The 72089-nt window shown below is 38.4% G+C and overlaps 1 protein-coding gene and 1 long non-coding RNA gene across 2 annotated transcripts; one reads left to right on the top strand and one right to left on the bottom strand.

Moving 5' to 3' along the window:
• Positions 1–26101: 26101 nt before the first annotated feature.
• Positions 26102–29705, bottom strand: SNAI2 (snail family transcriptional repressor 2). The gene is made up of 3 exons (XM_048940098.1): positions 29371–29705; positions 28260–28805; positions 26102–27399 (listed from the first exon to the last, which is right to left on the bottom strand). Exons 1-3 carry the CDS (start codon positions 29447–29449, stop codon positions 27218–27220), a joined length of 807 nt encoding a protein of 268 aa, XP_048796055.1. The 5' UTR covers positions 29450–29705; the 3' UTR covers positions 26102–27217.
• A 19524-nt stretch (positions 29706–49229) lies between these two features.
• LOC125690698 (uncharacterized) lies at positions 49230–61755 on the top strand. The gene is made up of 2 exons (XR_007375747.1): positions 49230–49284; positions 60506–61755. It is a non-coding gene; the product is annotated as an uncharacterized LOC125690698 (long non-coding RNA).
• Positions 61756–72089: the final 10334 nt, after the last annotated feature.

Genomic DNA, 72089 nt, shown 5'->3' with positions numbered 1-72089 from the left:
ATCCTGCCTGCAGCTTCCTGTCCTTTTTTTGCCTGAGCATTTTTGGAAGGAGAGATTGAACAATTTAGAAGGGATAGGTCTGAATTTTTGCCTTTCAATTTCTGTCATGCCCAGAGGAAAAAAAAAAAAAAGACACAAAAAAAACAGAGAAAAAAAAAAAGACAACAAAAGAGGGAGAGAATGAAAGAACATGAGATTTTTAAACAGAAGTGTGCCACTTTGGACGTTCCAGTTTGCCAAAGCACTTGAAAGCACAGAAGACTTTAGACAGCTGAACAACAAGGCATTTCTATTCCAGGTTATGAATAATCTGATTTCACCTCACAAAATGGTGATTTCTGATCTCTGGGTTGGGAGGAAAAGTTTCTTGGAATATGGCACACTTCTCATCTGTCACTCTCCTACACTGATTCTGTAGAAAGCATAAATCACTGTATGAGAAACGACAGGCACACAGGCATTGAAGAGTTTCTGAAGAACTAAGAAACGTGTCCCTTGTCATGGGGCCCTTCTGTCTTCTGGGAATAGCAGTGCTAAGGATATCACATACTCATACTCACTAAAGCATATAGCCTCAGTTGCTATATATATATCCGTCTGAATAAAAAAGAGTGACAGGCCACCCTCTGGCCCAAAGCCCGCTCCAGCTCAGCTGTTTACAGCCCCTATCTCTGGTGGGTTGTACTTCTGCTAGTAAATTAAATGCTTGGATTAAAGACAAGTGGACTGACTGTACTGCTGCATCACAAGGCTGGCTCTTGGCTCAGAGCAGTGCCAGAGATGGCCCAGAGGTCGTCATGGCCCTGAGACTGTTCCCAGTAGGCCAGCTGGGCTGGCCTCCCTCTTCTGTAGGAGTGTCTCTTGCCAGCTGGCCTCAGAGCTGCAGCCCAGTTCAAGGCATGCTTCTCCACTGGCCTAGCTGGAGTTTGCACCCCTATGATGCCAAGAGCAGACCTGTTTTTCCTCTAGGCCCTAAAGTGTCCCCGTAGGCCCCAGAATACTATTATCATGACACTCTTTATTCAGTTCAAAGCAACTGAAATATTTGAGGGCTGTGTGGCAACTTGCTCTTGTTGCCAGTTGCCTTTGCAGTGGCCTCTTGCTGCTTTCATTGTTCCTCCTGACCTTATCTCTGCTACCACTGTCCTGTCTCTGATACAGCTTCCAGCAAGCCCAGCAGCAGTACTTTGCTTATTGGTAAAGTCGGTGCCGAAGGGACATAATTTCAGGCCCCTTTCTCTTCTCAGAAACTCATATTTTGTGGACTGGAAGTGTGGCTGCATGCAGAAGGGCTCCCTTCATGTTTCCTTCCTGCAGAGACGGACTTATGGGCAGTACAAATCTGAGACAAAGCTTACATTGTTTTCTGCTGCTACACATATTTGCCATTCAGAATAACAGCTAAGCTTGCTTCTACTCTAAAGCTCTTTGAAGACAAAGGTGAATTTCTTGCTACCATAAAGCTGGACAATTCAGTGTTAATTCTGTGTTTTTGTCATGATAGTTTAGGTGGACACAGGAAAGATCCACTGAGCTGCCATAACTGTTTCTTCTACCTCTAGAAAAAGCAGACTAAAAACAGCACAAACCACAGGACTCTTTAACCAGATCTAGAGTTTAGATACTGTAATTCACTGATGCTAATGTTATTATTTATAACTGCCAATGATAGTAATGCTGAATAGATTTTGGCCTGGTAGATCCTTTGTATGTTTAGGTACAGAGAAGTCTGATAAAGAGATTTCCCCATTTGTCCCTCTGGGTTTGTAACTAAAATTTGACCTCAGGCTTTGCATTCTCTCTGGTATTTTGAAATCAGTATCTCATTTTAGTAACCTGAATGTTCTAGAGCTTACCTAATTACCTATGACATAAGAATATTGTCACTTGGCCAGTTTTTCTTTTAGAGATAATGTTTTTGGAAATTCTACATATGCATCACTGAATTGCCTCATGTTTTTCAGGGCTCTTGGAAATGAGCACTGTATTAAATTCATCACAGAGTTAAACTTGTAAGTTCCCAGGCACAGGGCTCATCCTGCAAGATTGCATCCAGCTCATGTTGTTTTAACACTGAACATGTCTGTAATTTGGCTGATGTCAGTGACAAAATCCCATTGATTTAAAGGAAAGTAGGATGGGGCCCAAAATGCTAATTCTGTTGACTTTTATAATGGGCTTCAGTTTAACCCTACAGCACTGAAGACTGTTTCGTTTCCTATGGCCCAACTTTATCTGTTCATCTCAATACTCCAAGTTTACATGACTCCCTTTTTCATCCCATCAACAAAGAATTACGCTGAATTACGGCTTTGTTACTAAAGGGGAATTGTGTGTTTGAGGTATATTTTTCACAAGGCATTTTGGCCAAGTGGATGAGGTATTAATATGAGAAACTATAAACAAATCTTGGTTTTCTAAACTGCAGATAGAGTGATTGGCTTAATTTGTTTCTGTACACTGCCATCTTGAAAACTAAACTGAAGCATCCAAATTAAACAGGAGATGTAAATATTAGCCAGATGTTCCCTGGTGTCAGAACTCTTTTCATTTCTTTATTTCTATTAAATGGGTACATTTTTTTACATCTAACATAATGACCTATGTTTTAGGTTTTGGTCCTGGCCTAATGGCTTTTTATCATATGATTATGATATCATCCAATCATGTAAGCGTCATGAGATGCCCTTCAGCTTTGCTGAAGCACATGAGTGTCAAACTGCTTAGTTTAGGCTGGACCATTTGTCTGACTGTCTTAATGTGGGGAGTGAATGTGCTGTTAATTTAGGAAATGCCAACTGAGGCTGAGGCTTTAGCAAGCCAAGCAAAACAGAACACTGACCACAGATTGAAACATTACAGAGTTCCTTAATGGTTCTGTCAAAAAGAAATATAATGCTTTTTTTCCTCCCCCTCCAGAAGTTGCAATAATCTTCTGGTGCAAGTAGCAATCAGTAGGGTTTAGCACTGGTAAACATGGATAGAAAAGAGAAGCACTTGACTTTGGATTTGGTTGATGCTTTTTCCTGAAAGCATGTTTGAGTTCGATGATAGTGAAGTTTTTTGTTTTATTCTTCACTGTTAATGTAACCTGAAAATTACTGCAGCTACAGGTAAGTCAAAATTTAGCAGATATAGAAGATCTTTCATCATCCTTTCAAGATGTTCAAAATTGTAACACTCACCTGATGGATTTGATGCAAATGAGCAAATGAAATTGACATCTCTATTTTTTTTCTGTTGTCTCAATGGCCTTGTTCAGAAATATGGTCTTAAATTTCCCTCAGTGTATGTCTGGAATTGTGAGATATTAAGAACGCTTGAAGAGTGTTGAATCTCCTGCTAAGCACTGACAGACAGTTAAGCACTGCTAAAAAAAAACCCGGATATGGCCCTAGATCTTCAACAGTTATAGATTCTGCTGAAAGGGTTTGCAGCAGCAATCTTAACTGCAAGATCCTTTTGTGAGCTGAACATCTGCTAAGACCCTTGTCCTATCTTTTGCTTTATTATTTTATTTTATTTTATTTTATTTTATTTTATTTTATTTTATTTTATTTTATTTTATTTTATTTATACCGATCTCTTTTTAACATTGCTGATCTTGGTTGGAACAATAAATAGTTTTATGGAGGCTGCTTAGCATCCTAAGCACTTTGGAGGGTGAAAGAGAGAAGGCTTAATAAATAAAATTGTTGTTATTATTCTTTATCTGTTCAGAGCTTTGTTCGAGGAGAGAGGACTGCCTGTGAACTCTCTTCTGCAGAAATTCTCATCACTTAGTCCATTTAAAAATAGACTGGACAAAGCACTAGGGAACACAGCAAAGGGCAATCTGCACTGTTAGTGACGGGGTCTAGATGACTTTCCCATATCTACGTTTTTTGCTGTAGAAAGGTAGTATGTTACCAGTGTCCTTTAAGGCAACAGGCTCAAACGGATTAATCTCAAATGCATATCTGTCCTGGGATTTCCGCCACATTCAAGCAACTGCAGTGAAAATTTCAGCTGTAAGTGACTGAGTAAGAATATTGCTATTTTTGCTGTTGAATTTCAAGATATCCTTCACAGTAAGCAGCATCAGTGTTTGAAAGTAAGGCTCTGAGGACCATTCCAGCTCATGGGAAAGCACTTTACAAATCATCTTTGTGAAAATAATAGAAACTTTCTGTTTTCCCACTCTCTGACAAAAGGTGTGAATTGCCTCCAGTGACATTGTTTCCATCAGTCTTGCTGCCATGTGAAGTATCCAGTCCTGTAAGACAAAGAAGGTGGAAGCCTCTTTTGCTCTCCAAAGACTCTCATCACATTGCAGTACCAGCTTTATTTCAGTTTATTACTTTATTGTCTGCAGAATGTGAAAGAGATCAAGCAGTGTTTCTTGCAAAGGAAAAGTTGTATCCATTCAAACAAGTGCACAGTAATGAACAGATCAAAATCTAGAGAGGCCTTGTATTTCAGCTACTAAAGCTACTTTCATATTCTGTGAAGCATGCTTTATTGCAGTTAAAATAAGCAGAGGGAGCCTCTAAAATCTTCATGTATGTTTATTCTCATATATAAGGCAAAAGGCTCTCAGTACATTTTGCGGAGCCCATAATAGAGCTGATTGCAAATACAGTTGTTATAAATCCATAATGATGAATTAAATGTTCGTAACATGCAGTTAATAATTTCCAAAGATGCAAGACGAAAGGCACCAAAGTGGAATTCATGAGATGTGCAGAAAATACAGATGAATAATTAATCACCTCTCACCACCTCCCTCTTTTCATTCTTGTAATCTTTTTTTCCCATTAATGTGATACTTCAATAGCTTCATAGACTGGGCCCATCTCTTTATATCCCCAGAAGGATATTTACTTTGTTAATGAGGACTGTTTAGTAGGAGATACCATATCTTCAGTAGGATGAGCACTGTCATTCATTGGCTGACCAGAAGCATACTTAATTTGTGTTTAATTTTTGTTCATGGTTTCTACGGTTTTTTGAGATACCATGATGATGTTGAATCTTCTAGACATGCAGTCCCCAGCAGTCAAAAATATAGCCTCCAGTTAAAATGCATTTCACCCTGGTCTTGTTAAAAACGTATACATGCAGGAGAGGAAATGACTTCATTCTGCATGTAGGAACAGCATATTTGCTTTTTATTCCATGTTTTTTATTGTCTATCCAATACAATTCTTTTTCTCAAATATTTTATGATTCTTTAGTCATTCAGAAATACTTCAATAATTTCTTTATAATTAAAGTGTGCTGAGAATTCCCTTTGACATCTTCTCCAGTCTATTATTATTTCTGCAATGGTAATTTAAAAAATGATAGCACTACTATTATCCTAGGCTTGCAATCACCATGGCTGCATACTGAAGTTTCTCTTAAATTAACTCTCTTAAGTGAATTCTTAAGTGAATTCTGCTGATAGAACTGCTGCTATCACCAAAACCCTGTGATAACAGAAGCTCTGCTACAATATCATGCTAAAATGATGCTAAAGCATCTACAACTTGAAAATAAACAACTGGTTAGGAAAGCAAAACAAAACACAACAAACAAACAAAAACCGCAAACACATGTGGAATAAAGGTCCTGCAAGAAAAATTGCTTAGATATGAGATGAACTTACTTTCCTAACAATGATATAACACTTGTGCACTTGTGCTAGGGTGGCCTCACAACTACCCAGAGTAGAAGATGTAAAGCAGTCTCACACATCTAGGAGTGCACTGAAGCAGAACTGAGTACTATATGGCATATTTTCTGAACTTATCCAAGACAGCAGTTCAATGTATCCAGGCGAAAAGGTCCTAACCACTTCAACTGAGATATTTGTATTCTCCTGGCAGCAACTTTCCCATGCACTGAGTGATTCTAGGGATGAATGCTGCAAAGGAGACAAAGGCCATGAGGAGGACTGTGAACTCTTAACTTCATCTTCCAGTTTCAAAATGCTGGACAAATGGTATGAATTACTACTGGTTTTATTCTAGCTATGAGCTGTACTGCTGTTCACCATTACTGCTTGAAGTTACAGCTTGCAGACAGAATTTCTAAGAGGTTTCTAACTATTTTAGGGGCATTTTTCTGGAATGGTCTTCCAAAAAAAAAAAAAAAAAAAAAGAAAGAAAGTGGGTAGAAAATACTATAACATTTTGAAGACTTTTTCATGTTTAGAGTCTAAGATTTTAAAAGCGAAAGCTCAGAAGTAGGTGATTTATTGGTATTCCTAAGGGTGTGTGTGATTTCAGTTTGTTGATCATTTGTTTTGTACCATATTTATACTCACCAGGAAGGAATTCCCATTTATTTTTCTCTCTTAATGCATAAATTGGCCTCTAATTTGTTTATTTGCATTCCTTTGAAGTGTTTAGAGACCGGTCATGGCTAGAGACAGGTGAATGGGTGCACTAATAACAGCTTCCAGGTGCTTGTGTGGCTTCTATTTCTCATACAGCATCAAATCCATGTGCTGATTCAGTGTCAAAACCACTTCCCTCTTCCCCCATATCACACCGGCATAGAATTTTCAATTTTTACATTCTTCTTTTCTCTGTAATGGATTTAACCCTTCAAATCACCTGCTGTGACAAGGACTATGGACAATAGCAGTGCCTTTGGTTGACCTCCTCATTCCCTTGTCACATTAATAATTATGACATGCAGTCCCTCTCTGATGATCTTAAGTTTGCTATAGAATTATAAGAACTATTCAGGAAGGATCAAAATATAGAAAGGCCTTTTGTTTGGCTGCGCTTTCTGAAAGCACCTCATGTTTTATGACCGTAAAATCTGAGCAAGAAATTCCTGTCATTTGACTTATCTCTTTCAGAGCCTGCATCTCTGAAGAAAGCACAAAACCCATCCATTTTTAATAAAGGAGACTTAACTGTATTTGAAAAAAATATATATCTCTCTATACGTGAATCTCTACAAGTTAGTGAAGGCAGAATTCATGTATTCGTTTTGTTATATTTTGCATTGTGTGTCATTGATCACAATTGCCTAACATGGAGAGAAATTATGTTTTCCTAACATGGTTTCTAACTGGAACTGCAGTACCCAGTTCACAGAGAGCTGCCAATTCTTCCTAAGAAAAGCTGAACTAGTATAATAATCTCACAGAGAGGGATACACTGGCTCAAAAAGTTTACACTTACATTTACCAAATTCAAAAGACCCCCTGTAATGTGGCCACAGAAAGATCCTCAGAGCTCCTAGATTCCATTTACTCACTACAGCCAGTGAGCTACACTTCCTCTGACTTAAGCCAATAATTACATCAAGGATATGTTTATCAGCAAGAATTAGTCAAGGCTTCTGTGAGTTTATGTCTCTGTAGCTACTAACTAACATTTAAAGAATTTTTGTGGTTGGTTGCCATTAGGATTTCACTGAAAAAACACAACAAAAACTTTAAAAAGCATGTACTAATGGGCACATGCATGCACATTAAGGCAAAACAGAAAAACTTGTTGCAAGAGAGAAGTGGAGAGCTTTAATTTATGATAACTAAAGGAATTTGAGATTACTACTGACAGGATTTCCTTCTTTAATAAGATCACAGTAGTATAAATAGAGGTGACATATTGCCTCAGTGAGAACTATAAAGTCCAGGTCTGTCCTAAGCAGTCATTTGCAGCAGTTGTTTGCAGATGGTGAAGTGTAGGAGTAAAGTAAGGAGCTGCAGACAAATCTTAATGTCTGCACAAGCTTCCAGGCCTGAAGGTTTAGGAAGTCTATTTTTAAACTTAGTTTCTTTGAAAAACTGGGTCCTGAGACTAATGCTTGTCATTATGGTAGAATAATCTATCTTCTTGCAGAAGTATTTGGGGATTATGTTTCACAGAGAAGTAGAGTTATCTGCCAGCGATTATTCTTCACGTTTGGGCTCTGTTTTCTCTCTCTTCCCAGTAAGGCCTACAGCTTTCTGTACTTCCTAGAGTATTAAAACCAATTATGCAAAAGTCTTCTCTCCTAGATTTCTGCAAACCGGCCTCTGTCCAATAAGACTTATTCCAGCAGCCTGCTCTGGGGTCTTCAGGTGCTGGCTTCCCTCAGAGCAGCAGATTCCTTGAAGAGGACAGTGCAGGAGCTGGTGTCTTTTTGCTGCTGCTGCTGAAATGTCTTCTTAAGATTGGCCAAATGAAGAACAAAACTCATTAAGAGGCTCAATAAATACAACCAACTTCAAGTGACAAAAATGGAAAAGCTCCTTGTGCAAGGATGCTCAACTGGTACCTCTCCCCCTGTTCCCCATGGGGCTTCTAGGGAAAGAAAATGAATCTTTTGTTCTAGATTCATTATCCTCTCCTAGAGCTGAGTGGGGAGAAGTTGTGAGAGCATTTATTTGCCACATATATATGCGTGCAATTGCGTGCTGTGCTATCTGAGGGTTGTGTGCTTTCTGGAACAGGTGACAGTCCTCCAGACTCTCCAGACTGGAGAGGGAGAGAAGCTCTGTGAATTGCAAAAGACCTGTGTGTGCAGCATACAATCTACATGTTGGGTGTATATTAAAGCAAAGGCTAGTGCATGATCTGCCCGTTGGCTGTTGCACCCAGATAGATATTGGCCTGGGGAGTGCAAATACTTTCCATGAGATGGTGCATTCTTCAGAATCGGAGAAGCTCTCCAATATGGTTCAGATTCCTCACAGTCATGGTGACCTGTCTTCTGTGTTTATTTCTGAAAGGGAATTCCTGTATCCCATGATTTGTCTGTTATACCGGCTGATTGAGAAGAGTAGTTGATGTATAAGACAAGAAGGTGCACCAGTTGTTCCCTTACAGGAGAAATATGGAGAAAAGTACTTTATAACTATGACTATAAACCACTTCATAGGAGAATTTGAAACAGCTACGAGAAGTAACAAAATATAAATGAGAAAAGCAGATGGGTAACAAGTACTGTGGGTAGGTTGAAACTTTCAGAAGATGCATTTGATGAAGTCTCCCAACATAATCAGAAATAGACTGTTTCTTTAGATAGAGTTGCAAGAAGCAATAGGGCACAAAAGGCCAGATTGTGTTCCAGGAGATGAGAATTGTCACAGCCCTGAACTATGAGCTCTTCCATAGGTCACAGTCAGTTACCTGAGTCCTACCACCTGGCTGAACTTGAGCTTTTCATGCATCACACTACATCACAAATCCTTTTCATAAGAAACAGGAGTTCAAACATGCCCTGTTTAAAAATGATTCAGTAATCTCCTTCCTCTTTTACAGAATTTCCAGCAAAGGTGACTAGATTTAATGCTGGCTTTTCTTATCAGCCATGCCTCAGAAGAATAATTTAGCTTTGTTGACTGTCCTTCCCATCTTGAAAGTGTTGAAAATTTCTCTTTTGCTATACTCTCTCACACTTGATACACTAAGGCGTTCAGCAATGAAAGAAGAGGCAGGGAGAAAAAAACTATATGTAGACATGGCCAACACTTGTGTATGGTAGAATCATTGTAGGTTTGCTCTACCCTTTATCTACTGGGAAATAAAACAAATGCTAAATGGATGCATGCTAAATTTTGAAACAGAGGTCAGACTCCTAATTTACAACTGTTCCAGATTAAAAAATGTGTTCAGGCAAAGAGTTTCCTTTGGATTCAAAGAGCCAGATAAGTTTTCTTGCTCTTTCTTTAAGCATTCTTAACATGTTCCTTCCAAAACTTTGAAAAAAAACAAGCTTAAAATATATGAAAAATATCCCTCAAAATATCTTAAGAAGCCAAAGGAAGTGGAACTAGAAGTGCTATATAATCCTAGAATATAAATACTAAAATAAAGACTTAATAAATACGGAAAAAATGCAGAGAAAAAATATTCATTTTTCTTGGCTTTTCAAGATCTTGTTTTAACAGTGTGCATAATCATCTGCCTACATTTAAGCATGTGATGTAAGTGAATGGATTTTAAATGAAATAGGAAGCAACAAACAGCAAACTGTGTTTTCAGTTAGGCATTGACAGCTAAAACAGTTACTCTTAGTCAAGGCAAGCAATGTAGCTTACTATTCTTTCTATAATGTGATCTGTTTATTCTTTATCATGATTCAATTCTGCAGAATTCCTTTACTTGCTTTCCTAAAACAACAGCTTACAAACATCTGCAGTCTAAATGTTTTGCTCTTTTCAAATGAAGTCTGAAAACTCAAAACAACTGCAATTTCGTACAGTGCTATACAAAACTTTAAGGTACTGTGACAAAACCTGCACTTTTGCAGTCAATTGTGGCCACATTAGGACCATTATCAGCCCTGGCAGTTACTGAAAACACTAAAACAAAATTTTGCACCCTTTGCTGTACTGATATGTTTACCAGGTCATGTTATTTCCTCTGCATGAATCCAGGTATTAGGGTGCTGTTACGTGGTTATGAAGGAGAAGTACAAGAATAAAAACTGCCTCTTTCCCTTCTATCCCTCCTTTGCCCCATCACTCCTCCTCTGATCATTACTGAGCTTCTTTTAGACAGGGATGGAAAGCCAAATTTAGTTATCAGTTACACTGGTACGTATCTGAATAAAGCCACAGCCATAATGGGAGGAATTCCACTTTTATACTGCTATAGGAGACAGCAAGTTTTGGCAATGACCTTTATATAGCAATGTCCTGGAGAGTAAACAGCTTGATTTTATGCAAACAAATTACAAAATTGTGTATAGTGTAAGAAAATCCCTGCTTTTAAGCTGTCTTGCCCAGGAAAATGAATTAAGACATCCAGCTTGAGTATGTGTAATCCTCTTGAATTCTTTAAATTTACTACTTTATATTGCTGTATAAACTTGAGTTTCCTTGTGGAGATGTTATTCTCTCTAATTGTTTGCTTCTCAAGGATATGATTTTAAAAGATCATACTGTATCCAGTCATCCAAACCATCTGATGCAATTAAAAAAAAAAAAAAAAAGATCACTAAATATAGTTAACACAGCTTGGTTCTGTCTTCTTGTAACTCCCCTACAGGCAATGGAAAAGAAGCCCAGAAAACAATTTGTTTATTATAAGCAGGTCAGTCCTCCAGGGAATTCGTGGAATCACGCATTGGGAGAAGACAATCACGGCACTGAAATGGTGGGTAATTTTATTTGTTCCACTTGATGGTCACAGTGGCATCATGCTGGCCAATTACTCTTGAGTCAGCAGGTTTCAGAGGTTAAGACCCCCTTGTGGGTTGCAGCACTGCAGGCAAAGTATTCAGGCCAGATTGAAACCGTTTCAACAGCAGAGACGCCAGCCTTCTTCTCCCTTGGAGATCTCCTTTTTCAACTGTGTACGAGACACACATGTGATAAAATAGGCATGTCTCTAACATCGAGACGGCTTAATTATTGAGAGTGGAAAAAATGCCAGCCTCAGATAAAGAAAGGAAGAAAATCAGCCAGAGAGACAGACTACACCGAGGAGGCACGAAACGAACAAATACTGCAAATTCAACTGCAGGTTCCAAAGGAAAGATCATGTCTGGGAATAATCCTGGTGCCAATAGCCTGCTAGTGTTTCAAGACTGCAGAACCTTTAGCAATTTCATCACATTTTTCTCAAGTGGAAATGTTTTCAGCTACTTCTTCGATGATCTGCAATTCTAAGGCGAAAAACAGGAGCGGAGCATTTGCTTTACCACTAGAGTCTGCCACAAGCGATTGGGCAGAGGTGGATGTGAAATCCAAGCTAGCAGAATTAACGTGTGTGTGTGTAAGGGAATTGGGCGGCAGGATTGTCCAGGACAGGCTGAAATTATTCCGTTAGGCTTTGCCATAGAAGAAATTCATGAAGTGACTCACATTTCATTTGGAGAGGGGTATGGGAAGCAAGGAAGTGGCATTTTATCCTCTCAATTATAATAGTGGTGTTATGATCTCGGAAACAGGGGAGGCTGTTCTCAGGCTTAAGCTCCGCCGTGTATGTGACATTTCAAGCTTAAAACATCTCAAGTGTATATTTCCTGTCAGAAATATTACACTGTGAGTGCTGGGCAATTTCTGAAGGATTCACTGGAGACTTAAGGCCTATGTTTTAATGTTTTTTTGGCTAGTATCGTGCCAGTTAGCAGTTTCTGGAAAACTTCTCAAGAATTTCAGAATCAAGACATAGATGTATTATTATGATTAATTGTGGTGCTAATTCATCCCGAGCCTGTTCCTGAGAAGCAGGAATAATCAGCGAAGCTTTAAACTCTGATATCTTGCTCTGCAGAATTGGACCCAATGACCCCTTTAGTTTAATAGAAATGTTAGACTACATGAAATTGCAAAGCATGTTGGGATGAATTGGAATGAAAGAAAATGTGTATATTAGAGATATTTTAAAAATCATTTTATTATCAGAAGTCATTTTCCCCTTCTTCTCCATAATTATTAGGCAACTTTGAATATGACAAATCCTGCAACTGTTGTGGTTTTTTGTTTGTTTGTCTGTTTTACCAGGTTTTTTTTAGAAATTATGTTCCAGGTAAAGTAGAGAGGCAAGGTGGGAAGCCTTCTTCATCCTTATTCCCCTAGCACCGACTTATTTGACAACAGACACTGGAAACGCCTTGCACTGGAAAGTCTGCACCATGGTCAGCACTGGTTGTTGATGTTATGGCTGTATCAGCTCTGTGTCTGGGCATCACAAGCAGAGTGAAGTTCAACTCTGTATAGTATTCAGTTATATATATATGTATGGTTGATAAATACTTTGGTTTATGTAGTTCTCCTCCTCATGAGAGAAAAGCCCTGGTGCAAGAAGCAATGTATGCAGCAAATTTGTGATTCAGTTAATGAAGGTACTTCCTTGCTGTTGATAAACATGCTTGCTACTCCACTGCAAATGTTCAAATAGATTGTGACCAACAGTAAAGGACAAAATGAATGGAGAATTTTCCTAATCAGCATAATATACTGCTTTCACAACTTTCAAAGGTTTTTTGCCACACATAAATCATAAGCCTATATAAATAAAACGTGGGAATATATTTCCAGTCATAAGAGCTTGTATTTTAACATCCAACTTGTTATCAGTTCCTTATTCTTATGTAATAATTTTTGCCTAACATTATGTTTTTGTTTATTTTCCAGGGCCTGGAGTATCTGACATTAAGAAACATGTCAGAGACCAATAGAAAGAAGAAAATACAACTGCTCATGGGATTTTCAGTCCTCTCATTGATACATCTCATGAAAGATTGCCTAAGAATTTATCTTTTTTTTTTTTCCCAACAAAACATAATAGTATTTATTGCAATAAAAGAATGTCAAGAACACTTTGGGGATGCATTAAACTATATTTCAGAAATAAGTGTCCAAATGTTGACTTTTTTTTGAATGATATACTGTCACACAGAAAAGATTTTTCAGCCCTTAGGTGTACTCATGAATATGCAAAAACTTCTACAACTGTGGAGAGCCTCAGCAAATTGTTGTAAACACGTGTCCTTGCATGTAGATCTTCATGTATGTACAGGTATAGATAAAGATCTATTGAAGTAAATGTTTCAAGGGAAAACAATTCAAGACTTTATGAAATCTAAATAAATCCCAGTTGGAAAACCTTTGTTTATGAGTTTTCTTGAAACCAGATTGTTAAAACATGGAATTAGCTCATTTTTGACACGTCAGGCAAATTTGTACCCAGTTTTCTCAATAAATATCACTTCATTGGGACTTCGTTATGACGACAATTAGAAAAGAAAAAAAAAGAAATCATGCCTTGCAAATGAAGACTTCTGTGAATGGCTGCCAAAGGAGAAAATACATGATTAATCATTGCTGAAATGCATCTGCATGTGAGGGGAAGGCACATGATTTTACATTCCAGTCACAGTGGTGCCACACACATCCATCAATGCTGCTGTAGCTCAAGTGAATCAAAACAAGCTCTGAATTTAAGAGGGCTCACTAAATGCAATTAAGACCATAACTAAGTTTATAATTCTGCAGCTAAAACAGGTGAAATGCTTCTCACTTGTCAGATCCAAAATCATTTCATTTTTCTCCAATGCTTTCTACTCACATGAAAATAAAACACCTCTTTTTTTTTTTTCTTTCTTCCCCAAAATCATAGAATCACAGAATTCTTGTGGTTGGAAGACACCCCTGGAGATTGTCTTGTCCAACCCACTACTCAAACAGCATCAGGCAGATCAGGTTGGGTTTGGAGTATCTTCAAGAATGGAGACTCCACAGCCTTTCTAGGCAACCTGTTCTGCTTTTTTATTTGCTCTCACAAGTTTATGTTTGATATATGTGATAATATGATTAATTGATTTAAACTATGTCTTCAGAGATCCCTGAAACAAAGTGTAACAAGTTAAAAGAGGATTCACAGATTCTTCAGAAGAGTCACCCTCTTTCACTGAGTCATGCACTGCTGAGAGCGCCTGGCTAGCCCCAGGAACTTCCTGCTTTGGGCATCAACCCTCTGGTAGGATTTGAACCAGTTTTGCACCTCCAAGTGGTCTAACCACCAGTCTACAAGTAGTGCAGGTGTGAAAAGGAGAGAGAGCAGGATGGATCATGACTCATAGCACAGCAGTCCAGGCATGGGCCAGGGAGAATGATCTGAGTCTACATTCTACCAGACAGGGATTTCAACCTGAATTTACAGTATATCCTCTTTGGTGGCACTTTCTGAACTTGCTTCTCAAGTCAGTGTGTGTAGGTTAGATTTTAAAAAGGGCAGCATTTAAGCACGTATTTTTTCCTGAAAGTCTCTGAAACACTATTCCTTTCTAAAACAGTACAGGGATGGTAAACATTTGCCTTTGAGCCACTGATTGCCATTATGTACAAGTCTGCTCTTCTGTGAGTTTTCCATGTATACTTTGAGAGCAAGAGCAAACTGTGGCACAGAGCAGCCTGGAAGGCAAGCCACAAAGACACATGAAGATGTCCTACAGTCTTTTCCTTTTACTGACTTACATCTGACGTGCTGCCATTTACATACTGCCTGTGGAATGCTCCCTCTTGACAGAAATATTTTTAACTTTTGGCTTATGGAAAGCATGTATAATGTTGAAAAAAAAAAAAGAAGAAGAAGAAGAAGAAGATATTATGATTTTACCTAGACACTGGAATGGAGTCACAGATTGCAGTGTTGGCCGTTCCTGACTTCAGAGTAGGTGACCTACTGAAATGTACCTTGCCTTATCTTCCCTCTATAGTAAAGTGGGGTCACTCCCCAATATTGTGCCCTGACACATAGTGCAGTGTAACCAGATATACACCAAGACTGCAGGACACACTATGAAATGCACTTGCCCTATCCTGTGTATAGAGCCATAAGAATGAGCTATCCTGTTAGCCATTGGCCCCTGACCTTTCAAATATTTTTCAGACATATTCTGCAGGTATTACTTAGTGGGGAGCCAAAAAAAGAGAAGACTATTTATTCACAAGAACCAGGCCCTTTAAAACTCCTGCATAAAACCAGTTCAATGCTTGGGAGCCAAGCACTGATTGTGTGCAGTACAGGGTGAAAGGTTATAATCTGCAGCTCCTGGGCTGAGGTGTGGAAGAAGGAGGATTGGGTTTATATTGCACATTATTTGCATATGTAGGCAGTGTCTTATCTTTCACCCTCATCTGCCTAAAAAGGTGGAATTCTCCACTGTGCTATCTGGCACACACATAATTCCTTTTTTCAGAGCATCTGTTCAGGAGAAAGATTGATGTGTTTTTCTTGATATTCCATAAGGCTTCTGAAAGTATAAAAACCATGAAACTTAGGAGATGAATCTGAGTTCTCACTTAGACACAGTTCAAGAGTTTGTATTTATGCAATAGGTCTGATGTGATGCTGTGAATGTTCTGCATAGCTGTATTGCTCACACCTGGTAAGACCAGTGTTTCCTGAATGCATCAAATTTCCTGAACAAGCAGAAGTGTCATATGCATGTGCACAGGAAGATACTTGGCTCTTTATTTTATTCTGATGAGATTGCTAAATATACAGGAGAAATTCAAATTTAAAACCGCAATTGTGTCCCACAGTAATTTCTGCTGGAGAAAAAAGGGATAATACAGGTGCATGGTAAACCTACACAAGAAAATTATATTCAAGTACTGCCTTTAAAGAGTGAGAGAAAAGACTCAGTAAAGAAAACCAACAGTATTGCAGAAGAATAAAGAAAAAATCTTGAATCGTCTGAGTTATGTGCTAGGGTTTCCTTTGCAGATGTTGGCAACTGTAGGAAAACGTTGTCTGAATAAATTAAAGCAGTGCATTCCCCTTAGGTCTGTTAGCCAGCCTGTACTATATTGGCTTCTTGGCTCTGGAAACCAATCCATGGGTTGGGACATTGTACCATGCTTTTTATGTGGCTTAAAGGCAGGAACTGAATAGAAAGGGAGAGTAGAAACATTAAGATTTTTACAGTACTGAAAATCTCAGATGTCTTCCTAAGAGATGCCATCCTCAGTGGAACTTTTTTAATTTTTACAATTGTTATCGAGTAGGATCCATCAGGCTCAAGTATTTGTTGCAATGCAGCTAACATTCAGTTGGGTTGCAGATATATCTACTAGCTTTCAAAGGTCCTTTGGACTCTCTTTAACTCCAGAACTCCATTTTTACCTGCTTAACAGTTTGTTCCGTCATCTTTTTTGGTTTTACTCCTGCTGCTAGCAACACCAAAGTCAAATGCCACTCACCAAAGTCAAATGCCACTCACCAAAGTCAAATGCCACTCAACAAATATTGAAGATCTTCACTATGGTATTCTCTCATGCTTTCCTTCCATGATTTGGTCACCCAGAAAACTGGTTCCTCTGCTAACATTTGTCATCTCCCTAAGTACTCATAGAAGCCTCTCTGAGTGAAGCTGTGCCAGTATATCACTTGAGCTGCCTGTCTCTGAGACTGGTCTTGGCAGCGTGTCGCCGGCTGTTTGAAAATGGCTAGAAGTGTATTGGTTTCACATTTACCATCAAAACACTGTTTTTTTTGTTTGCCTTATGCAGTTGTTTGCATGCTTCTTGGTGCTATTTTTTTTCTGGATAGCTATAGGAATAAGAGATTCACTTCAGTTTTTTTGAGAATTTGGAATAGATAAGAGAATTGGAATGTCCCATGTAGCACTGCTCAAAGGAACTGTATCATTTAGGGTGTAATTTTGCTCTAATTCTATCTTTGTCTAACTTTGTCTAATTCTGTCTAACTACAGAAAATGTTCCTACATATATATTTTTATACACATACCCACATTCATATGTATACATGCATACACATATATATTCAGAAGGAATCGTAATCTAAAAAATGGGAAATGTAAGAGAACTGGAACAGATTAAAATAGAAGAGCTTCAGTGGACCAGAAAACATATTGCACTGATAAGGATTTTCTTGTTTTAAATTCAATCCTACCATAAAGTCATTTATTAGCCATTGTTTGTTTTTGTAGAAGGGCCAGTGCAGCACCATTTGCTGGCTGACTGACAGTGCAACTCTCTTTTTACAACTTGGAATTTAAAACAGGAAGATTGCCATTCACATCAGTGAAAAAGTCTACGATCACCTGAAAAGGTTCATTTTTGCATGAGCTTATGGGAGGTTCAAATGTCTTTTAAAAAGCAACATATCCAACTTGGTTTATTCCATGCATGGCTAAGTATGTGCAAAAAGTAAATCAGAAGATCTGATTTTTAAAAATCGCATTTCACCTCAATTTTCCAGTTCAACCGATTTATTCATTTCCTCCTCAAAGAGCAACAGCAATGATCATTTTACTTTTTTCAACAGAAACTGCAGCAGTGCAGACTCCGCAAGCCTGGTTTGTCAGCTGAGATTCATACATCAAAATCTGCAGCTGATCAGTCCTGGTCCAATCCAGAAAGTTCACAGCAATCCTGCTGAACTATTACTGAGGTGTTATGAGATACAGACATTTTTCTTTCTCGCTAAAAGCAGGGAAGAAGAAAATAAAATGGAAGCAAATGGATTAATGCTAGTGAATTTGCTGTAGTCTTACAGTGAAAAGGACTGATTTCCACTCTTCTTCCATTAAAACATACACTTTCCCATGCCGATGTCTCATCAAGCATCGCCTCCAAATCCTATCACTTAAACATTAATGTCTGGGCTATACTTTAGGCACAATCCTGGGAGTAAGATGATGTGTAAGCTGCACTGTCTTGAGACTATTAGGTCTATGTCAGAAACCTGTGCCAAGAGTGTACTGTTGCTTTCTTTCCTCTCTTTTTTTTTTTTCTTTTTTTTTCTTTTCTTTTCTTTTTTTTTCTTCTTACAGCACCTCTGTAACTCACAAGCCTAAAGTCTCATTACAGCAATATTGGTCTTCAAGTGAAATTAGAAGAAGCTCCTCTGCAGAGTACGCTGTCAACATCTAGCGTGTATGCTAGGAGAGTTTGCTGCACAGTTACATCATCAAAGTATCTTGTAGGGAAGGCTGGCTCTTGGGTTCCTGGCTGACTACTTGCCTCCTTTCTTCCCAGCGGCACCAGGTCAGAGTGCAAAGGCTACAGGCAACACTTTAGGTACCACTACCACGACATTAAAGTACAGGGAAGACTAAAGAACAATCTTTACCAACAGTGAGCATTAATGTTCAAAAGAGTAACTTTTTCAAGGGAGAAGGCAGTCCTGTTCCTGGGTGGTTTGACTTGGTCATAGGAAATATATGGACCAATATGATTGAGTGATATAAATGCATCGTTTGACTTTACATGGCACCTCTTCAAAATTTTACTTCCTCCTTTCAAAAGAAAGAATTATATGGATATTTGGCTGCAGTGCACATTTATGTATAATTTATATCTTAAAACTTCAGTTGTGGACCCCTAAAAAACCATATAATTGCAAATTATATGATTTTCTCAGAAAACAACATCCTTTATGGGAACCACAGTAAAACTTCAGAAGTAAGAATGAACAAAGTGATAGAAGTAAGAGAAAACTAATTTGGTCTAAAAGACCTAAGAGCGATTTCCTGTTTATAGGGGGGAACCAAATCACACATGAGCAAGTGTCCCAGCTCTGCGCCACGTGTGTGGTGCAGAAAGGGGCTGTGTGTGTTTTTGCTGTTGGAAAACCACCTACAAATTCTAAAGAAGTGAAAGTTGTACTGGTACTTCAGTGCATGGAGAGGAGAGCAGCATGGACCTCCTGTAGCAGTTGTCAGCATCACTTGTCTCATCACCTGTTGAGGACACTGGTTTGTGCTCAGCAGGGGAGGTTCATGTTGGATGTTAGGAAAAAATTCTTCTCCAAAAGAGCAGTGAGGCACTGGCATAGGCTGCCCAGGGAGGTGGCAAAGTCATCATCCTTGGAGGTCGTTCTGGAAACGTGTAGTTGTGTCAGTGAGGGACGTGAATTGGTGGGGGATGGGCTGATGGTTGGACTAGATGATCTTAGAGGTCCTTTGCTTTTTCCAACCTTAATGATTCTATGAGCCTGTGCCAATTTTTTGATGTGTTTTGGGGAATGCTATAGAACAGATTCTTTCTCTCCATTAGTGACCTAAGAAGCTGTGACCTGTGGTACTACTTACAGTATCAACATGCAACAGCAGACTTTGTGCACTGCTTCCTCTCTCGTGTATGACATCTCAAAATGTAAATAAAGGACTCAAAATTTCAAGTTGTCTTCCTGAAACATTTGTGAAATTCTTACTTTTTTATTAAAATAGGCAGATATAAACAAGATGAAAAGGCATGCACAGAAAAAGCTTCTTGAATATATGAAAGCTCAGATTTAATATTTCTACAGTTATCAGAAAATGGCGAAGGAACTAAGATTTCAAAAATCACTTGAACACAACCTAAATAGAAAGAAAATAAGATACAATTACAGAATGAAAAACAGAGAAAAATGTTAAAACAAAACAACCTCAAAGCTTACCACAGAAACTCAGAATTATACCCTTGTTATTGTTAGTACAGCAACCTGACATACAAACTGCAGCAATGCAGGAACATGCAAGAGCGCATTACAGATGATTCTGATACCTCTCCAGCCTGTGTGACTGTATAGCAGGAAAAAAAATCTGCTTGAAGAAGGGATCCGGAAAGCCCCAAAGAGATCAGTGCTTTAGGAAGAACAAGATGCCCTTACGGAGCCCTGGCTCCACTTCCTCCCTGACACTGTAAACTGAACCAAGTGCCACATGTGATGATGTATGTGGGATTGTATTACAGCAAAAGCTTATTGAAAATTGCTATTTCAGTTATCAAATGTCCCAGTACATTTGAAATACTGTTTCTGACAAATGCATTTGTGGCAAATGCAAAGTTACTGTATAGGACAACCCCAGGAAAGCCTATCAATAGAATTCTTACCACCAGAATGACAGATATAGACATAAAAATCAGTAAGAACATATTTTCATGATTTTCAAAATAGTTCAGCTGTCTGCAGTGCCTTCTGGGTTCAGCCTAAAGTTTGTAAAAAGTAAGAATATTTCTTTATTCACCAAAATTGGAAAAAACATCTAGTGAAAATACTAATTTCCCTGGCCTAAAAAGTTGGCAGTAAGCCGAAACACAATTTTTAGTTTAATGTTTTTTTTATATATATATATATATTTATAATGTTTTCATAAAGAATTAAGCAAAATTGTAGCTGCTTTTTTCATAAAATACTTTTCCCAATTTTAATTTTTTGCATTTAATTAAATGCATTTTGCATATATATAACTTCACATCATTTTGGATATTCCTGTTTTCATAGTTTATATTTGCATAAAAATTAAAAAAAAAAATCTACTACATCCTTTCATCATGCTCTACATTTTATCAGTAAGAACAGCAGTCTGACTTACCTGATTTATCATCTGCAGTGTTATGTGAAGTCAAAACCTCCTCTCAAAGCTTAACAGCAGTGAACAACTGAGGTTCTCTTGGTACAGAATCTTGACCCGGAAAAAGATTTGTAATTGATATTTATTGCTGGTAAATACCTATTAAATGCCATGCTTGCTCCAGAATCATAGAATCATAGACTCATAGAATCACAGGACATCTTGGGTTGGAAGAGACCTCAAAGATCATCAAGCTCCAACCCTCCTGCCACAGGCAGGGCTGACAACCTCCATATCTAATACCAGACCAGGCTGCCCAGGGCCCCATCCAACCCAGCCTTGAACACCTCCAGGGATGGGGCATCCACAACCTCTCTGGGCAGCCTGTTCCAGGACCTCACCACTCTCTCTGTAAAGAACTTCCCCTTGACATCCAACCCAAATCTTCCCTCCTTCAGCTTAAAACCATTTTCCCTTGTCCTGCTATTATCTACACTTTCAAAGAGTTGACTCCCCTCCTGTTTATAGGCTCCATTTAGGCTGCAATGAGGTCAATCCTCAGTCTTCTTTTTCTCCAGGCTGAACAAGCCCAGCTCCCTCAGCCTGTTTTCATAGGGAAGGCAAACATTTTAATAGTTTTTCTTCCTTTTGTTCCCAGAATCCCTTTCCTCCCATCGATATGACATACTTCGTGGGGTACCTGGGTTCAAATATTCAATACCAGCCCTCAGTCAAAATTCTCTGCAGTGATCACTAAACCTCTATTGTCCCAATATTCCGCTAATACTAAGAAAAAGGCATGCAGAGGAGTGGAGCAATTCCTTGAAACTACCTAGAAACTGAAAGCCATTTTTCAAGAGATGTGATTTTTGCTCAGTAAAACATGGCTGTCAGAAAATCCTGACTGCTTGGGAGTGTGGGCCTTGTCCAGTCAGAACTAGTTAAGGACTGGGCTGACGTGCCAAGATGTTTCACAAACACCACCAAAACGTCTGTCACAAGTCACAAGATTCTTTTTTTAATTTCCCCGGGACATAACAACCTGGCCTGGTTTCATGTATTATAGATGAATAGTGAATGCTTCACTATAAATCCTGGTGAGTTGTCTTCCAAAATATTTTTTTCTGCAACATTCTAAAATGTAAAATAATTATGATTTAATGCTTAGTATGATGTAGCTTCTACAGGGATGGAGAGGACTTTTATTAGGCTTTCTTGTGAATAACACAATCACTTAATAATTTTGCTTATTTGTTAGATTTTTGCTATAGTGACTTAACTGTCAGTCTTCGTTCTTCTAACCCTTTATTCATTGTCAGCTGTGGATAATCTGCTAGCCCACATGAGAGGGCAGGTTACATTCAAAGGAATTTACTTTGGTTTAGGGACATGTGCAAAATCTGAGCTAATTGCAGTGCAACTTTATACTTTAACTGCTTCTTATTAGCAGCTTAACAGATGTCTGTGACTTCACACTCTCATGTTCAGCAGGTGCTGGGAACCCAGAGGACTCAGTGAGGTGCAGGCTATTCTCTGTAAAGGACTTGTTAGAGCCAAGCTCCCGTGTTCCCTGCTCATGCCTTTGAAGATGCTGTAAAAAGGTGATGGTAAGGAGCTGTTGCCATTTGATGGATCTGTAGGCCCAGCACGTGACACATATTTATTTTTTGTACCCAGATCTAGGTCTAATTAGAGGAAGTGGCAATGTCAGCATCTATCAAGTATTAAAAGACTCAGAGTCAGTGGACTCTGACCCACTGACAGCCATACCTGTGAAGATGTTTCCATTGTAAGGCAGGGAAAGCAATAACAGAAAAGACAAAAAGATAAGAAACAGGGAAAATATAGAGGCTTAGTGAGGCACAGAATGACTTTCTGTAGTCTTTTTTGTACAGACAAAAGACTGTTTTATACTGTAAGTAATACAGATTTCCAGGAAAAATATTCTGATCCAGGCTTGGATCAGAAGTAGCGATCTCAATCTTTTGCATGCTCAGTGAATGAACAAACAGCTTTTAGTCCAACAAGATTTATACATTCTAGAAAGCACCTTTCAGTTTGCATTTAAAACTACTTCCTTAATTGAGGGATGGGTCTACTAGCAACAAAATGAGAGATCTTTCTGTGGGTTGATCTATAGGAGATTTCCTATATTAGGATTGCAGTGAAATGGTTTGTATGTTTGAATGTGCAGGCTGCTGAGCTGCATGTCCACCTATATGAATAGAACATGTGGAATTCTGTGTGTACCACTGCTGCTCTTCCAAGCTTACAGGGTGGAGATTACTGAAAGATGATGGAGGCCATAAGATTGTTCTGTTTTCAGTGTCTTCTTTGAAGAAAAATAGTGTAAAACATGTTTGTGTGACAGATATAAAAGGGCATTTATTCCCTTTTGGCAAGGACTGCCCAACTATGATCTTCATCTACCATCAGGCTACCAAGCACATACACTGGACAAACTTGTGGTGGTGCATAAAAAGCAGAAGGGAACAAAGAAGAGAGACAGGATATATTCAATGCCCAGGCAACTATAATAATCCAAATAAGAGAGTAAACACAGACGAGAGATTTCATGATGCCTTACTCTGAGAGACACTTGTTTTAATCCTCTTGTGGGTGCATACGATGCTTTTCCAAACTTTGTATTAGTTGGTAGGATAACGTAGTACTTTGAGCACAAAAATATACTTTGTTCTGTCTTCCTTTTATGCACATATTACCTCATCCTGAAGCCTCTGAGGTGAAAAGCACAGCGAAATGATAGCAAGGAAGGAGAAAAGAGGAAACCAGAGTGAATCAATGATTGCCCTCAGCTTTGAGAAGCTCTCATATTTGACATGTAACTGCATATATGCCATAGAGATTCAACTCTTATCCACACCTTCAAAATACACTCAGAAAGCAAAAATAAACTGCCAGAACATACTAAAGAAATAGTCTAGACCTCATTCCCTATGACGGATCATTGTACAACCAAGCTGGTATATATTTAGAGTATTTAGAGTAATCTCCAGGCAAAGGTACCTTCCCAGCTTCTCTACTGATTTTAAACAACTAATTAGCCAATAGCTAAAAGGAGATTGGAATCACATTGCATTTAGTTTGCTCTCATGCAAGTCCCTTTGAGTAGAGACTTGTCTGTTGATAGCTTAGCCTCTCACTTAAAAGTATTAAGTTCAACAGTGGTGTAAAAAATCAAAATTTAAAGGGAGTTCAGAAAGGAGTGGTGAAGATATTAGAGGTGTGGGGAGCATGCTTTCCTAAGAAAGGTTTGGATGATAAGATCAGTGATATCTTGTAAGAAATGTAGCTATAGTCAAAAAGATGCAGTAGGTAGGTTCACTATAGAGGGAGGTTTTCAGTCACATTTCAAGAAAATCAAAGGAGTTATCATCCAACAGCTCAGAACAGAATTCAATTTACATTGATAAATAGCTTGTGTATGTAAAGAAAGATTCTTCCAGAGTAATGAGGCAAAACTACTAATGGTAAATGTCTTGGAAGAATGCTACAACAGCACTCACAAAGCAGTCTCACAGGAAAAGCAGAGAAATTCAGCTGCCTGGGAAGTTTATGCTGCAACTGGACAGAGAGCTGGAAATCTGTGATAGAGCACTGTTTCAATTAGAGAGATGAGCCAGAAGAGCTTCTAGCCTTTCCCATCTTTGTGTTTTATGAGTACAGGTGTTACAGGCATGCAAAGTAGCATATCTTAATTGTCATCTCCAAATCAGACCAGTTCCACTTGTGTTTCGTTTAGCATACTGTATTTTGATGAAGTTTTCATCTGATTTCCCTTAAGGACAACAGTAGCATTTCCATTCATTCAAGAAGTCAATCTCTTATGCTATTTCATTTACTATGAGCATAGAGAATTTAAAGTGTGAATTAAAACAATGGCGAAGCCTTTATTACACGAGGTAAATAGCTGCAGGAAAGCAAACCTAGAACTTTGACAGTACAAATAGCTGTTGATTGCCAGAGCTTTACTTATACACTGCTAAACTTCACTCCGGGAAGAGAAAGCTGCACAAATTGCTGCTGGAGCCTAGGAACTTCAAAGTGACTAACATGGAAGTGCAAATCAATACAGTAACCACATGAAACTTTTCAAAGGTATTTGATGCCTTCATATGTTCATTTTGAAAAGTTACCTCGCAAATTCCCACTAATCCTATCTTTCCTGAACTCTCAAGCCACTTCCTGAAAATAAAATCTAACAAGTCCTAGTGAATTGTTCTTATAACACGGAGATTTTGCCAGGATGTTCTTGGAGGATATGAAAAGCTTCATCTGAGCTGACTTTGGAAAAAAGTTACAAAGCTGCTGTCATGCACCTACTGCCCAAGACCTTCCAGCACGGTCTTACTGGGGCAGTCTGCAGGTCTCTGCAGGACAGTCATTGCATGTGATCTTTCTCAAGAAATCTGCCCCTTGTGCATGTCCTACTGTAAACTTCTCATTCAAATGTTGGAATTCTGATTTTGCTATTTTCTGCTCCTGCATAACATACCACAGTGTTCTGGAATTTGTATGTACAATGTTTATTTGCTTTCTAGCTTTGTTAAAAGTTGAAAATGCTGCTATTGGCTTGTTGAAGTCATAATGTTTTTATGTATTTAGGATCCTGGAGTCACAGAATCATAGAATCATAGAATGGCCTGGGTTGAAAAGGACACCAGTGATCATGTAGTTTCAACCCCCTGCCGCAGGCAGGGTTCCCAACACTACACCAGGCTTCCCAGAGCCACATCCAGCCTGGAGTCCCTAGTCAAATCATCTGAACAACAGTATTTCTGATTTTTATTACTCAATAATTATTTCACATGATCTATAAGCTCATACACACTCATAATACATTCACTTGGCAGTTCTGCCATGTAAGATACTTCAGATATCTTTAGTCTTTCTGAAATGAATGTATATTGTACTGTGACCTGCACACCACGTTACAAGAGCTTTGTGCAAATATTGCTGACTTTAACGAACTTTTGGTGAGGGCCACATTTCCTAATGTCAGCATCTCAGGAAGAGTATTGTAATAAGACTGCTCTATTAGGATCTTTTCAACTGTTAAAATGCAACAAAAAATATTTAAGTGTTTGTGTTAAAACATATTTCACAGTGTTGTCATACTTACAAGTAATAAAAAAAATGTTTATACTGGTGACTCCACAAAAATGCTTTATAATGTTTTGAAGGTTTGAAAATAAAAATGGATATTTCTCTTTCTAATGTCGTGAACTAAGAATTCACAGCTGAAATTCACTTTCATCTTCACTTTGACCTGTAGAGACATTTACTTACATTATTCAATACCCTTGATAAATCAAACACGACCCCTTTATTTAATTAGAAGAAACAACAGAAGGCTTATTTAAAAATGTTTATTGTAAAAAAGTGGCTAGAAAAAAACCATAAATTTCACTTCACGCTTTCTTCAAGTTATCTATAGATGCTGCTATAGGCAACAATTCACTTTCATTCATAACACATTCAGTCATATAAAAATAAAAATATTTACATTATGTCCACATACTTTACAAAATCATCAATAAAAAAGGCACTTGGAGGGGTAATGCTGAAAATATTGCATTTCCTTTGTGCATTTAACAAAAAAAATAATTGTTAAACTCCCATGAGTCCCCTCTCTTGCACTTATTCCCGTTTTTAAAAAATAGCAAAGTTTAGAGGAACGATTCCATATTAGAAGATGGTCAGGCATGCACCAGGAATGTTTGAAGCTACAGTCTCCTTTTTTTTCTTTTCTTTTTTATATTTTTTTTTATAAAGGCACATGCGGTTAATTCGTGGCTTTAAGTTTTTCGTACATTCTCTTACACGTTTTCCTCTCTAAATTATCCCTCTTTAAAGCATTTTAGATCAATAGTGAAGGCCTTGGCTTTAATAAAATAAAACTTTTTTAAAAAAAAACAACACAGCAATGAATAATATTAAACATTTACTAAGGTAAACTTGGAATACTTTTTAAGGCACCTGAGATTAATGGTGTCTGGTAAAATTCACTTGGGTAGCATTTTTATCAAAAGTTCCATTAAAATACTGTTTCTTTGGTTGAAATGGCTTGGCAGGAATGTATTAGTAACTTTGCAGCCTTCCCTAAGCAAGAAAAGACTACATAGATTTGGCTTCATCTATAAAGAAAGCGGATAATGCTTCTTCCTTTAAATCTACTTGAAATGTCATGCATGGCATCTTTCCCCATACCTCAGCGTTCACACTTAAGAATGTGAATGTGTGACTAAACAGAACTACTTAAGGCTCCTTTCTACTGACATTCTAAGTTCTTCCACTACTTTGTTTGTTTGTTGGGTTTTTTTGGATGGTTTTTTTTTTTTGGTTTTTTTTTTGGGTTTTTTTTTTTTTGGCTGGAAAGTGGAAGAGAAAATGCCTTTGGATTTCCACTTATCATTTGGAACAGGAGTGGAGAAATGCATTGAGTCCAGGTAAACATTGACTGCATGACTCAGTGTGCTACACAGCAGCCAGATTCCTCATGTTTGTGCAGAAGAGACATTCTGGAGAAAGTTTTGGAGCAATTTTTGCACTGGTATTTCTTCACATCCGAGTGGGTCTGCAAATGAGCCCTCAGATTGGATCTGTCTGCAAAAGCCCTGTTGCAGTGAGGACAGGAAAATGGTTTCTCTCCTAAAAAGGAAACATCAAGCAAAAATACAATAAAGGGTTAAAAAAAGCTTAGGACAGGTAAAACTCACTGTTATCCTAAGAAAAAGAAAACAGACAGAAATGATTTATTATAGTCAAAAACATGTATAGCACAAAGTTAATCAGGTCACAGATACAACAGCTTTCAGCACTGTGGATTGCACTTGCAGAACTTAAGCTTTGCAGAATCTGCTAGTAAGTACAGTCTCTGAAGACAAGGTGCTGACACCTTCTGCACGTACAGGTGCAGGCAGTATTCCTAGGCTGGGCTCCTCCCAGTATTTTCACATATTTTCATAGAGTGTCTTTCTGCTTAGCTCTGTGTGAATGACTTGAAATGAGGGCTTTGGCTTAGAAGTGCCAAACAGCTGTACAGATGTTAAATTGTACCTAGTGTTATACTGAAAATCATGCTTTTGCCTCAACACACAAGAAATGCTTTGGTGATGAAGTGTTGCTAATTCTTGAGGACTTGAGAGAGTGCATGCAAAACTTGCCAATTGCTTAAGGGGTCAGAGATAAGCCTCTCATGCATTGCCTTTCTGCTTTACTATTTAAGAGTCAGCTGAAGCCTTCTGAACATTATCATTTTCCAAAGCCTGAAAGTTACCATAAAATCCTTATAGAAACACCTTCAGCTAGTGGAAAGAGGTTATCAGAACAGAATCTGTCCCACAGCTATCCTCCTCTCCCACCACTCCTCAAAAAGGGGAAAACTGGCCATTTAATGATACATTTAAAACTTCATGTATGCATCTCCTGGCTAGTCAAGAAACAGTGCTGTTTGTTCTACCGATGGAAAAAAATATCAGAAAGCAATAGCAACAGTCTGCAGCTCTTACCAGTGTGGGTTCTGATGTGCCCTTGAAGCAGCCAGGGTCTGGAGAAAGCCTTGCCGCAGATCTTGCAGACACAAGGTAGCGTGTGGGTCCTGATGTGCATCTTAAGTGCTCCCAGGCTGACATACTCCTTGTCACAGTACTTGCAGCTGAACGATTTCCTAGACTGAGCATCACAGTGCAGCTGCTTGTGTTTGGCCAACCCAGAGAAAGTGGAATAGGTCTTGTTGCATAAACTGCACTGAAACTTTTCAGCTTCGATGGCATGAGGGTCTGAAAGCTTGGACTGGATTCTCTCTTCTTCATCACTAATGGGACTTTCTGAACCGCTGTGATCTTTGGAGGAGGTGTCGGATGGTGGAGGTGGGCTGACTCTTCCCAAAGATGAGGGGTATCCAGAAAGTGGAGAGAGGTCATTGGGTAGAGGAGACGGTAGCAGCCCGGTTGTAGTCCACACAGTAATGGGGTTGTAAGCTACAGAGCTCAGGATCTCTGGCTGCGGTATGATAGGGACCGGGTAGCTTTCATACAGGTATGGGGATATAATCACTGGAGAAAGAAGAAAATTTTAAGGTAAGAGAACTGAAAAGTATTTTAAAAGGCAGCAAAATTAACATTTGGGGCATTAAAAAGTGCCTAAGTCAAACACTTGGAATGTCCATCTGCCTGTAAGGCGGATTAAGGAAATACGATTGGATACAAATATACTGATGGGTAAAGACAGTGCTGTGGAACAGATAAATTACAGCTTGAGAGTCTCCTCAAGGCAGCGTGCTGCTCCTAAATCTATGCAGCCTGATACAGTGCAGCAGTAAACTTCCTGCAGGATTTGTGCAGAAGTTTCAACTCCATTTCCAGCAGATGTAGAACAGGAAAACTCCAAATCCTCTTTTAATAACTGAGTTCAAGTGGATGAGCAAACTTCATGATTCATTCCGAGCAGCGCTGACATATTTGTCAGAACTCTCTCATTGTAAGCAAGGGGAAAAAAAGAGCTAGCGGGGAAGTGACCCCCTCCCATAGCCCGGGGAGCAATCCCACCCCTCCTCTCCACCTCCAAGCCACAAACGCGACCTCGGAAGCAACGCGGCGGCCGGAGATCTCCTTCTGTTACCTGTATGAGTGTCCAGTTCGCTGTAGTTTGGCTTCTTGGATGAATTGAAATGTTTCTTGACCAGGAAGGAGCGTGGCATTTTGAACGCAGGCTTTCTCCTTCTTGCAGAGTCTCCTTTCGGATCGGCGCAGCGGTGCAGCACACACGCACACTATCACTGCGAGCGCATCGGTCCCTATCGCATTGTCTGCTCCATGCACTCCGCTGTGTAGTGGCACTGCAGAGGCGCCTTGAAAAGTGCCGTAAATACCCGCAAGTCAGGTGCAGGGGGGAAGGGTTTTCTGCTCCTCCAATCACTTCTGGATGTTCTCAAGCACTTTTCCAAACAGGCTGTTTTTCTGGGAGGGCTGCTCGCAGGACGGACCCAATCCCCGCTCGGAGGCTTTGCTTCAGGTTTCAGCTCCTCCCGCTGGAGACAGCTGTGCACAGAGGAGCAGAGCAGCCTGGCGGAACGCGCTGCGCTGCTGCACAGCGGGTGCGCGGCGCTCCTCGGAATTTCAGTCTAGAAAAATGCCTTGGTCATAGTGCTTTAACAATAAAAGGTCAGTTTACTGATTCAGCTGAGTTCTCTTTTTTGCTTCCCGAATAAGTCACGTGCACTGAAACTTTTTCTTATCTTTTCTTATCTTTTTTTTTTTTTTTTTTTTTTTTTTTTCTCCTTTAAGAGTCTCTTTTCCAGATGTTTGATATCAGAATTACAATGGGACACACTGCCCGTTAAGGGCAGAAAGGGGGGGGGGGACATTGCAAGAGAGATGTTATCCGGCAAAGCGAGGCTTGGAGCAAGCTGTGCGCTGCTGTGGCTGGGAGCTGCCTTTGAAATCTGCACTCAGGAAATGGTGGGGACGAGCAGTTGTGCTCCCCACCCTGCCCCTTTCAGGCACAGGGGCCAGCGAGATGCTGGTGAGCCCAGGCTGAGGGAGTAGCCCGTGGAAACATTTCAGAGGGGGTGATAGGTTTGATATGTTGTACATATGCATACTGGTTCAGATAGGCTGTTCTTATGAAGGATACTTCCTTTTTTTTTTTCTTCTTTTTTTTCTTTTAACTTTAAAAATGTACAAAATGCAAAACTTCAACCTTTCCCTCCTTGGGAATTACTGTGTCACTTTTTTGCCTGTCCTCTTAGAGCACTGCTAAGGGAATTTTCCTAATTACTCAAAGTAGTTAAAAGATACACAGATAAGCAATCCCCCCAAATTACAGACTGAGTGATGTCTCTTAAATGCATTTCTCCATTAGTATGTTTAAGACCTCTTGATATCCTAAGAAGGTATAATCTTTATTATGTATTTCATTTAGGATGAAAGTTTCTCAAATGGGCCACAGAATGTTCTGGTTATCTAGATTGGTTCAGAGGAGGCATTTAGTCACACATATATATATGTATTTGTGTGTATATTAATTTTCAAATGTTTGCGTTTTGAAAATGTGGACAGCTGAGTGCTGGTGGATTTCTAACACGGACCACACTGATTGTCTCCCATTCTGCCCCCCCCCAGTGCTCTCCCCCCTTAGCTTTTAACTCCACCTGCCCGGGCACATATTGGTATGCTGTGCGGTGTGCCGCTAGGGCTGTGTCCTGTGTTTTACAGAGCCCACCCCAGCCCATTTTTTGCAGCAGGTGTTGGAACAGAGACATGAGGGAAAAAAAAAAAAAAGCCCCTCTGGTTCTGTTAAGACACGTCAGAACAAAGTGCTTTGTCAAGCTGCATGGCTTCTTAATCTCTGGGATGCCAGAACAAGTGCAGAGAAAGTTGGCCATTTTTAAGAACTGATTAAAAAGGTTCAGCTGTTCAGCGTCTCCCTTGTGTGTGGCAGTGGGAGTTGTCACATAGGCTTCCAGGCTGCAGGGAACACACCCAGGCTGGGGAAGAAGAGGGAAAGTGGCAACGAAAGGGACTTCCCGGTTACCTGCTCTGTAGCTGGGCTGAAGGGAGAAATGCAGCACTTCACAGCACAGAGAGCAAAACGGCTGCTTTCCTTCATTCTACAGAAACGATGAAATCCAAAGCATATTTTTGAAAGGGGCATTTGTGAAGCTGGTCCCCTCTCAGCTCTCTGTTCCCTTCCAGCTCTGGGAAAGCACTGCATTTCACGATGTGAGGCATTAGTCTTTATCTAAATAGTTTGCTACATGAGCTGTGATTCAGGCCTCAAGCTGCTTTAAGTCCCTGTGTTGAAATGAATGGAGCCGTGCAGATTTTCACTGGCTCGAGATCTGTTCCTTTGTATATTTGTTAAAAGCAAAGGGTCTGATTCACCAGTGAGGTACTCCCTCTCGGGGCATTTTCACCAGCATAACACCGGAGTGATGCAGTTCAAATTAATTGCACTTATATAAATCACAGAAGCGTAAGCAGTTAGCCCACTGGCTGAGCCAAGCTGATTGAAGGATGTTAGGAATTGGGTAGAAGGCATGTTATTACATGGTCCTGAAAGGATATTAGCAACACATACTGCCTGAGTGAGGTCTGCTGTCAAAAAAAAGGGAGAGTCTGCGTGAGGGGTAGGTGAGTCAGAGTAAACAGGTGCTCTGGGTGTTTACGGCAAATGTGGATGAGAGGGCACTCACAGGCGTGCAGCATCCATCCCAGAGCAAGAAAGGAAACACAAAAGTCAACCACAGAGGGTGGGAGAGTTCCCCTTGGCAGGAGAGAGGCAGGGATGGCAGACAGCAAAGATGTTCCTGCAGGGCCCTGTGCCAGTGGGCAAGGCCTTGTGCTCACCCCAAAGAGTCAGGCTGAGCACTTCTCCCCCAAGTGTTACAATTAACTGGTCTGTCACAGCTTCTGTAGGTCATCGCTTTGAAAGCTGGTGTGAAGCGTCCTGCTAATGCCACTGTGCTGCTAATTGCTGCTCTGTGAAGCAGGTGGGAAGCGACCCGCGCACATCCGTTGCCTGAAAGATTGGTATGTGCTTTGCGCCATAGAATGCTTAGGTCCAAAGTTTCAACCATGTAGCAGAAATTGCCTTTTGCTTGTTTATGTGTCTAAATAATAACCTGTGAGCCTCAGCTTCTGACAGCTCCATCAAACCCCTTTTTTGTCAGGCTGTCTGAGAAGGGCAAGTTTTGTTACACAGCTTTCTGGAAATGGAGTGCCAGAACTGCCTTTGTTATCAAAGAGGGAAGAAGGACCAAAACTAACTCACCAGCAACTCAGGTTTTCACATTAAAGAGTTCATGTCCTTATCATGCATCAATTATTAGCATGACCTTGGATCCAAAAATGGTAAATATCTGGATAAATCACAGCAAAATTCATTAAAAAAAAAAAAAAAAAAGAATACAAAATGAGTTATGATGGCTGTTCCCAGAGTATTATGTTTTTAAGACACTCTACTTCTGAGCACATTTTGCCTGGGCCTGCTGTGGAGCCCACTGAAGATTCAGAGGAGCCCCCAGAAGTACCTAGCCCAGTGGAGCATATCAAATGTACCTCAAGAGGGCTATTGGTGCGGGTGATGTCTTCATCTCAGGAGAGATAAAAGCAGAAATAACTCACAGTATAGGTATTTCAACTCTTAAGCCTCCTATAATTCAAAGGAAAGTAAGAAATGGTTTATATGGAGGAAAAAAAAAAAAAAAAGGAAGAAAAAGAGATCAGTTTTCAATAGCCAATTGAATGTGGAATATACCAGCTAAACTTCAACCTCGGTGTCATTTGGTATATCCTGGGAAAGTAAAGGAGTGGTGTAAATTTTGGAAGCAGTAAGGATTCAGTGGAGATAAAAGGTGAGGAGTACCTCAGATCTAATTAGGTTTGGATGGCTGAGAGGGATAAGGCTGAAATTAGCAGAGGAAAGCAATTAGGGAATAGTATTCCTTCATTGCCCTAACATATGCACGTAAATAAATGTTTTTGAAGCATATCTTTAGGAAACCTTTTCTTCCAAACCTTTTACTTCATTACTGCAAATTCTGACCTGAACTGTCAGCAGAAATGGCAGCAACTTCAGGTGGAATGGTGTGAAATCATACTGAGCTCTGGGCTTGTACAATTTAAGTTCAGTGATAGAAAAGAAAACTGGATTTTGGAAATTTTGCTTTTGAATTGAAGTTCAAATTCTTCAAATTTTGAAGGTTTCACACCTTCATATACAGGTTTACTGAAATCAGGTGTTTCAAGTCAGAGTTATCAAGTTCAGTTGTGTCATAGGATCTAAGCTTCTGAGATTCGGTGAGACTAAAAAAGAAGTTTGCGTTTAGGACATGCTATAAAGCTAAGTGTTCCTTTGTGTTTTGTTAATTCAGGTTCATAATTCCAGCTCAAGCCTATTTAAAAGACAATGATTGAACCACAAAAGTCTGATTCAGCCTGAACTTTCAAAGTTCTTGAAGTCAATAAGCTTTGAAGCAGGCGCCTTAGAGGTCTAAGCTCATCTGCAATGTTATTATTATTACTTTAATATATGTATAAATAGTACTTATTGTGAAGGAGCTTTCTTTATTAATAAGATACAAGACAGTCCCTTTTGGACCAGGTTGTTCAAATAAGGGTGGCTTGTGTGTGCTCTCCTTCATGCCTGTGGAACTTCACTGTCTGTAAAAGGGTTCAGGTTAGAGTCAGTGTAGCCCATCATGAAGGGACCTGGTTGTACTTCAGTTTTCCTACGTTGTTTCTACATGAAGATATTTTAACAATGGGCCAAATTCCCCTGTCATTCCCATCTGTAGTATCTCCTCTGCCTACAGCTGAACTGTTTCAGATCTGCTCAAGCAGATCTGAGATGTGACTTCAGTCGAATAAATACAACTCTGTTTGTGTGTGCATTACTACAGGTATTCATTTAAACAAGTGTGCTACATCCCCGCAAAAGCTATTACGCTTCTAAAAGCGATGCTTTCCGCGCCGCATTCCTTCAACCATCCAGCAGTATGCCGCTGTATTACCCTGCGAGGAGCGAAGAGGCGCAGCTCTGGGGCCGCACAGCGTTGCGCGGTGGGAAGGAGCCACCTGCTGGCGGGTCAGCGCTGTGCGGTGCGGCAGCCGCCGCGGGGCCGCGGGCGGGCGGACATCACCCCCCGGTGGATAGGAGAGGCGACTGACGAAGGCAGCAGGTCTATAATATATTGGTAGCTTTTGTTTTATTATTATTATTATTTTTTTCCTTTTGTGATTGTTGAACGTAATCCAGCGGGGTGCCCAGCTGGCCAACAAGGCCGATGGCATCCCAGCTTGTATGGCGTCCCAGCTTGTATCAGAAATAGTGCAGCCAGCAGGGGCAGGGAGGTAATCATTCCCCTGTACTCAGCTCTGGTGAAGCTACACCGTAAGTACCGTGTTCAGTTTTGGGCCCCTCACTACAAGAAGGACATAGAGACCCTGGAGCGTGTTCAAAGAAGGGCAGCGAAGCCGTGAGGGATCTGGAGCACAAGTCTGATGGGAAGCTGCTGAGGGAGCTGGGATTGTGCAGTCTGTAGAAGAGGAGGCTCAGGGGAGACCTTATTGCTCCCTGCAGTCACCTTAAATTAGGTTGTGGTGAGGTGGGGGTTGGCCTCTTTTCCCAGGTAACAGCAAAGGGATGAGAAATAATAGCCTCAAATTATGTCAGGGGAAGTTCAGTTTGCATATTAAGAAAAATTTCTTCTCTAAAAGAGTGGTGAGGCAGTGGCACAGGCTGCCCAGGGAGGTGGTGCAGTCACTGTCCCTGGAGGTGCTCAAGAACCATATGGATGTGGCACCGAGAGACATGGTGTGGTGGACATGGCACTGATGAGTCGACACAATGTTGATCTTAGAGGTCTTCTCCAATCTCAGTCATTCCACGATTCTGTGATTTTTGTTTTTTGCCTACATCAGACTGAGACTTAAAATCACATTTGAATCTTGCTCTGGGGATTGCATGTCTGTCTGTTTGTATGACAGAAGCACATTTTTTCATTATGTACACGAGTATATACATTTGTGTATCTACTTGTATTTATGCAAATTCTTACATATAACTGACAGTGCGTTTCAAATGCTGACATTTTAATCAAACATCCAACATTTGTGGGAGAAAAGTGTTCTATCCCTGTTTTACAAATTAGTAAACGAAGCATGAAGAGATTAAGACAGGCATTTTCAAAAGCTTAGTTTGTAGAAGTGTATTTTTAACTATACTTTGTGGTAGTCTCCTTTCCAATAGATTATCCTTCTCCCTCCAAAATCTAAACAAGGTGGTGCATCACTTGTTATTGCATTTCTTTTTTTTAAAAAAAAGCTGTTAGCAAAGAGTTACATAGAATATAATTTATGTAGCTATAGTATCATTTATATTGAGGACATGACCTTTGACCACAGCCCACTGCACACCATGGATTTTCAAATACAATCAAAATGCTTTCCTTTGTTTGTTATCTTCTTGTCCCTTTGCTCTATTTGGTGGATTTTTCCATCTATACATTATTCATACATCAGTTATGGTATTCATACCACATACATGTTGAAGTGGTATACATAGAGAGGTTGAAGTGTTCTTTTCTGCTCTTCCTACAGATGCCCATGGTCCTTTACAGTATGTTCTACCTCACCAATTGCACTATTTTGCTTTCTGATTGAGATAGTTACTGCCTCTCAGGAACTGAAAATATAAACCCTAAAATCATACATACTCAGCATTAGTTTGGATGGCTCAATATGAGTAGTTTCCCACCTTTTAGCTTGCTGTAAATGTCTATATGGTGCCTCTTCTTCTTGGTCACTCTTGCTCCATACATACATAATATTTAACTTTCTAAGTTTTCTTTCTTTAAAGTGCAGGAAGTTTCTTGTTTTCCAGTAGGCATTAGCTGTTCAATTCCCTTCCCTCCTCCCCCCTCCCCCACCTTTAGGTGTTGCAGGTGTAAGAAGTGAAATCAGTTATTGACATTCAGTTTCATATTGTGGCTGCCTGACAGACATGGTTGTGCCAGGATTCCATTAAGCAGCAAACTGTGTGTGAGGCAGTATATGGTGAGCTGGAGGACAGCAAAGTTATCTCCTCAATTTTTGAACCATCTATTCAGTACCAAAAATGTATGTGGCATATCTGCCACAAAAGTTAACATTCTGGAGTATCAGTGAGTATTTCTTCTTGTTTATTTATCAGTTGCACATCTGTTCGTCCAAAGAAGTCGAACTTTCCAAATGAATGTTCTTTTCTGTCTTATACAACTCTTTGTCATCTCTGTGTTGTGTGCTGGTAATAGGTGGGATATTTGTGCCCCCAAATTAACAGGTGTTGTCACTTCATAGAGCCACTATCCCTCTTTCAGTGTAAATTCATCAGTTTGCTATGAGATCAGTTTGCTATGTTGGATTTATTTCAGTGTTACTACTCTGGTTTATCCTAAAGCCTAAAGACTTTCTTTAACCTCTGCTGCTCATAATCTCAGTAAAGTTATAAGTCTGGTTCTCCAGCTGTATTGCCTATTCTTCTTTCCTTTCTTTAATGTTACATGTCACTTACACATAGGATCTTAGGTAAATGTTGTAGATGGCTATTCTTGTAATTTTTTGGGTTGCCCTTAAGAACTTGGTCTTTCCATTTTACAGAGTCTGTTTGGAAGTTCCAAGCCCCAGAGATTTCTGATAGTGAAGACCTGTGTTGTCCTGAGCTCCAGTTTCTTTGCATTCAGACTAGTACTCTGCTACTGGCTCTGTTAAGCTTGATAAAAACATCCTGCCCTATCTTCTCCTATCGCCTTATACAATAAACTTTGCCAGCTACAGGCCTGACATCTGAAAGTCCTGTTCTGTCTTTATCTGTTATCACTGGAATAGCTTTGAGGGTTGGCTGATGTCTGGAGACATTTGTTTCTGTAATGGTACCTGGCAAAAGGCACAGAACAAGTTGTCAGTGGCTGAGTGATTCAGCACGCCAGAACTCATTTTCAATATCACAATCAGTGACTTTTTTAGTTCCAGTAAATTCAAGCAGTATATCTTCAAGATTACCGAGTAGCAACTCCTTTGCAGTGCTCTGTTCCCTGATGGTAGGTTTCCCAAACATCTAAGACATTCCTGAAGGCTTTTCACCACTGGAAAAATGCTCAAGGTCACAAAACTGAAAAAGCACATCTGCCGACTCTGGTTTCTGTGAGCATGAGGATGTCAGGACTTTCTGCTCTCCCTAGTTTCTTCCTCAGCATCTCTACAAGGTCCGAAGGATCTCTGTGTTTCAGGTTTTGTACCAACTCTGGTGAGAGTCTGTGGCTGATTACAGCATGTATTGCAGGAGTTGGTCTTACAGTACGTCCCTGCTAGGCTGTTGCTTCTGGAGGGGGTCCAGAGTGACTACAACTTTTCCCTTTCATGTTGGGAACAGTCAGACATTGTTTTTCAACTGAAATGGTAGACCACTGAATCATGGAATATCCCAAGTGCAAGGAACTCAATCATTGAGTCCAACTGCTGGCTTCACAGTGTCTTGTAAACACTCTTTGAACTCTGACAGCTCAGGGCTGTGCCCACTGCCCTGGGCAGCCTGCTCCATGCCCACTGCCCTATGGTGCAGATCCTTTCCCTAACTCTCAGCTGCCCCTCCCTGACGCAGCTCCATGCCGTTCCCTCCAGTCCTGTCGCCATCACAGAGAGTGGAGCTCAGCGCTGCCCCTCCGCTCCCTGTAAGGAGCTGCAGCCACCATGAGTCCTCCCCTCAGCTCCTCTGCTCTGTGCTGAGCAAACCAAGGGACCTCAGACTCTCTTTCCACATCTCTCTTTCCAGGCCACTTACCACCTTCATAGCTCTCTTTTGAGTGCCCTCTTTTGTCCTTACTCTGCGGTACCCAAAACAGCGCAGTACTCAAAATTGCTTTCATAACATTCTCTGGTAATGGTATGGCCTTTGCCTCAACTCCGGTACATTACACATGATAGCAGCTTTTTTACCCCTGTGTTAACAACCCAAGTCTACCCATTGACATACTGCCAGCACTCAGCCACACTTCTTCACTCATTTGCCATGCTGCCTCTCAGTATTGGTGGGAGTCGTCTGCAGCTGTCTCTGCACATTGGCTAGATCTTGGTCTGTTACTGATCCCAAAGCCTAATTATAGCTATAGTAGAGTGATTGATATTTGGTTAAACTAAAGCTGCCTATTAGAAACCGTCATGAAAAGTGTTAAGCTATGTCTAGGCCTCCGTTGGGAGGATGTTGATACATAGAGGCCAGAACTGTGCTTGGGAACATGCTCAAAAGGGAGGGTACACACAGCTGTAAGCCTATACCTTGACTCTACTTCATCTAATAATTCAGGGATAGCTCATATTCCTGAAATTAGTCTGATTCTTTGTTAAAGGAAATATTTGCAAATACACTGAATAGCAATATTAAAACACAATATATTTTTTTCCCAAATGCCCCCTCTACACTCCTTCTGTGTTACCTGCGTTGTACTGCCTGTTTGCTCCTGATGTGTTTGTGTGGGGTTGGGGGAGAACACAAAAAAGTCTGAAGCTGAAACAGTTGTTTTATTCATCTGTCTCATGGCAAAGCAGAAAGATGAATGAATGAATTGTTGCATAACTCTTAGCTGAAATAACTAAGAAATGCTTTGTTGAAATACTGAAGATATACAAAGAAAATTTCCTTTTAAAAAAAAAAATCCAATTAAGACCATTTATAAACACAGAGCGTATAGAAGAGTAGCCTTCAAGGCTCTTAAGAAAATTTTGTTTTTGTGTTTATTTTTTTTAATTATGGTTTTGTTTTTTCATCAATTACTTTTAATAAATGAGTCAACATTTTTTTGGGTAGTAGTACTGCTCAAAATTACTCATTTCAAGCAGTTATCTATTTTGAAATTGCGTAATTCCTTTTTTCTTTCTGCTTGTGCTCATGCATAGTGTTCTGATGTGATGCTCAGGCTTCTCAGTGTCATGAACAGGCTGCAGAGGCTGCTCCTGTGGGAAGAGAAAGGTAACTTTGCCTGAAGTTTAACTTTGTGTCCCTGTCAGCAGTGACTGCCAAATCACCTACATTCCATGTGCTGATTTTTCTCGTTTGATCTCTTTTTCCTTATGGAATGAGCCAAGGTACTGAAAAATAAATGTATAATGACAATAAAACATCATGTAGGGGAGACCGAAAAAAGGAGGCAGATGTATTTGTGAGAAGAAAGAATGAGAAAACCATGTAAATGTCAGGTATCAATCTCAGAATATGAAAAGTCTTTTCAAACTGTGAAGTCTCTCAGGTGGCAGAGAAGCCTTTCAGTTCTTCACTGAGCTTGAAGTGACAGCATAGTGCTGCAGCAGCTGGTGGGACTATTTACCTTCTGAATTGCTGTAGGAGAACTCCTTGAGTTTCTTCATATTCTCGCTAAGAATATCAGTTGCTTTGCATTCTTTTTTTTTTTTTCTTTCTCTGACTAGTTATAATTCCAGCATCTTTATCGAGAATTTTCCATTCCTTCTCTACCCTATGTGTTCATAAACTTTTTATACATTCCTTGGTTCCTTTCTTTACTTTTCGTCTAAGATTTGTTGCAAGTTTTGTGCATGAAGATGATGTCAGATGAATGTGCAACATTGTGTTAATTACTAAAATTGGTCTCAAGTACTTAGATGACCTTCTTTTACCACAGAGCCAGATATTTCTGCAATGTAATGAGAGGAGAAGGCAGCAGGACAGTTTAGGTTTGTTTTGCAGATGCCTGGCAATAATGTTGGATGCATGCAGTATACGACTAAATCTGGCATTTCTGAGAAATATGGTGCATTCTTGTGCCAGCACAGCACAGCTGATCTGCACATGCACTGCAGAAATATCCAGGGTTGGCAGATGAATTGTGCAGTTTGTCCTTCACCAGCCTGGAGGTTACTGATAAAATCTAAAATCCTTACATTTCATACAGATAGAGCTGCTTTCTAAGCACAGAGGCTGTATTGAAAGGAGCACACATCATCTGATAGGCAGGGCTGAGAAGTCTGCTACCTCCATTTTAAAGATGGAGTACTGAGGCATAGGTGACCTAAAAAACACACACAAACCATTGAAGAAAAAAAAGAAAGCCAACAAACAAACTGTAGGATTGAAACAGGTCAATTGAGAACAAGATTGATTATGGAATAATCTTACATTCTCTCAACATTAATTTTCAGCCTTTGCTGAAGGAAGAAGACTCCATTAGCAGATCCTTGCTCTGTGAGCAAGAGGAAAGTAGCAATAGGCTGGTGAGGTGAGCAGTGTCTGGATAACACATTTTGCTGTGTTCTGCCATAGAATGACTTAATCAGGTTATGTCTCCAGTTACATACTGTGTCAGCTGAAGTTATACCTCATGTCTTGTTAAAATCTAGAGAAGTGAGCTACCTGGAGAATTTAAGTAGCATTTGAGAGGACATAATAATGCAAAAGATCAAGGGGATTCACTACTAAGAACCATCAGGGATGTTAACAGAATTATTAGAGAAGAAGAAAAAAATGAATCAATGATGAATTATCACGTAGTGTATCAGGTAAGTCAACACATTGTTGCAGTAATTAACTGTTCTAGCAGTATGGGCTGGCAATGTAATGAGAAAACAGCAGTGAACATGCACTAATTATATTTGCTTTCATATTTGACAGAAGCTGAACAGCTGTTTGGTGCAGTAGGTAAAATTAAGTGCACTAGTCAGTCAGGTCCAATTTTGAAGTGAATCCTTGATATCATTCTGTGATAAATGTGTAGGCTGAATGTTTATAGGTGTGATTCAGCTAAAATATTGTCACTCAGTCTTATTACCTCTTGCTGCCTTGATCACACCTTCTCTCTCTAAAAATGCATTTGTGTGTGTGAAGTAGCAGTGAGCAAAGCAGCTTCTGTTCTCGTTGCAGAATTTTCTTGTCAGATGTTCATTTGTGGGGAGTGGAAGGATAGAACAAGTTTTGTACTCTCCTTCAGAGAAAACAGCTGTTAGGACAGTTTGTATGGCTTACAGCCTGTTCCTGAAATCTACTGGATTGAAAGTAAACTAGGGCACTCATCAAAGGAAAAAGCTGACCCAGATCATCCAATCATGTCAAGAAGAATTTCAAGCCAGAAAGTAAAATTTACAGTTGAATTGTATTATGACTCTCTGGAAGTGACTGTGTGTCTCCATACACTATTGCGTCTTCCTAGCTTTAGTATTTTCCAGCCACTACCTATAACAAGGATTGGGACCTTGCGCTGGCATGATAAATTATAATAACACAAAGTTTTCTTTCTGTGTTCCTGCAGTAGCTGACATACATTATGTAATTCTGGTGTTGCACTCTCTTCTCGAAAAAACCGTCCCAATCTCAAGATACAGTGTGTAAGGAGTTGGCACTATTTTGTTCTTCTAGCTGAAGAAATACCACTACTTCTTCTCCATGAAAAGTTTGACAGAACAATCAGAAATCAAGAGAAAACATGTTTATTCTCAGCTAACTGTCCTATTAGAGAGAAACAACGAGGATTTACTTATTTAAGGTCTTTAATTATTTAAATTCAGCTTCTTAGGATGTATGATGACTGTTTTACTTCTTTAATCTTTTTGAAACCCAAAGTAAACCTGCAAGAAAACAGCTAAGTTTAATGAAAAGGATAACCTATTATAGTTGCATTATCAAAGCAATTTTCCTGAGTGAGTGACAGGTGACAAGTTATTGCCTTTTTAAATCTGAAGTTTAGGTCTTTATTTTTCCACACCTCAAGTTACAAAAGCATTTTGTTCATCAGTTTACTTCTAACACTGCAGTTTTGTTTGATACAGTGATAGCCTCCATTTGATGCCTTAAAATGTTATATTTAAAAGGAAAAAAAAAATTGGCAGTTTGGTTAATGCTCTTTTTGAAAATGAATTAGTCTTTTAGTGGACTTCCACTCTTAGGCAAGTGCACAGAGTTTCTAGGGTTACATTCATCTTTTGTGTTGGGTTCCTTCACAGCTCATAAGCAGTCCTGCTGGGAAACAGGACTTTGATGACATAGATTTAGATACATTTATTAGCTGCATACAAATGAAAATTAGGAATATTAATGAATCTGCAAAGACAGAATCACTGCAGTGGAAGACAGAAAACAGTCTGTCATCCCCCTTTCTTTGAAAGACTGTATGATTATGAGAAATGGAGAAACTTGGGTGAGTCATATAATGAGTACTCACAAGATCAGGAGCAAATTTGTGGTCCAGAAGTCCTTTCTAAATGCAAATAACAGTGCTAGGACCAGTACTTTCCTTAATAATCATATTGGCAGTTTCAGCTTGGATTGAAATAGTCTTAGCTAAAACACTTCTAGTGGAATCAAGCTACATTTTTAAAACAATTCTCCTTTCCCTAGAATTATAACTTATGTGTGCAATGTTGCAGAAGCATAGGAAGACAGGAGTAAAGAAGTCACTTTGTTCAGCATTTTCTATATCTCCCATTTCTGCGAGCATAAAACAAGTACAGAGGCAATGGTTGTGGAGACTTGCTTGGTAGACTCCATGTTGTAGTAAAAATAGGCAGGATTGAACCAAATTGTGCCTGTCTCTGAAAGTAATTTGCACTGCTTTGAAGAGATCCTTGAAGGTTACCTGAAGGTCTGTAAGACTGATCAAGCATTAGTCAAAACTGCAAAAGCCAAAAAAACCTTCCACCAACAAACCACCAACAAAAAAGGTGTTAAAACACAAATATATTACCATGAACAGTCTCAGATGTGTTCATCTTAATTGTTTACATCGTCAGAGAAAACAGACTTTGAATTAAGAAGGATCTATTAACCTATGGGTCACAATCCTCAAGTTAGGATTTCCCCCTGAAAGGCAGTCCTTCACTGAAGAGTATTAAAGTATGTCCACCCACAGCTGGCCCTGCCAAAGAAGGATACTTCTGTCACTGATAATCTGTAGCAAAGACACACTGGGAGGAATACTGATAACACAGATAGTCTTAAACCATGAAGAATGCATGTGGAGAGTGTGCAGGGAGACAAGATGGACCATTTTTTCCTTCCTTTACAGTTATATAATTCTTCCTTGAATCACCTTTGCCTCAATTATTTTTATAGTCTGCCTTAGAAATATTTGTATTAGATGTTTTCTTATTCCTCATCTATTACTTAATCTTGTTGTGAGAGAAGACATTCACCTGAATTGGTATAAAGTATAGGTATCACCCTATACGTTGCTTATGTCATACAGAAGTGAGAAAGAATAACATCTCTATGCCGAAAGAAAAGGGTTTTTGGACATCTCAAAAATCCTTCCTTTAATTGCTATGTAGGCATTAATGATTAAGAGAAGACTTCACGGAAATTGGGGTCTAACACCCACAGCTTTGCACTGATATGCACAGACAAGATGAGATCAAGAAAGAAAAACTGAAATTCAAGGAGAAGAATGCTCCATCTGTAAATCAGCAAAAATCCCTCTGCTTAACCTTTTTCTCAAAGGCTGATCGTTCTTACTGAAGTTATTACAGAATTTTTGAGAGGAAATGGCTTTGCAACAAGCTTTGTGTGCTCAGGCATATACACATATACTGTCTTATTCTGTTCTATTAAAAACTACTGACCTACTGTCACTTATTTGCATGATGTTTACCATGCTAAGATCCAATACTAAAACTGTTGCTAAATCCAGCAAATTAAACTGTAGATTCTCATCAGGTTTGAAATTTACACAGAAGTCTTGATCTTTAGGCTTAAAATCCAAAGTAAAGATTAGTTAAATGGCAAAAAGTCTTTTTAAAACAGTTAAAATAACCTTGCGTATAAAAAGTAATTTTTTCTTCTTTCTTTCCACAAAAATGAAGCTGAAAAAAAACCAGAATCTGAAAGGAGGTGAAAATGCACTCTTTTCCAGATTAGGTGAAACAGAACATGACAATTCAAATGAATGAGGTGGGTAAAATCATGCTGGATGGAATGCAAATGAAATTAAAGGAAAATTGAATTCAAGGAGATAGGGGGCATGAAATAGATTTATGTCAAATGAAAAATATAGATAAAAATGTAAAGGGGACAGACTGGTGTAATAAGACAGTGATTGAAAATGGAGCAATGTAGAAGGATGTGAAAGGGAGCAGTGAGGAAGTGCAAATGAAGACTAAGCGTTAGGCACAGGAATATGAAGAAACTGATGTCTTATGTTACTACAGTGGATAATTTCAATCATAATGTAAAAAAATATTCAGACGTACGCTACTGAAGGAAAATATGAAATGAACATTGCAATAAAAGAGATGTTGAAAAAGTGACATTCTAAGTAGTCTCTTCAGAAAGAGATGGACAAATGTAAAGAAATTAAGCAGATCTATAATCTCCATCACTACATTTAAATTGTGATAAGCTTACATTTGTCTGTTATTTTGTCAGTTATCTTTATTTTTAACCATTACATGTGAAATTTTAAAATAAAGAACACTGTAGCATATCGTACTGCTGATCATTTGACTTCATATCAATATGTCTTTCAGCTTTTCAGTTACGTGAAATGAATTTTGTAATCCCAGCATATCCAGTCATGAGTGAATTCCAAATTCCATCCTTTCTATGTGACTGTGACTACTCAACAAACGTGGTACATTCTGTCTCTATCAGACCTAAGAGTGAAATAGAAGAAGGGAAAGAGAATGAATCTAAGCTTCTGTAGCAGAGCTGTAAATTGGATGAACCTTGTAAAACAAAGTCAAACTGTTTCTAAGGCTAGCATACTTCTTTAGCAATTTTTAATTCAAAACTCTGAGAATTGATGATGCTACTCACTAAAAACTCCAGCAAAAATTTGCGTGTCTGTCTTGTATCACTAGGAAAATTCCTGTCAAAAGGGAATGAAAATACATTTGACAGAAAATGGAGGATCTAGTCTCATTAGCAAAAGAAGTCATGAAACAGAATATGCTGTTATAATGATTTTTTTTTTTCCTGCCAAGGCAAAGGGTTGGGAAGGCAAACTTACATTTTACTGTTATGAAAATGAGAGGTGAATATATTTCCCAGCATATTACTTGTGAATCTGATAACCAATGACCTTCGTTTAAACCCTGGAAAATTACTGAAGTTCTAATGCAGTTTTATATTCCTGAAGACATTTGTGACTCATAAAATACAGTATCCATTACAATAAAGACACATAAGTGATGCATTTTTTTTTTTAATTTTACTTTGTTATATTTTCCATATATTTGCTATAGAATAGTAACTTTCAGTTTGCAATCCTTTAATATTAGAGCAAAACATCAGTTCCAAAATGTATGTGCATTTCCAAGGAGAGAATGCAGTATTTACATGCCTGCCACCTTGAATACCTTTTACTTTTGCTGGCTGGAGACAGGGAGATCGATTCTTTACATTCTAAGCAGCACTGCAAAAAGAGAAAAATCAACCACGTTGACCAGTCATGCATTTACATATAAAATGAAGACAAATATCCTGCTATGAAGATGGTAAAAAAATGATGAAGAAATAAAGCTTTCTAAGCTACTTAACAACATTCTCATGATTAAAATCCATGATCTGTCAAATTCACTCGTAAAGTTTACTGTGTGCCATAGTTTACAGTGAAGAGAGATAACTAAAACTTATGTTTACTCACTGTCTCCATCAGACTTTCTGCTTTGATTGAAATAAAACCATATATATATTCTGCCAACAAAAAAATCAACAGGTATAAAATAGAAGTGTGCATCAGTTTATATTATTACTACAGTGTCCCAAATCTTGAAAAAAGTGTTTAATGTATTTAAGTAAATTAATGTTATAATTTCTCATACTTCTAAGTTGTCAGAAACAAAAATTTAAAGTTCAATACCTTTTCTTAACTACAGTTTTACACTCTTAAATTTTTATTCTAAATTTCCATTGTATTACACTGAAATTTATGTTTTCTACCAACGTTTTGTGAGATCTATCAGTTTGCCTGTGGATAAGATTGAGGAAATGTAAAGTAATTCCCAAATACTGCAGTTCTAAGATTGATTCTCTTCCTTTGTGTGAAGGGCAGGTGTAGGACTCACAGTAAGGGGCTTTGTGCATTTCAAGCGTAGACATGATTTATTTTTGAGACTCTAATTTCATTGGTAATGTTGACACATCGGTTCCCACTCATGATAGCTGCCAGGGGCTCTAAAATCAGTGTCATCAAAGAACCAGCTATACTGGATTTAAGGGATGAGTTGTGGTCATAGCAAAACTGGAGCCTACAAATTTCCCTCTATGGTTGGTAGAATATGCTATCAATTTTGTGAAATTTTACAGAGCCTTTTCAATTAAAGGAGGGAACAATTTTTAGGTTGTGCATAGTGGCATTGAAGCTGTACTCTACTCTGACAGTATGGTGGGGGACTCATTTAATTCAGAAGACTGTTTCACCTTGAGCCCTGTTCTTTGTATCTTCAGGATTTCTTACAGTGCAGTTCAGTGTGTTTCCTTCCAGCTGCCTTGCCTTTCCAAAAAAATCCCTACAAAGCAACAGAAAACAAACAAGCAATATTCTATCAAACACAAAAACAAAAAATCAAGATGCCTGAATTGCAATATATCTGGAAATTTTGCATTTGAAATACTAACGATACTTACAGCTATTCCATATTGTTATCAGTGTGGAGATGTTCCTGCCTGTCAAAAATGTTATTTGAAAGCCATCGTAACAGTTTTGGTTTTAACAATGAGCCAGTAGAACACCAAAGAATAAAAGCAAGAAGAATTACAAAGTAAATGTAAATGTTATTTCCACTTTTAAGAAAATTGGATACAAACTTGTAACTGGAACACAAATCTATAGATGAAAAGATGATTCATATTAAAGCTCATAGCTGTTTTACTGTGTGATATGAAACTGCTGGCCTACACTAAACACAATACTACGTAGCACTGTACAAAACCCTAAGTTTGTCAGCAGTATGCTTTTTATCTGTGGCTTAACCAATGTAATACTGAAATTCCAATATACTTAAACATTAAAAAAGAAGCTCCTTCCTTCCTTCCTTCCTTCCTTCCTTCCTTCCTTCCTTCCTTCCTTCCTTCCTTCCTTCCTTCCTTCCCCTTTATTTTTGTATAATTTCTCTTAAAAGTCAAGGTTACAGTGAATTAGTTCACTGCTTTCTTCCAAGATATTAGTGTATGAATTATTGCAGACTTGATGCAAACAAGCACATGTGCATGTAAACTAAACGTAAGTAGTGATAATTACATGCCAAAGTACATTTAAATTAGTTTAACAGTTGGAAAGAATTTTTCATCCTGAAGTTCATGTATAAAAACTAAACCCATGGTAATACAGGATTGCTATATCAACTGACCACAAACCATTTTTGTTTGTCAATAGTTTTTCTGTTTGGAGATGGAAGAATAACACAAACGTATCATTTTAATTTTAGGTATGATTTAAAATGGAATTAAAATTTAAACAATGTCAAAATAAGACAAACTATAAGTTAACAAAGATGCGTTGGTGTCTTCAGTATTTTACCATTCCACTGCCTTCATGTAATAACAAGCAACACCATGGAAAGCAGAAACGATGAAGGCTGATTTTCTATAGTCTCACTTTCTCTGTTTGATCTGCTGGTGTCAAATAAGCAGTAAGTTCTGACAACAACGTTTCCATGGCTGAAAATTTCAGAACATCCTTCTTGGCAATGAATTTCTGGCTATTCTGTAAGAGCCGGGGTCAGACTACATTCTCTCAGCGAAGATACTGAGAAAACCATCCTCCTCCAACTGGATGTCATTTTTTTTTTAAGCTTTAGAAAATCAATACACTGGGACTTGTTCTAACAACTCAATTTGTGTACAGTATAAGCAGAAGTTGCAGAACGTGTACAAATGCACATACACTATATATATATAAAATATAATTTCATAAGCCTTGTTTATTTGGGATAAAAAGGGATTACTGCTTTCCAGAAGGAAGGAGAATAATTCAAGAAGATTAAGGGGAAAAAAAGAAAAAAGTTGAACAGCTTCACTCATCCTCTTGCTGTTGCTTATGAGCACTGTTCCGTATATAGAACTAAGGATTGTCTTTGAATTTCATTGCAATCAAAGACATCTAAAGCAAACTAGTAAATATAACTATATTTAGTCTTTAATTTATTAGAAAGTATTTTTAATGATGCTATAACATACCAGCCAGTAAATCATTTAGGAAAATATTTTTATGTTCTTTGCTTAACACTTTGAAACTTTTTAGCTTATGCAAGCTTATAGAAGATTGCAGTGTCTTTGAAATAAACATAGCTACTCTTTAAGAATAGAAGTTTGGTACTCCAAAGAGGTAATAATCTCAAGGAAGAACTTTAAGTATCATCCTGGTTTACCCTTAGTAATTTGACTATTGTCTGTAAAAATGAGAATTTCTTACAGGTTAATTTTCTGTTTCTTTGGTTTTCAAGGCTGATTCTCCAACTGTGATGCTACAATTAGTTACAATTAGTAACACAGAGAAAGAACGTCAAGGTTATTTATAAGCTCTGAAATGTTTGAAGGGCAATTTACATTCAGTGGGAAGAGAAGAACATCAGGAAGAGGAAAGAGGGTTGTTTTCCTAAAATTTTCTCTTTGAAACTTTTACGTGAAACAGGCTTAAATATTACACTAAATGTGCTACACATTAACTTTCCTTTAGCACTTCTTGTCTCACTACTAATAAAACCAGTGAAATAAAATTAAATATTTTATGTAAAGCAAAATGTCCAAGGCAGTGGAAGATGCTAAATGATTTTCAGTTTTCAGTTTTTTTCTGCTCTTGATTCAAGGTTTCCTTAATTCCTTCCTTCCCTGTTGTATGGGAACTGCTGAGTCACGGCCTGAACCTCTGATTGATCACCTGAGGTGAGCCATGAGTCAGCCAGAGGAGCACAGGTGAAGGCAATTCACCTGTGCTGCCGGAAGGGGTGGAGCCAGGCTGCACCCCTCCTAGACCTATTTAAGAGCTGGCTACCAGTGGGGAAGCATTTTGTCTGGAGATTCCCTCTACTGGTGTTTTTTGTGGGTAAGCCTAGCATACGGGTAAGCCTTCCATTTATTCTCTCCTATTATTTTAGTATACTTTGCCTAACTTTCTTGTTCTTTTTATGATTATAGCATCTTAATATCCATTGATTATACACCTGTTTACATTTTTCTAACTTATTATGGATGTGCTTGAATCTGGTAAAATGGAAATGGTCTCATTGAGAGATTCTTCCTAATTCATACAAATTTGCAGTCAAATGCTTTTACTGACCAAAAGACAATTGAAGTACCACTTACAGTGTTTTGTTTTGTTTCTTCTCATGAATGCCTGTGGATCAATGACTTTAGAAGACAAGTAGGAGTGGAGACATTCTTGTTATTACCATGTAAATTTGTGAGATTTTATGGTGTTTATTTAGTAAGATGGAAGTGAAGATTTTGGATAAGACACCACCTATCTTAAGAATTTTCTCCTGGATCTACCACCTCAAAGCAGAGGAGCAAAGAAAGGATTTCTCATCAATTTATCTAATGTTGGTACACTTATGAGTTTACTGGAGGTTTTTTTGTTCTGTTTTTCCCCACCTTTCTCTGCATCTGAGATTAGAAGGACAAAGATAAGATGAGCAATGCGTGCTTCTCTTCATATTGCAAAGCCTACTGTGTGTCCATCTATGACTGCAACGAGTGGGTAAATTGGGCTTTGGGCCTGCAGATAAATGAGAGGTTGAATTAGGTGGGTGAGAGGCTGCAACCCAGAGCAGGAGAAGAGACCACCAGGATGGGGTGGTGGTTAAGAGGACCAGAAAGAATGAGGTAGTTGAGAAGGGGCAAGAGAAGTCTGGGATAGGGCAGTGCTGGGAGCTTTGAAGTAAAGTAGTTGGAGGATCCGTGTCCAAAAGGAAGGGGAGAAATGGGGTGCCTCCTGGTTGAAAAGCTGGCAGTTGGTAAGAGTTGGACAAGAATGTAGATGAGAGGATAGCAGGCTCAGCATGTGCTGTGAAATAAAGACACGGCTGCCACCATAGCAGAACTGTGAATGTGGGCCTGCCTACTGCCTTACCATGGTTGGCTTGCACATGCTACCATATCCCACCTTCCCATGTGAGGAAATGCAAGTCTACAGATCTTGCTCAGTGCCCATTTGAAATGGGGAAATGCAGAGATGGATCTGGGCAGAGCACACACTGATGGGGTGAAAATGATTTCTTCTAGCCTTGATGCATGTATTATCCTGAAGTATACTTGGTGATATTCAAATAGTTGAATATTTGAAGAATATTTTTTATAAACTGACATTATGTAACTTACCCCGTGGGGATTAAAGGGGGGAAAAAAAAGAGAGAGAGAGAGCACATATGTTACTAAAACCATCTGGTTTTGGCAGATTTTTATGCCTGTAGCATTTTGCTGCATTTTGAGTAGGCATAGTGGCCGAAAGGCTTAGGGTAGAACATTGTTGGATTGTAGGTGCCTAATCTGGCCACAAGAGAGCACTGCGAATCCAAGAAATGCCAGTTTCAGCACACGAAATTCGGGAGACCTGAATGTATTGCTTCTTTCTCATTGCTCTAGAAATAATGTCTGCGTTTATGGACCTTAGTATCAGAGAGATAATTATTTAGGGTTTGTTTTTATCTCTGAGAAGTAAAAAGTTATTACATATAACTTTGAAAAATACTATGATCTTAGATGTCATGAATCATTTAAAATGCAAACAGTGATGAGGTTTTCAAAGCCCATGTATTTGTTTTACTTGTCCTTTCAGGTTTGAAACATTATAGAATGGTGTATGTTTAAAAAATATATCATTAAGAACTCTACCTTATTAAAAAAAAAAGCAACAAAGACTCACATCTTTTGCATTGTGACAACAAGGAAAATGGGAAATCCTGAAAAACTGTTGGAGATTATACAGTATTTTTACAACAAGAGAAGAAACCTAGCATACAAAAAGTAAAGACCAAAAAAGAGGATCCTACATGTTGCTTTGCACGCGCATCTCTTGATGTTGCAGGGTAACGTTGCTGAGAGAGTCTCAGCTTGTATTTTCTCCTTTCTTGGGTGTCATTCACAGATATGGCATTATTTATTGTGCAGGCTTGAAAAAAGAATGCTGTCTCCCCACAGTGCTTTACAACCCTCTTTTCTACTCCCATGACATGGCAGTGCTGTAGAGTCCTGTCACCATCTGCAGAATAGGATCTTTCCCTCAATGTAATGTCCCACTTATCCTCACAACCCTGGAAAAACAAAGTGAGGGAAACTGAAGTATAGTAGTAGAAATGTGTCTGATCAGAATTTGTGTCAGGGAGGCGACAATAGTTTGGGGTGGAATGAGGAGACAAAACAAATGGTTTGAAATCATAATGGAAAGGAATTAAAAGAGATAAAGTCATACATATTATGTCTGCCAGGTTAATTAAGTCTATTTAAGAGAGCTAGTTTCAATTAGTGCCTGCCAAACTTGCCAGCTGCAGGATCTTCCTGTGGTGAATCTAGTAAAGTGTCAATATACAAGCAGCTTGATACTTGTACCCAAGTACGTATTCATGATGCAAACTTCTGACATTCACTGAAAATCAACAATTAAAGAGTAGTGTGAATAAAAGGATGTTTCTATGGTATTAAACAATAATATTAGTTCTGTAGGAATTATATTTTAGTTGTCAGATGTCAGATTAAAATAGTTTCTACTTTGTTTCATACTTTGTTTCTTCTCTCTCCAGTATTTCTACAAGGAGAAATCTAAGGTACAGTACTGCAGAACTAGAGCTGAGGTTAAGCAAAATAGCTGTTGTGACACAGCAAAGACAGGATTATGCACTACATTTCTTGCTAATCTTTGTACCTGAACTAAAAGGAGCACAAAATGAAATACACAGAACTTACATTTATGATTCAGAGTTGCTTATGGTGAAGCTGAAGGATGTGCAGAGAGTGCTGAGAAGACAAAACAGTTAATAATAATACTAATAATGTAGCAGCTAATAAAGTTGCAACATTCCTGCTCAGATCACAGGTGCATCTGGTCCATTCTGCAGGTATTACAGTTATCACAAGATTTGGTGCTGTGACCCCGGCCCCAGTGGCAGGCTGAAGAGGTCCTTAGTAGCACTTACTTGAAAGAATCCCCAGTCCCAGTCAGTAGGCTAAATTCATTTGGAATTTTATTAGTTAGATAAAGCACAAAGTTTGTGTTATGGTCTCATCTAAAACTAAAAATCTAAATCTAAAAAGTAGTTGTGGAAGAAGATGGCATATTTTGCAGCTAGGAATGAGTAGTATAGCACATTAAGAAGGCTAAAATTAAAATTATCAGCATTTCTGTTTCAGAGCTGGTGGATTTTCCTCTTTACATTTGGATGGAAATTGGCTTCAGGAAATAAATGGTTTTGCCACTTAGTGGTCATTCTCTAATGGAATATGGATGAACCATTATTCGTGTCAGGAAAAAAAAAATTATAATTTCAGTATTTATAGAAAAGGAGAAAATACAACGTGCATTTATAAGTGATGGACATGCCTTTTTTGTCTTCTGGTGGGGTGAATGCTTCTAGACAGTCTGACACCATGTTGAAAAGCAGGCTCAGTTGCCAAGTCCATTTGTCCCAGGTATGGAGAAAGCTGTAGACTTCCAGAGGGAGATATGAAAATAAAATTGTATCTGTACATCTTTAAGACACCTGCAAAAGTTCACTTGGTAGAATACAGGCCACCTATTCCACTTTGCTCTTGCTAATATATCAGGAAGAGTGTTATTTACAAATCCTTTACAAGTGAGGGTTCAGCCCAGGTCTGTGTGCCTTGCAGGCACTTCTACAGGATGGAAACTTGCTGTTCAGATGTGGGTTTGGGTTTGGGCAGCAAGAACCTGGCAGGGTGGTTGGCACCAGCACCTTGTTGGTGGAGTCCTTAGGGCGGATCTCAGCATGTCAAACCAGGCCAGAGGTCTCTGCACATAATTCCATTCTAAGAAGAAAACTCACCAAACACCTGGCTAGTTCCCTGGTTATAGCTTTGGTAAATGAAACTGTCAGTCTTAGTTGTAACTTCTTCTTGGATGAAAATTGGGAGTACATTTGGCTTCTTGCAGGAAAAAAAACCTGGTTGGAAACTCAGCATTATTTGACATCCTTCTTTAAATTACTGGATCTCAAATGTATAAAAATGATTCAGCTATACTAATTTGATATTAATCCACAACAGATCACTACTATCATAACAAAATCCCTCAATGGTAAAACAAGATATTCAGTGGCATTTTCCATGTATTTGGTGCTGTTAGTCTAGCATTTAGTTCTAAATTTCACCACTATGCATGGGCTGTGGTGAAACTAAGTCTGTTCTTTCCTTAGTTTTACCTCCTGATAACTTATACAAAAAATAAGTTTGAATATTTGAGCAATAAATGCACTGGGAATGTACTGCTAGTCTAAATTTGATCTTTGATGAGATGCTGTCTAGTGAGGCAAAACTCTGAATCTTGATAACTGAGACAGGCATGTCTGTCACAGATGAGAATCTGAGAAGTTGGGTTTTCCCGAGAGCCCTAAGAATGTGAAAAAAAACTATGTAAAGTAAAACTGACAGGGATGTTTACTTCACTGAGGTGCCACAGGCCCAACAAGCTCCATTTTATGGAAAAAAAAAAAGTCAAAAAATGATGGTTTTGGTCTGATTCAGACCTAGGACTTCTGGATTTTCATCTTTTCCCTAGATAACTGTGTGCTCTCTGACTGGCACAACTTCCAGCAGACAGAAGAAATTGCAGGCAGGACTATAAACAATTGCTGTTCTCAAGTTCATTACATGCCCAGCATGAAACACTTTACATCAGGCTTATTTTTGTAATACTTGGGCTGTTATTTGAATAAAAGAGTAAAGCCTTTCTAGTATTCATGTTGAGAGACTGACAATCATTAAAATGAACAAGTGCCTTTTACCTATGAAGTAAGCCTTGGAGCAAGTCTCTGATCCAAGCGTTTGAGCGAAGGAGGAGATGAGAAGGGGAATGATAATGAGACTCTGTGTGGAAGTTAAGAAGCACTTGCCTTTGGCATGTTTTTGTTAATTTTTGGTTGGTATAGGGAAAAAGGTTGGTTTGTTTGGTGAACTTTCAGTACTTCACAAAGTTAAGATGAAAATAGAATACAGTAAATAAGTGCTGAAGTAAAAATTGCTCAGGCAATATTTATATGAGGAGTAAAAAATCAGGCACAAAGTATTTTTCAAATGTGACTGCTTTATGCAGTTATCCCATTTGTAGTAGCAATTAATAACTAGGCATTACAGAGTAGTGCTCTGTGCTATTGAGTGCAAAATGCCTATTCTGGCTGTTCAATAAAACCATTAAAAGAGGAAATGCCAGTCACCTTAGCTTTTATTCCTTTTCTAACTCTGTGCTTTTAAGTGTGAGGAAAAACCAACCTTACCCTCTGCAATTGTCCTTGCCCTAGGGTGTGATTGTATTTGTTTCAAACTTTCTCTTAGTATGTACTAAATTAAAACTGAACATTTTTAACAAATTTACTGTATCTGAGCCTTTCACTTTTGCCACTTTTATATTCACAGGTTACAAGTATCTGTAGTGGATTTCTGTTGTTCCGTATCTGGAAATCTGTTTCTTTCTCCATACTCAATCCGTTTCTAATTGCATACTCAATAATCCTGCAGATCATCCAATAGATTTCGTCACTTGTCAGGACTGTGGGATTAGTGCCATAACATATTAGACTTTTTTTTTGCTTATCTGAGGTTTAAATTTGTTATCTGTATAAATCACATCTGTTGTAGAGATGAGATGGACACAAATTGCAGCAAGGAACTTCTCTTGCACAACAATCTTTTCAGATGAAAAATATTGAACCGTGTAAGGAAATAATTTATTATATATCACTCTGATCATGGAAATGGTTCAGGGACATCCTTCTTGCCTTTGATGCCTGAAGTTCAGTCTTGCTATGTGAACTTTTACACAACGAGTAGCTAGGTCCAATGTAAATACGCTATACTTCGTCTGAGCATTTTCACAACAGCAGAGTTCAATATAGGGGCATCTGATCAGTTTGATCTTTTGATCAATTTTATAATTGTACATCAAAAAGTAATTACTTAGTTCTTGTATTTAATTTACCTACTATAAGGAGAATTGCTTGAGATCTGTGTGTTGAAATAGCTGTAAGATATCTAATCAAATGATTATCAGATTTGATTTCTTCAGATCTGAAGAAATTAATTTAATGTAGTTTGAGACTAATTTGTTAAACAAACCAAGTGGATACAGTAAGTTCTGAGGATCTCACCTTCTAACAAAACAAAGTGTTCTTTCTGAAAGACAATCCTTTCATGACCTTCTTTGTCTTCTCCTTCCCTTTAAAAGGGAAACACAAGTACTTTTCTTTGTTAGGATCCAGTAACAGGGATGGCTCTCCCAGTTTTCATGGAGATTTTTAGCAAAGATACACAGGCCTTGGATCTCCTTAGGAAATTTGGCATGAGGAAATGAGACAGACTTCTTTTTTGATGAAGATCTCTGCAGGAAATGAATAAGAAGAAAATTCTGGGACATTTTAAAATTACAGTTACAAGTTTATACGAAACTGATTAATATTTTAAATACAAGAACAAAGTAAAGCATTTCTTTCTAACAAGCAAACAAAGAACAAGAGCAAAACCAGAAACCTCCTTGGACAGTGGAGTATAGATTATATGACCTTTTTTTCCTCAAACGTATTAGTGAGAGAAGCCAGCTTTCGCTTTTGTGATGCGGACGGTTCTAGGGATGAAGAAAAGTCAATACACTTTTTTTTCCAAAAAAACAAAATTTTCTGTCTCATTCTGATTCTAAAGGAAGTTCTTCTCATCAAATGCTTTAAAAATGTGAGATCTTGCCAGACTGCTTACTGAAGTTTAATATTGATACTATAAAAGTCATAACAATATGGCTATTGGTTGAAACTTGAAATTTATAACCACTGAACAAATTCTCATAGAATCATAGAAACATAGAACAGTTTCAGTTGTAAGGGACCTTAAAGATTACCTAGTTCCAAATCCCTACCATGGGCAGGGATAGCTTTCAATAGATCAGGTTACCCAACAACCCGTGCAGGGATGGAGTATCTACAGCTTCTTTGGACAACTTGTTCCAGTGCCTCACTACTGTCATAGGGAAGAAATTCCTCCAAAAATCTAATCTACATCTACTTTCTTCAGCATAAAACTGTTCTCCTTTGTCCTATTGCTATCAGAGTGTGTAAAACAATTTCTCTCTTTTTTACCTGTACTTTAAGTACCGGAAAGGTCTCAAGGAGATCACTCTGCCTTCTGTTCCCCAGGCTGAACAATCCCAGCTCCCATCAGCCTTTCTTATGACTTAGGCCCTTGGTTATTCTGATATAGCCAACTAGTAACTCAGGTGTTGTATTTCTCAAAGCTAGATAACATGGTAATGTCAATCTAAATTCAATTTAAAGGGAAAAATTGCAAAACTGAGAACAAGTCTGAATCTTCTATGACAATATAGCATGAATAATTCAATGAATTCAGCATGAATTTGGGATCTGATTAGTGTTTATAGATATCTAAAGGGAGGTGGGAGTGGATGAGGCCAGTTCTTCTCAGTGATTAACAGCAATGGGACAAGGAGTAATGGTCTAAAACTTTAACATAGGAAGTTCTGTACAAACATGCAGAAATTCTTTGTTGTAAGGGTGACAGAGCACTGGAACAAGTTGCCCAGAGAGGTTGTGGAGTCTCCTTCTATGGAGATAATCAGGATTTCTCAGGTTGCCTACCTGTGTGACCTATTGTAGGAAACCTGCTTCAGCAAAGTTGCAGGGGTTGGAAGGGACCCCAAGGTATCATTGAGTCCAATCCCTGTGATTTTCCGTCATTCTGTGATCCTGTGCATTTTCTCTAACATGCTATACAATTCCACTTCACAAATGGCCTTTGCTCATTCACAGATGGATGTGTGAGGATTTATAGATAAGGTACCAAAGCAGTCATTGCAATTCTGTAGCTATGTACGCTTGTCACATTGTGGTATCTCACAAGTAGGTTTCCACAAAATATATATATATATATATATTTTTTTTTTTTGCAGTCTTGTAAGAAGATTCAAAAGTTTGGGCATCTTGGCAGTATGTTACTCTGGTGCTTTCTTTCCTCCCACTCAGGCTCAATACCATGAGAAATCAATCTGGTGGCACAAAGCCAATCTTAATCATACATAAAGTTGTATTACCCCGAAAATAATTGAACGCTTTCCTCCCTCCCTTTATTTTTTTTCCTCAGACATTATTTCATATCAAACATACATATCTGGCCTTCTGGTAATTAGACAACAAATTATAGCATATGTTATGGCAATGTCTTGGGTACATTACCCTTTAATTATCTGAAGAACTATCTTGAAATTCTCTTCAGATAAGGAAAGTGTTGTCAGTGGTTGCTCCTAGCTCCCACATATGGTTGACTGGTTGTGGTATCTCAGTAGAAATGCCAGGTGTAGGATGAATACAAACACACAAGAATGGCTGCACTTGAACAGGAGTGGGAAAGAATAACAGAAGACTGATTTTCCCACATTAACTGGTACTGTCTGTGGCTCTGCTCCATATTTGCATTAGTAGATTTTCCTCAGAGTCCAGACTGTTCTACATGACTTTCCGCTAAAAGATACATTGTGATATCTGTCTTATAGAAAGTTTATGTATCTAACATCAAAGTATGCAATCCAAGAAAACTAGCAATTTATAAAATATGATGGAGGAAAAAAAAAATTGGTAAAATAAAAACAGTGCAATAGAACTGCTATTGGCTTTACTTAATCAAATCAGATTTACAAAGACACAAGATGGCCCTACACTACTCTTTTATCTACCATCTTCAGGGGAATAATATGAGGGATAAATCTCAACAAAATCCTTAACAGCAAGTAACCTCTCTTCATTAAAAATAAAACAACCCATTTAATAGAATGCATCAATTATCCTATGCTTCGTGTTAAAGGGTAAATCAGGAGTAACTTTGTAGTTACAGAGTGATACTGGAGACAAACTGTTTCAGATTAGATTTTGCCAGACTAAATTTTTTCCTAAAATTCTAATTATCAACATATTTTTATGTTACTTCAATTGTAGTTATACTGGAATATAAACTGAACAGTGTGTCATGCCCTGTGGCCTCTATATAAACAAAGCATTTCCTCATGTGAGGCTTCACTCCTTATTCCCTTTTTTTCCCTTCTAAAATTGTTGTATCCTTTCTCCTTTTACTTCAGTAGTTTTATTTATTTATTTATTTGTGTGCATGATTTCTTATATGTAAAAGAAATATTCTGAATTCCAGTACACTGTTTAAGGATGTAGACTTATCAAACTTGCCTTTTTGATGTCAAAGGCTATGATTGAACACGAATACACTGAGTTATATTAGCTGCCATGGGCATGTAATGAGTGGCAAGTCTTGAAAACAATTCTACATGTTCACAAAATTAAATGCCCCAAATTATTCCTCTCAGGAGGCAGTGAACACCAGAGTGACAGAACAACATCCTCAGATATGATTTAGATAGACTGGAGCAGTGGGTCTAGGAGAGCCTCATGAAGTTCAACGTATTCAAGTACAAGGTTTTGCACCTGGGTCATGGCAACCCTCACTATCAGTACAAGCTGAGGAATGTAAGGATAGAGCACAACATCGCCAAAAAGGACCTGGGGGTACTGGTGGATGGGAAGCTGAACATGAGCCAGCAATGTGCCCTCACGTAAAGCCAACTGTATCCTGGGCTGCATCAAAAGAGACATGACCAGTGGGGTGAGGGATGTGATCCTGCCCCTCTGCTCTGTGCTTGTGAGACCTCATCTGGAGTACTGTGTCCAGATGTACAGTCCTCAGTAAAAGAGATATGTGGACCTGTTGGAGTGCACCCAGAGGAGGCAGAAGGGAAAATGGTTTTGAACTAAAAAAAGGGAGATTTAGATTGGATATAAGTAAGAAGTTTGGACTAAATGACCTTTGATATTTGAACCTGTTGACCTTTGAAAGTCCTTTCCAACTCAAATGATTCTATATGTAGGTAAATAACTTACCTAGTTTATGCTTATGAAGAAAGACATTCTTACACAACGAAGATATAGTCTTAACGAAGATGTAATCTAGTTAAAATTTTGGATCACGTTATACTAGAAACCAGAGCAGGAAATTTAAGGTTCATTAAATTCCTCTAATCTTACTCTTGCTGTTGTCAGTTTCATATGTTATTGTCATTTTCAGCCATCATTTCTGGTCCCTTGATCATTCATCCGAAATTAATGTGTGTTTTTTTTTTTTTAGTAGAAAACCGGCAGCATTTTCTCAGAGTGTTCTTTGTCCAAGGAAGACCCCCATGAGAACCAGTGCCTATGATAGTGAGACTACTATCAGCTGTCTGTAGGCCTTGTTAATTTCTTTCTCCTGATTAGGTGGCCTGTAGTAAACACTCAAAATGGATTCACCCATATGAGTTTTCCCCTTAATTCTTATCCATAAACTCTCCATTTGTTCATCATTCATCCCTAGACAAAATTCAATATATTCCAGTTGCTTTCTCACATAAAGAACAACTCCACTGCTTTGTCTTGCTGATCTGTCTTTCCTAAAAAGTACATAGCCATCCATGACAGAATTCCAGTCACGTGAGCTGTCCCGCCATGTGTCTGTGATTGCAATGAGATCATGGCCCTGCAACCACAACAGATTTTGAATTCCTGCTGTTCATTTCCTGTGCTGTATGCATTGGTATATTGCAACTTCAGAGAAGAAATGGGAGCAGAAGATGCAGGTTTCCTTAGAAATATTCAAGAGGATCCTCCCACCCTTGAAGTGATTGGTGTTCTGGCTCACATCATGGGAGGCAACTAAAGAGCATTTGTCACTGTTCTGGTTGGTCTGCTCTGTCCCCCAGACAGTTGCAATGCCATTTTGGATCCCACCCCCAAGTCCTTTATTTTAAAGCCCACCTTCCTAGGCTGGCCAGCTTGATGCCAGTGAGGTGGGCTTTCAAGTCTCCATGACCTGCTTCCAATATGGCTTAGCACATCAGAGACCATCTGATACAGTCCAACAGCATGCAACCCTCCATTAAAACAGCAGTGGATGTAGACTACATATACATAGAGTATAGGCTTTTTATACTGCAAAATCCTTTGGTTAGGCAGTAATTCTTTCTTTCTCAGACACTGAATCATACTTGGTTTTTTTTTTTTTTTTTTTTTTTTTTTTAAAGCCTCTGACTTCCAAAGGAAAATCAGAACATTCCAAAGCCCATCAGGCTTGCTGAGAGCACCTGTTTGATGCAATGTGTAGCAGACTCAGGAGCTGCAAAACTTCAGCTGGATTGGTGATGGATGTCACAGGGTGTCTGGCCCAAGGGAGAAGCACCCAGAAAAACTACAGCAGTGCTCAGAGAAACTACAGACCCTGAAGCATGACGTTTGTAAGCATAAAAGTTGCAGATTCTCCAAGGACCCATCACAGTCTGCAGCAATGCTGTTTTTGATTTTAATTCCATGGTCATTGAGAAGTGTGAGCATGTGAACACCTTGCATTCATTACTCTACCACATTTCAGGAGCTGAGAGCTGGAAATGCCATTCTGTCTGAGAGTCTCTTATAAGGTCACAACTGTTACTTTTTGCACCTTTCTGCATGTGTATTGAACTAGCGTGTAAGGTTGTCAGCACATCCTCGGTAACCAGAAAAGCACAAAAATCCATTTCCTAATTTAGAGGTCTCGTTAAACGAAAGCAACCAGAAAACTTTTCATTTCATTTGAACATCAGAAAGAGAATCAAAAGCTGAGATAACAGAAGACCATCTTTGGGATTCAGAGGTAGAGTCAATAGGTTGATCTATGCCTTTAAATCAATCTTCTGTTTGTTTCTTCCTAAACTTGAATGCTATTTTGTGCTTTGACACATTTTTTTAACTTCTTTGCAAGGTGAATATTGGTTTAAAAAATGAGGAATCTTCTATCACACAGATCAATACAGATATTGAATTGGAGTAATGGAAAAGATCTTACACTTTGGCAAATGTCAAATGATTTCAAAATCAGCTTGACGGTAAATACAGTTGACAAGATTTTACATTATGGGTAGCATATGCAGTTTAACTGCTCTGTGTGAAGAGTAGAAGAAACTGCTCCCGATTTTTTTCCCCCCTTTTTTATATTTAATCTTTTCATAATCGAAAATATATTCAGTCCATATATTTGCAAGCAAGCTGCACCGTTGCTGATATCTCTTCTTCTATTAAAATCTGTAATTAAAATAGAGAGGTAGCAGTATTTGCTAATGAGAGGGCTTCTTGTCTCCCAGGAGAATTCTTGCTAAAGGCTGAGGACTCCAGGGCAACTGTGCTCCAGAGAACACAAGTGGCTGCTGAGCTGGCTGGAAATCCAAATTTTATCCTGTGGGAAACTCTGACATTCTGTAATGTTTTTATCTGAAATAATAAAACTTTAATTTTCTCTCAAGAGAGACATTTTTTTTAAAAAGAGAATTCTGATCTGGAAATATCAAAGTGATCATTCTAATATGCTTCCTTCTCCATACTTGTGTCCATATGCTTAATTCTGCTAATGTCAGCCATAATGAAACTGACTCTGAATTCCCATCTATGACTCAGAATTTAGGACTTTAGATGGCATTGTAGAGAAATCTATACTAAACATTGTGTTTTGAGTTTGAATAGGTCTGATAATTTCCCACCAGAAACATTCTCAATGTGAACATTTTATTTTTTGTACAAACAACATTTTGAAATAGACAGCTGTGCTGTAAAAATAAACATTTAAATAGTTCTGTTTCTTAATTTCAGTCTTATATTACGCATGCCAGTAGTACGAAAAGCTCTGCCATTTCAGCATACAGAAGTTGTCACTAGGTGCTGTCTTTGGTTGTTATTGCATTTTCTTTTTTAATGAAAAAGGAATCTCAAAAGTGAAATATAATCAAAACTCAGATTATCTTTAAGCTACCAGAATAATTACTAAAGCAGTATATAAGTGGTATACACAGAATCACTCTAGGATATATCTCAATGTAGTTTATGTCTGCCATTAACATTAATAACTGTACCATGGTGCTTTTCCACTCCCTCAATTCATTCATGTCATTATCTTTTTTTAATGTTGATGATGCTTCATCTTGAAGAGATCAGCAGCTTTTTGTCACCCTCAGTCTGTGCAAGGTAATTTACAGTGTTTTGGGTTGTTGTTGTTGTTGCCGTTGTTGTTGTCTTTTTTGAACCATAAAGGACAAATATCTGTCCCTCATACCTTTTGTCAGGAACATGGGATTTTTTTCTGAGCCCTCTGTCCGTGATTCTAGATTTTCTTCACCTACCCTAGAGAGGAATCTTTGCCATTCCAGAGGAAAATAAGCCAATTTCCAAAACTTTTCTGTTTTTTTGACTACAGAAAAAGATGCAGGACCACAAAAAAACTCAAAAGTACAAGGTACTCAGCTTGAAGATAAGGGACTTAGTGATGACAGTTTCATTAATGCTAATAAGAACAGTATAAGTGCTTTGCCACATGCTTTTTGACTATGTATACTTCAGAGGCTAATAAATCTAATGCGTACTGATGAGAACAGTGCAATCCTCAGATTGACACAACAAAAATGATTCCATTGCTGAAGTTATTTTTGTTACTCCAATTATTTATTTCTTATTGTTTTTGTTAAAAATTTGGTGCAAATTCAAAAGGAAAATCTCTTCAGTGAGCTAATGTGATGAAATAAGAGGAGATCACAATTAAGTTTTTTTTCTTAAATATGAGAGTTCAGGAAATATTAGCATTAGTATCAGGACATAAATAATAAAAAATACAAATATTTGGCAATTTTTAGCTGCAATTTCTCTTGAGAAAAGAATAGCTCTTCTTGCTTGACAAAAAGATAGGCAGTGTTCAGTAAATTCTGGGTGAGAAACAGTATGGACATCACATGGAAGAACTGCAAGATGTAAGAAAGCTGTTATGTGGCATTCCATTTTAAAATATGATTGGGTTGGCAATTCAGAGGTCCTCAGCTTACCCTTTGCAAGACTCACAAGACCAAATTTCCTGTGTGGGTACAATACAAGATCGAAGTGTTAACCCATTATATAGATACACAAGCAGATAATGTAGTCGGTCACCATAACTGTTACTGAAACCTGTTGGTTTCCTATCTTAAAATAGTAATTCAACTACAAATTTATATTAATTGGTTTATCTAAGAGCATTTGTATTTTAAAAAACCCCAGTAACATTTCAGTTTCTGTTGAAATTCAGGTACAATTAACTTTGAACAGTGTCCAGCAGAGAAAATGAATTGTGGCACTTGGTTAAACATCAGACACTCATTTGTGGCAACTTTTAATTAAATTGCCTGGTTGTAAATTGTTGGGTCTTTGGAGCATCTTCCCCTGTGATTGCACAAGGACAAGTAAATTGAGAGATACAGATCATACCAGATCTGTATAATGAACAAAAAAAGGATGTTGTTAATGCTGCCGATTTGAAATTCTTGTAGTTCTGTAATTCTACGTAGGTTTGGTTCTGTCACTTGGGAGTATGAACTACCATAGTGTTGATATGGATCCAGAGGAAACACTGCCCGTGACGGAAAACAGTAGCAAAAGGGTTGCTTCTGTTATTATGATGGAGGAATACAGTTCCTTTTTAAAATGCTTTCAATCCAAAATTTTGTGCCACTCATATCATTTGTGCGTTATGCAGAAACTGAATCTATACCTATGCAAATTGATGACAAAGGACCAGGAAGCTAACACAAAAATTGTCAGGTAACTAACTCATGTCATTGAATTAAATAATTAACAGTAATTATGTAATTGTTAGCATGCTTCCTGATATGGCTTTAGCCCAGGACATAGTTTTTCCACACTTTCACCTGGATGTAGTGTAGGGACATGAACAGACCAAGGTTTATATATATATATATATATATATATATATATATATATATATATATACACAACAGTGCAAATGAAGCAACCTGCTGAGAAGAAGATAGTATGACTGTATGTTTATAAAACAAGCCATGCTTCTTCCGAGAAAACACTCTGGTCTATTCTATTTGGAGATATACACATAGCCTGTGCCCCCACTATAGCTCCTGTGGCAGGTGGAAGCTGACCTTAAATAACATGCACTTTTCAATGGATCACTCTTCTCTCCCACTTGTTATCAAAACTTACAAGCATTTGAGAACAGGAATTGAGGACCTGATACAAACTTAGGCAGAAGGAGAAGTAAAAGCAAGCACTGATGAAGATGCTCTAACTCTAATGTTGTCAGCTCTGTGGTGGGAGGACTGTTGCCAAACTCAGCAATTCAAGTGTGTCTCAAAGACCTGAAAATACTTGGTCCACAATGGCCTCATTCCAGTCATCATGACTCTGACCATAATAATCCCTGCGTTACTCTTTCATAAACATCTCACAGATAATCTGCAAACTTAAAAAAACAACACAAAAATGCAGTTAGGACTGGCTTATGGTGAAGGATAATTTATTTGTTTACATCTCTTAATAGAAAGCATACAAACATAATTGATGTGCATAGCAGTGATAAGATTTTGAACAGAAAGCATTCTGTTATAGTGGTATTAATTAATTTGCCAACACAGTAGAACAATTTCAGGGGCACACAAGGATCTGCCAGGATATCCAGTTTATATAACAGTACATGAATAGCACGTAAAATCTAATTCTTACTCGTTTTGTTTGAAATAGATGTTCAGACAATGAGCAGAGTAACAGAAAAGAGTGCATTAAATGTCTTACATAAGCTAAGCTGCAAACATTGGGGAAAAGCTGGTACAGCTTTTTAAACACTCAGTGGAACTGATAATTATAAAAACAACAAACAAATTTATGTTCTTTGGAAACAGTAAGAACCAGACATAAGTAATAAACTGGAAGTACTGCTTGTGGCACCATATACCACAATTTATGTTTACTTTCAAGAGATCTTTGGCAACATTAGAATATACCATCTTCAAGTAGTCTGTCTTTGCCTATCACCCAGTGCAGTTTGTAGAGGGCAAATAATGGAAGAAGCATAATAATAAATAAATAAACAACAGCAACAACAACGACAACAATAATAATAATAAATAATGTTGAATCACTGGGTTTAGTCTTACACTGTTGTGTATGAGGAAAACAGGGCTATATTGACAGGATTGTCAATGGTGCTGAACTCCTTAACAGCAGTGCGTCATTCAGATGTTGCAGAAAACATTTTGTGCTTTGCTTCTTTCCCATTTGGCTGTGCTATGGCTTTTTCTTACGTTTTGACTTGTCTTTAGCTTCCAATCTCAATTAACAACATGTGAACAGCCGTCACTGTTAGGTGATCAGTTCTACCTTTCACCTTTACCTTATTGATGGTCGGAGTCCTGACCCTGGACTCTGGCAGAACTTTGAACTGCAGATAAAAAAGAAAACTGAGGGTGACTCTCTGTCCCAGCACAGCAGAGTAATAGATGAATGAGAATACTGTAACTAGGTTAAAGAAATGTGCATTAAACTGTCACTATATTTAATGAAACAGAACTGTTCTCACAAAGAAGTTAAAATTATAGGAAGTAGGGGTTGTGCCCCTAGAATACAAAGGAACATAGTATGTAATAGCTTACTTCATATCTATAGTTCTTAGGCTGGAGAGTCACAGAAAACAGGTCTGGAAGGGATCCGAGAAGGTCAGTCAGTCTGCTTCTGCTCCAAGGCAGGATAAGCTATATATAAATCATTCCTGACAGACAGCTGTGACATGTCCTGATAAAAAAACACCAGTGAAGGAGACACTATAGCTCCCTGGGCAGTTTACCCAGCTATCTCACCATGAGAAAGCTTATTCATTGCTTCAGTGTAAGTCCCTACTTCTTTTCTAGGCACTTTTAATAGACAAAAAAAAAAAAAAAAAAGTCCTATTTCCTTTCTCTTTGCAGCAAGCATATACTACAACACAGCAGAATACTGAAGAGAATTGCTCCACATATAGAAACTGCGATATGGGCCATATTCTTATCCCAATTTTAGTGAAGTGTCCCTATTCAGGAATTACCTACCTATATATGCTACTGAACAGAAAGTTGAAGTGCCAATTTAAATTTTACTAGTGACTCTCCATCACTGTTCCCAGTGGTTATTTTAAGCTGTGTATACAGGACTTGTGCAGGCACCCTGTACTCATTCTACCCTGGCTTCAGACCAGGAGTTCGTGAGCTTAGTGTGATCAATCATGATAGCAGGACATGGTTATTAAGCCTGCTTGTCTCTGGTTCAGTTCAGAAAGCAATCAGAGTAAGCTCACACCTCTCTAGAGCTGTCTTTTTTAGTCTTAAATGACTGCCTGTCCAGAGAGCTGACTGTGCATTGAGCCAGGACACAGAGGCTTCCAAGCACTAGTTGCTCCAAAATATCTATGTAGGAAGCGTACATGGATCACCAAGACCAAAGGCAAGGCAGAGCGACTAATTAAAAGATCACTCCTTTTGCTGACCCAATACATGATTTTCTGTACCCTGAATAACACAATGGAAGTCAATATGCAACGTGCCTTCAGTGATGCAGCAGGAGCCCACCTACAATGTGATGCTGAAGAGGCATGGCCTAAGGCATGAGGGTAAGGCCACTGCCCTTGGCTCCTGAAGAGAAATAAGCATTTTTTACATTTCTGGATCTTGTATATAAGGTGCAGTTGATTGGTAGGTCAGTGCATGAGTGGACCCATGAAAGACAGGACCATTGATAGTAGGATGTGTGAACATCTCGCTGCAGGGAAGATGATGCGCTCTTATTTCACACATTCCTATACATTAGCCCTGAAGGCATTTCTGTGTAGTGTAGCTCAGTTGGTATCCAGAACTGAACAAATTAACTCATTCTTAATGTACGATATGGAGGAAATGGAAAATGACAGATTCACATTCTGGCTCACTACTTTTATATATCTCTCCATATATGTACGTCCATACAGGTAAAAGCAGAATTTAGCTCAAACATGGTTGTCTTTCACCTGGCATTTTCACTTTCCTCAGTTCTGCTCTTTCCACTGTATTTCTAAGTGACTCTTAACTACTTTGCTTGAAGTCAGATAAGAATTCAGCAGCTTTCCCGTATCACTGAAATTAGACAGCTTTTACCTTTCCCTGACACTAAAGATCAACTAGAAAATGACAAAAGTTCACAAATTCTGCCCAAATCCCCTTCTCCACCAACTGAACACCTAATAAACTAGAGAGAACTGTGAGAAATGTATATATATATATATATGCTTATATATAAGCAGTATTTTCTTTAAGAACCCTTTACAGTATTTCCTTTATTTCTAATGCATACAATAGTACTGCAAATACATGACATGATAACAAAAATAAATTGACAGTTTACAGAATTCTAAATGTTCTTAATGAAATTAGGGAAATTGGAAATAACACAATAGCATATTGTGTTTTGACTAAGGATTCTGTATTTCTGTTCTTGAAAAAATCTGAAAATAAATCTGTATTAATAGACTGCTATATAACAGCAGAACATGGCTTCTGTTCTCAAAAGCAGTCCAAATCATTATTTGAAGAACTTCAAAATTTTGCAAATTATTTTATCAGTCTAAAAAGATTATTTCCCTTGAAGCACACACATTCTACAAATGTAGATGATTGCCATGTCTATACCTAAGAAAATGCACATAATAAAAGCTCACCTGAAATCTATCTTTCTTTTCTTTGACATCTAGGTATAAGGATGGAAAATAAGGTTTTTTCACTTTCTGTGTTTTGCTTTCCTTTGGCAACCTGCTGAATTCAGACGTACAGCAAAGCTTTAAAATATTACTTTTATTACTAATAATTGTTATATATGAGTATTCATTTAATTTTAAAGTGGAATGTATGTGTTTGAATATGTAAACACAGAGGGCATAGATCAAGAGAAATAATTTTCTGTATTACACTGTATTTTTAAAAGACACATGCATATAAGGACGAAGGAAATGAGAGATTTAGTACAATAGAAAATATTAAGAACAGATCTCTTTCAGTGCTTCTAGCAGCAGAGACATGTTCTGTCTCAGGTTTAAATCCAGTATCAACAGACTTGGTTAAGCCATTAAAATCCACAGAGGTTTGGGATTCTTCACTTTGCTAGGAATGCAGGAACATGCTTAAAATAATATGCTTGGAGACATTTCCTATCTTTCTTTTCTATGAAACATAGATACAAAAGGCTGAAACAAAAATCCTAGAATATGGTTATCAGCCACAAATAGCCTTGCACACAATGTCATTAGGAATTTCCTATACACTGAAGCTCAATGCCTTTCCAAATCTACAAGCTAATCAGGATGGTGCAGATCTCTTATTCTGTAGCCTATTTTTGTTTCCTTTGGCCAACCTTGTCCTGACTGCAATTGCTCTTTTTTCTTACTGATCTTTTGGGACATGGCAGTTGAATACAGGAATTGTCCAGAATTCTGAAACTCTGACTGTGACCTTGACTCACTATATGAAGGTATAGAAGTCCTTCTTTTCCTCTAATCCACAAAGACCGTTACAGTCCAGCTTTTAATATTTATGAAAGCCTTAAACAAAAGATGCTGCATACTGCAAATTACAGTCACAGAATTAAGTCCTGAAGTCTTTCTTTCTCAGTTTGCCTGTTCAGTAGGATTTTACTTGGATTAGTGTTTGTCCTGATCATTGTTTTTAATGAACAGTATGAACATTATTCTACCTCATTTTTCTTCTTTTTGGAAGGATTTTGAAAGTTCCAAGTGGCACTAACAAAGTTAAAATCAGAATAATTCATTTTCTCATACCTATGTGGAGGGCCTGAAGCATTTTAGCTTAAGACACATTAAAATTACTTGCTTATACATTAAATGAGAGTATGGAGAGTTTATAGGGAATACAAGTAGATTGGACAGAAAAAGCTTCATATATTACTAATGATAAGAAATTGTTCCAACCTTTGAAGTCACGTTTGCTTAAATGTCGGAGGAGGTTGCTTATACCCAGGATTAAGAGCTCAACATTTTCCTTGTGCTGTTTTCGCTGTAGACCACAGGTTACCTTTGCCCCACAAAAATCTATTGGTTACTACATGCTATACTCTACGTGAACAGCAAATTAAAAGCAGAGAAACATGTCTGCACACAACAGACTATTTTAGTACCCAGTGAAACTAGGGTAAAGGTTGCAGCTGGTTAACAAATATTTTGGCAGTGCGTGTGAAGGAGTGAAAAAGGAAATCCAGAATGCTGAGGTTTGCACTATCAAAGGCATTTCAATTCACATTAATGTTTAAACACCATAAAATGCTTGGCTTGAACATACAAGCATTAAATTGCATTCATAACGTTTTTTAATAGGATGGCTTGAAACAAGGAGCTGCTGACACAGATCTTTTGAAGACAGCTCAAGCATTACATTTCAGTGAATGAAATTCACTTTCAAGCTATTACGTATCAAGGCAGTTGATGGAAACATAAAGTAGGACGAACACATTTACTGTTGTTGCTGTGTTCCTCATAAACATGGTTCAGAAGTTGGGTTATATTCTTTTAGGTGTTAACTTCACTGCACTGGCTAGCTTATATTACTGCACTTGAACAATATCCATAGGATTTAACAAACCAGCAGAGAGAGAGATGGGCAAAACTGGAGTAGAGAAAGTGTCTCTATTAGCAGTGGGGCTTGATGAATTTTCCCATTCCATACTGGCATCAGCAGCACTGAGTTTGCAAACTGTTCCTCAGTCTGACAGTGTAAGCTTTGCCTTCAGTATGGCTCAGTTTGAACTGGAAGACTTTACCAATGTGGCTGAATATTCAGTTAGGCAGTGAGCTGGTCTTGTGCTCTGGGCTAATCCTGCTGCCCAGACAGGCCTTCAGTCCTGAGCATCTCACCACAAGAGTAAGCCTCTTCTTCTGCCTACCGCACAAACCAGGCTTGAGGCAGGTGTGAGCCCAGCAGCCCAGTTCGTGCTAAGTCTGTGGGGTGAGGAAATTCACTGCAAGTGAATAATACAAGAAATTACAGTAACACAAGGGAAAGTGTCTCATTCCCGGACCGATATTCACTGGAGGCAGTATTTAAGTCAGGCTTAGATTTCCTTAAAAGTACTAAGTATATATTGCTCACAGATACCTAGTTAATCTTTGTTTACCTCCAAAGAACAGAGGTAAAGTTAGCGTTGTTTCCTATTTCTCAGAACATCAGTGGACTTTTACCAGTGCAGTATGTAACTTGGCATATGCTGAGCTATCAGGAGCTCCAGTGAATATTTGCTCTGGTTCTTCCAAAACCGTTTTTATCCCTGACACTGGGAAGAAAGGTAGGAAAGGTTGCAGCTGAAAAGCACATGATGTTGTTTTGAACACAGTTTTGGAAGATGGAACAATGTTCTGGAATTTTCTCACCAGTCCAGTCTCACTTTGACTGCCAGTGGCTGACATCAGCAGTCCTTCATACAGCAGAACTAGTGTTTGAGCTTTTGATCCAAATAAAATACAAATATTTTGCACAAGAAGATGTAAGAAATATAAAATGAATATTTTGTCCTACCATATATGAGGTAGTTTTATAAGAACACGTTATAACAAGTTAGCAGAGGGATTTTTTTCACATGTCCAGCTGCATGGAGAGTCAGTCTTTATTCCAGAATTTCTTATAACTACCTTATGCACTATTCAGTCACCCCATCTAACAAGACAACTGCAGAAGGGATTGCAGCCTGAACGGCTGTGAAAGATAGTCCACATTTCACAAAGGTCATACAATATTACAAGACTTTTACAAAATATTTTTAACATGTTTTCAACAGAAACTTTGTTCTATATGTATCTTTGACAGTTATTTACCTAAAAAAGCTTGTAATGCCTACAGTACCTGGTTATTTATTCTTTTTACCTTGCTTTCCTGACATGCAAGCATGAGTAGTGAAAATTTCCAACAGGACTGCAAATTTTTTTCAAAGGGCATGGCAATGGATGTCTTTCTCTGAAGATCTGCCTACTTGTGGCAGCAGGTCAGCAAATTGGTTTGTTTATTTATTTATGTATTTAGTTAGTTGGTTTAAAGTTAATTTAGTGGATATCGAGAAGTTTATAGATTTTGGGTGTTCCAAGGTTTTCTTCAGAGTGTGGTATCATACACAAAAACTAAAAAAAATATTTGTTGTAAAGAACATTCCTAAGAATGCATTACAAAATAGTAGAAGTTCCTCTTGCATCTGTAACAACAAATTTTTTTAACAGAAAAATGGTTCATAAGTAGATGAATGAAAGACTACGTAAAGCATCATGTACTGTAGAGTGGAACTAGGAAAGAATTTTGACTTTTGAGGACTGTAGTACTAGAAACTGTACTCTGCAGGTCAAATTTCAAAAACTCAACTTTTTAGAGCTCAAACCCTTCATAAGAATGGTAGAAATTTCAGATTTCCTGTACTTTCTAAGAGGTATATTTCAGCAAGATGAGGGATATTGGGCTCAGTAGAGTCCAGTACCCTGTGGCCTCTATTGTACAGAAGCTTGGATGGCCTTTTTTTCCAGGCCTTAAACCCAGCAAATCTATGAAGCAGAACAGGAAGGCTCAATCAGGATGAGTTTTATAAACTGAAAGAGGAGCAAGGGAAAGCAAAGACCAAGCAGAGTAATAAGAAAAGGAAAGAGATGGAACATTTCCGATCTTATAAATCAGAAGTGAAGTCTTGGTGACAATTTTTACATCAGTGTAACAGCAGAACAAAACCTATATATAACTGTGTTGAAAAGCCTTGCAAGGGAAAATATAA

This window comes from Lagopus muta, chromosome 3 (assembly GCF_023343835.1).
Source record: "Lagopus muta isolate bLagMut1 chromosome 3, bLagMut1 primary, whole genome shotgun sequence".
Classification (NCBI taxonomy): domain Eukaryota; kingdom Metazoa; phylum Chordata; class Aves; order Galliformes; family Phasianidae; genus Lagopus; species Lagopus muta.
This window is presented reverse-complemented; position numbering and strand designations above follow the sequence as displayed.

Coding starts and splice junctions, on each gene's coding strand:
- SNAI2 (XM_048940098.1), bottom strand. CDS start 29,449: ATGCCACGCTCCTTCCTGGTCAAGAAACATTTCAATTCATCCAAGAAG. Junction 28,806..29,370: donor CGAACTGGACACTCATACAG/GTAACAGAAGGA, acceptor TTCTTTCTCCAG/TGATTATATCCCCATACCTG. Junction 27,400..28,259: donor GCACATCAGAACCCACACTG/GTAAGAGCTGCA, acceptor TTTCCTTTTTAG/GAGAGAAACCATTTTCCTGT.